Source organism: Phodopus roborovskii, unplaced genomic scaffold (assembly GCF_943737965.1).
Source record: "Phodopus roborovskii unplaced genomic scaffold, PHOROB, whole genome shotgun sequence".
Lineage (NCBI taxonomy): Eukaryota > Metazoa > Chordata > Mammalia > Rodentia > Cricetidae > Phodopus > Phodopus roborovskii.
In genome coordinates, this window is record NW_026126571.1 from 8329139 (window position 1) to 8401227 (window position 72089).

The 72089-nt window shown below is 37.1% G+C and overlaps 1 pseudogene; it reads right to left on the reverse strand.

Annotated features, from left to right (window-relative positions):
• Positions 1-875: 875 nt before the first annotated feature.
• On the reverse strand, positions 876-58952 carry LOC127235826 (60S ribosomal protein L6-like; annotated as a pseudogene).
• Positions 58953-72089: the final 13137 nt, after the last annotated feature.

Here is a 72089-nt window from a genome sequence, read left to right on the forward strand (position 1 = left end):
AAGACGTTTTTAGACTTTGTATTGCTATTTGACACTCCTCCATGCTTCCGTTGCATTTATCTCCCATTCTCTCCTTAATCAGAGCATGACAGTTTTCCTAATTCACAGATCACGTCACTTATTCCTGCTACTTCCCTCTCCTCCTCACCTCCCCAAACCCACACTATTCCCTTTACATTTTTGTGGTTCCTGTAGTTATTCAAACACATGTACAAACATCTGAAGATGGAGTTAGGAGACTCACATGAGATTAAGCAAGTGATTTTTTTTTTTTTTTTTTTTGTCTTTCTGGGTCTTGATTATCTCATTCAATATAATCATTTTTGTTTGCAACCATTTAGCTAGAAAGTTCATGATTTGGCATTTCCTTATAGCTAAATTGCATTCTATAGTGAAAATAAAACACAATCTAATTCATTCATTAGTTGAAGGACATTTAGGTTGTTCCTACCTGTTGTGAATACAGTACCTATTTATATGACAGAGCAAGTACCAGTGAAGTAGGATGTCAAGCTCTTTTGGGCATATGCCCCTGAGTGGGACACCTGGGTCCTCTGGTAGATATAGTTTTCATTTTAGAGAACTCAGCAAACTGATAGCACAGAGGCTTTACCAGTCTGTAATTCCTTCAACAGAGAAGGATGGTTCCTTTTTCCCCCCATTTCCTCCAGCTTTTGTCATCTCTGGTTTGATCGTTGCTATTCTTACCAAATATATATATATATATATATATATATATATATATATATATATATATATATCAAAATTGTATTTATTTGTGTCTCCTATTGCTAGGAACAATGTTTTTTTTTGTTTTTTTTTTTTTTTTTTTTTTTTTTTTACATATAAAGCTGTTTAATTGGCTTGATAGCAATTTAGAAAACCAGTTTGTGAGGATACACCCCATTTGACAGAGAGCGCTGAGACCACAGGTAGCCCTGAAGCTGAGGAACAGCTTTGATCTTTGGCAAAAGCTGCAGGTCCACGGTTTTCTGATCAGCCTTGCACTGTTCTGTAATCTCGTATCTCTCCTTCTCGGTGTCGAAGATCTCGCCCTCCTGGTACCTGGGCTTGCACAGCTGCTTCTTCTTAAGTAAGCATCAGTCAGGTGTTTGGGGATCTTTACTTGGCTGACACAAATTTCTGGTGTGTTCTTCACAGAGGAACTCTGTTGAGGGCAAGAGGCAAGCTGCTGCCCACTCTTGCCCCTGTGGCACCTGCTGAGGATGCTCAGGACAGTCCCGGGAGTGATGCTGGCACGAAGCTTTCTCACATACAGACTGAAGGGCTTTTTGCCATGGCTCAGCAGCTTCTGAGGAAATTCTTCAATAGGGTAATACCCGGGCATTTTTTGAGGCTTAACCACCCGGGTAAGCCTCTTCTTGACGACACCAACTGGTTTGGTGACAGTAGCAAGGACCTTCTCTTTTTTCTTCTTCTTTTCAACCTTAGTTTTTGCAGCTGAGTGTTTTCTTTTGTACAGGGCCTTTCTGAAATACATGGCAGATCGGTAGTACCTGCCAATTTCTCTAACCAGGACAGGCTTCCTTTCTTGGGTTTTTTTAACCTCAGGGTCACCCTTTTTTGGCTGCATCGGCAGCAGGGGCACCTGCGGCATCACCGCAAGCCTTCTTGGCTGCAGGATTTTTCTCTTTTTTGTCAGGCTTCTGGGCTTTTCATCCGCCATCTTGCAAGATGAGAAGGAGAGCAATGAAGGTTTTTTTTTTTTTTTAAAGATATTTCTTAGCCATTTTTTCCCCTTGAGAACTCTCTCTATATGTCCCACGTCTTTTTTTCTTGATAATTTTATTATTTAAATTTGAAACAAGCTTGTTTTACATGTCAATCTCAGTTCCCACACTGTCCCCTCCTCCCATGTCCCTGCCACCAACCCCCATTCCGTCCCCTTTCTGCTCCCCAGGGAGGGTGAGACTTTCCATGAGGAGTCTTCAAAGTCTGTCATATCATTTGGGGCAGGGCCTAGGGCCTCTCCAGTGTGTCTAGGCTGAGGGAGTATCCCTCTATGTGAAATGGACTCCAAAAGTCCATTTGTATACTAGGGATAAATACTGATCCACTACCAGAGGCCCCATAGACGCCCAGTCCTACTAACTAACACCCACATTCAAGGGGTTGGGGTCCATTCTATGCTGGTTTCTCAGCTATCAGACTGGGGTCCATGACCTCCCCCTTGTTTAGGTCAGCTGTTTCCGTGGGTTTCTCCACCCTGGTTTGACCCCTTTGCTCATCACTCCTCCCTTTCTGCAACTGGATTCCAGGAGTTCAACGCCAGTTTCTTAAATGGGTTGCTTTCTTATTATTTAATTCTTTTCTTTTGCATTATTTGCATGTTCTAGATATTAATACTCTGATAGATGTACAACTGGAAAAGATTATTTTCTATTATGTGTGCTTCTTCTCCATCCAGTTGATTGTACTTTTACTGTGTAGAAGTTTTTTGGGGTTCAAGAAATCCCACTTATCTTTTCTTCTTCTTTGTTATGAATTTTTATATAAATTAAAAAATAATCTTATTTTAGATACCAATCCCAGTTCCCTCTCCCTCTCACATCACTATCATCTCCCCATCCTGCCCCCATCCACTCCTCAGAGGAGATGAAGCCTCCCATGGGTGATCATCAAACTCTGTCACATCATTTGGGACAGGACTAAGGTCCTCCCCTCTGTATCTAGGCTTAGAACTCTATAGGCAATTGGCTCCAAAATCCAGTTAATGCACTAGAGATAAATACTGGTTCCACTACCAGCAGCCTCTTATACTGCCCAGTCCCTGCAATTGACATCCATGTTTAGGGGACCTAGTTCAGTCTTACGCAGGTTTCCCAGCTCTCAATCTGGAGTCCATGAGTTCCCACTTATTCATCTCAGCTGATTCTATGCATTTCCCCAACATGGTCTTAATCCCTTTGCTCATCACTCCTTCCTCTCCACAACTGGATTCCAGGAGTTTGGCACAGTGCTGAGCTGTGAAGCAGAAACAGGCACCCACTTATCATTTTTTAACCTTAGTTCTTAGGCAAATATAGCTCTATTCAGAAAGTCCTTTTTTATCTGTATATCATATAGGGTACTATGTATGTTTTTTTTCCAGAAGCTTCAGTATTTTGGGTTTTAGGTTTATATCTTCTATGCCTTGGAGTTAGTCTTGTAGTAAGGTAATGGATACTCTCTGATTTTATGCTTTTACATGTTGACATCCATTATGCCCAGCACCATTTAGTGAAGATATTTTCTTTAGCATGACTTAGCATTGACATTATTGTCAATGTTGTCAATATTGAGTGCCTGAATTCAGCGTACTCATTCTGGATCTTCAATTAAACCAAAAAATTTTTTTCAGGATAACAAAGGTATTGTCATCCCAAAACAGCAGGTAGTAAATTTAAGAACACAGTGCTTGTATTCCCAAGAGATGTGGTGGATGATTTTTGGTTGTTCAATGGGTTATGGATATTTGTCATAATTTAGGGTGGTTGGTTACAAGTTATTGGCAATGATCAGGAAAAAGTTGAACAAAGAAGTTTATATTCAGTGATCTTTCTCTGAAAATAAAAAGAGGGTAGTATAGACATGATAGAATAATGGTAGATTATTGAATCTACTTTCAAACCAAAAAAGCAACTAATAATTTTAAATATTTTACATTGATATGGATTTTTGTATATTGATAAAAATTTAAGGTTATATTTGTTAGAACATACTGTATATGCATTTCTAATGTTGTTCAAGGCACTGTATCTATGCAACTCATTTAACAATATAATACAAAATTTTAGCCCTTGAGCAGGTTGGCAATTAGTCGCTATCACTATAAATCTTGTAGTCATATTAGGTCAAACAGAGATATATATTAAAAAGACATGTTGTCTTCAAACATTTTAGAGATCTACAGAATATGGCATGTAAGAGGTTTTAATAACATAGGCTATTCTTTTTATGACAATGAGACAATGTTTTTGCATGGCTGCATCAATCTACTTTGGAGAAGATGATGGGTACCATAACAACTCCACATGGAAATTTTACTTTCTTTGTGGCAAAATTAAGCCACTGGGCAAGAAAATGCTCTTGCCTTGAGTGCTGACAGTATGCTATCCAAACTGAACAAGCAGGACATCAAAGAAAGTAATTACTGAACTTTGCCAAGACAAAGTAGGACAGTTCTTCGGAATAGCCTGCTTCACAGAAAAGTCTGTCAGATATTTTAGGCTTTTATGCCAAAGATGGATGCCCCAACATTGCAGAGGAACCTTGGGTGAATGTCCAGGAAGCCAGATATATCTGTCATTTCTCACAGTTTTTGGAAATTGTTTGCTTGTACTCACTGCTTACTAGGGTAATATTTCCCTCCAGGGTCTCTGATGGAGTTGAATACTTCATAGTTTTATAATTTTCCTTATTATCAGATTCAGAAAAGAAATTCATTAAAGAAATGTAAAGTATATAAGATTGAGAGACATAAAAATATAGTTTTCATAGTAAAAGTTAGAATAGAAAATGAATTGAGTACAACCCTTTGGACTCACCAATATAGGATAGATATGAAGTATTTTCTCTGAATTTGTCAACTGCTCATGAACTTTGCTGATTTATCACTGCCCATATATATCGTATATAGCGATTATCCTTATTTTGTATATAGTTTTTCTTATACTAGTTATTACCTCTTTATTTCAGTCAAAAAGGGGGAAATGTGACAATATCTTCCTTGTTCTTTAACACATAAAGCTTTCCTGAATATCCGAGGGCAGAGATAGCTTCTAGTTAACCATAGAAGCCAGGTAGTGGTGACACTTTAATCCCAGCACCTGGGAGGAAGAATCAGGAAATGACATGGCTGGGAAGAGAGAGGAAGTGATAATAGAGGGAGGAGACAGGAACTTGGAACCTTTCTGGTTGCAAGGTAGCTGCAGCTTGCTCCTTTGTCTTTGTGATCTGCCAGCATTTACCCTGATATTTAACTCTGGATATCTACTATTTAATATCAATTAGAAATCATACTACAAATATGTGCATTATTCTAGGTTTGCCTGATACGTGGAGATGCTGAAACTGGTCTGAGCACTTGATATTCTCCTCCATGAACTTTTAATATACTTTACAAAGGATTACAAAATACATACAAACAAAACAAAGTTATAGAATCTAACATTTTTAAGGACAGAGGATTTAACAGTTTTGCTCTAGAAGCTCAATATATTAATGTACTGCTGTGGTTTGAGTAATCAGTTCTACTAATGAAGTGCTCGTTTGTTTAATCATTAAATACATCCATTAAATCTAAATATTGCTTATAACTCCAAATGTATGCTACAGATGTTCTTTACCCAAAGTATAATCTTCAGGCATTTGTAGACATTGACCAGCATAGGTGAAGTGAAAGAACTAAAGTAAAGGATAGAATTATAAACAGGGACATAGCAAATGAAAGAATGGGAATTTGGAGTAACAGTAGATAAAATAAATTAAAAATGAATACTTCAGCTATCGAGCGCAAGTCCTGAAGATAAATCTTTGCAAACAACCATTGTTGTGTATACATTAAATTATGTTGAAACAAAAATCAATTCTGAGGTCAATACAATGCCCATTTGAAAAAGTCACTCATAATAATGGCAGGGGTTGGATATGAACCAAGTTTAAAGATTCACAAACTTTGAGAAATGACTACAGCAAGATGCAAGTTATTCCCTGGAGAGCATCCCTTTCAGCATCCTCAGACTGTTTCACAGCAGATTCTATTGTTAATATAGCTCTTAACCACTAGCATAAATATGAGATAAAACATGAGAATTGGTCCTGAGTGAGGGAACCCAAACCCATGGTATGTACTCAGTCATAAGTAGGGAACAGATGTAAAGCAAAGGATAATCAGCCTATAGTCCATGAGTCCAGAGAAGCTGAGTAACAAGGGAGATATGCATGGATAGACCTGGGAAAAAGGAACAGACAAGATACCCTAAGAAAATCGGGAGCATAGTGGGGGAGAGTGAAGGAAGACAGAAAGGCAGGGAAAGGAGAAAAGCGAGGAGGAAAGAAGAGGGAACAGGATGTTTGAGATGGGCGAAGGGCAGGGAAGAAGAGCAAGGAAATAGATGTCTTGATTGAGGGAGTCATTATGGGCTTAGTGAAAAACCTGGTACAAGGAAATTATCAGGAATCCACAAAGATGACCCCAATTATGACCCTAAGAATTAGTGGCGAGGGTACCTGAACTGGCCTTCACCTATAGTCAGATTGATGACTTCTTGAACTATCATCATAGAACCTTCATCCAGCAACGGATGGAGGCAGACTCAGCGATCCACAGCTAATCATAGGCTGAGATCCCAGAGTTCAATAGAAGAGAGGGAAGAGAGATCCTATAAGCAAAGGGGTCAAGAACATTTGTGGGATACCCACAGACACAGATGACCTAAGCTAATGGGAGATCACTGACTCAGGACTGACAGATGGGGAGCCTGCATGGGACTGAAGTGGGTCCTCTGAATGTGGGTGACAGTTGTGGCTAGGGCAGTCTGTGGGGACACTGGCAGTGGGACCAGGATTTTATCACTAGTGCTTGAACTGACTTTGCAGAGTCCATTTTCATCAGAGGGACACCTTGCTCAGCCTAGATAGAAAGGCGAGGACCTTGGTCCTGCCTCAAAGTGATGTGCCAGACCTTGTTGACTCTGCACAGGAAGCTTTACCCTCTTTGAGGAATGGATAGTGTGGGGAGGGGAAAGGTGGAGAGAGGAGGAGTAGGAGAGGTAGTGGGAACTGGGATTGGTATGTAAAATGAGAAAATATTGATTTAGAATTAAAAAAAAATATGTCAAAAATTGTGATCCAGTACTTTTCCTCCTTGACTAGGTGTCTGCATTAGACCAGACTGGTCTATAATGTATGTTGTATCTAACATTGATACACAAATTGAAGCTGGGGAATTTTTTATTTTAGAAATAGCCACAAGTTTAGAAGAATGATTAACATGTTCAAAGAAAATATATTTACAAATGTAGCCCTGACTCAGAAATACAAAAGACTCTGTTCTCACATATTCAGACTTTAGCTTCTGTTGTTAAAAAGGTGAGTCTAGGTGGGAACAATGTAAGTCCAGAAAATTAAGAAAGGGTCTTGAGACTAGCATATCAGAGGTTTGAAGGGAAGTGGGTCAGGAAAGACAATATATTTAGCAGAAGGAAGATGGATTAAGACAGACTGTGTAAGGTCACATCAGAAAAAGAAGGAGCAAAGAGACGAGGGAAAGAAGAGAATCAACCAAAATAAAAGAGAGAAGCATATCCTGTATGGAAACTTGGGACTTTATAAGCTAAGTGATAGATAAATAATAAATAAATAAATAAATAAATAAATAAATAAATAAATGGAACTATTAACTCTATCAAGTAGTATTTAATAATAATAAACAAAATCTTTTCTTTGCCTGATAAAATATGAATGTCACTCATACAAATATCATTTGTGGTTATATCAAAATACTTCACAGTTTGTCTTTGTTATTGTTGTTCATTTGTTTTGTTTTGTGTTTTTAAGTGAGGCATATTTTCTTAAGTTCAGTCTGATTACAGAGGAAAAGTAGGATGAGCTTGAGTTGCATATCACCAATGAATTAGTTTCCTTCCCTTTTATTAATTCAATAAGCTTCTAAATTGAACCATTACTCTGGGTTGCTGATGCTACATAATTGATATGAGGAAGTTCAAGAGAATTTTAAGGGAATCAAGAGGCTGCAAAAGTACTCCCTCACTAGCAAGTGAATGGCATATTTTCTCCCCAGGATGAACCCCAGAAGAGATGACTGTTGGATAGAGTATTATATCAACCGAGAATCCACTGGCTGTCAGGTAAGGAAATTGTTAACTCTGTTTTCCTCATTTCCAAGAAGGTTCCCATTATTCTACCTCAGTCTATAAAATTCCAATCAAAGTTTCGTGCACACAGGACAATTACATGATGCTGGTTCCAGTACTGAGCAGTTAATAAGATAAGCAGTTAATAAGATATGCAGCAATATAAACTCCAGTGACTGAAAACTTTTCCTTCTTTACCACCTAGCAATATAAAATTTTATACTACAAAATCTTAAAGAGTAAACTACAAATAATTCTATAAATGGTAGAAACTAGAGAGTGTTTTTTTTTTTTTGCTTTTGGGAAATCTAATCACCATAAGACAGTAATTGTATATTAATTTGCACACCAAAAAAGAACCAATAAATGGGTCCAAAAAACAGTATTTTATCCATAGTTGTCCTGATGTAGCAAACGGAAAAAAAAAAAAAAACAAACCCTGCCAAACATCAATGTTCTGTTTGCACTAAATTTTTAAATATTTTGATGAATTTATGTTACATGTGTGAGTGTGTGTTTTGCCTCCATGTGTGTATATTCACAACTTGTATGCTTGATACGTATAAAGGTAAGAGGATGTCATAAAATCTCTCCTTGTCTTCTCTTCTTTGGGGCTGGCTGAGCCCTGAGAGTAGTGCAAATGTGGAAGTTATGCCATTTAGGACTGAGTGTTCCAAACTTCCTCACTCTCTTCACATTGCTCAGTTGTGGGTCTCTCTGTTAGTTACCATCTACCGCAAAATGAAGCTTCTCTGATGGCTTGAGTGATTCAGTGATCAATAAGTATAGGAGAATGTCAAAAAAGAGTCATTTTATTACTGTGTTCCTTCAGCATGACGCTGTCTTTGGATTTCATCCTGAGCCACAGCCTATCAAGTATCAGGGTTCTTGTCCAAATGAGCAACATCAGGTACTTTAATTGTCACTGCTCAAGATTTGTTGGCAATGGTATTTGAATAAAAGATTACTTGGTAGCAATTTTTTAGAAATAATATCAAAAGTGAGGGAGGAAGGGAGGAGAGGCAGGAAGGCTAACAGGGGAATGAAAATGAAAATGTAGCTTCACCATGTTCAGTTGCCGACAAAGCATCCTTAGAAACGTAATCCTAACTATTGTGATGGAGAGAAATCCATTGAGTGGGAAAAGAAAGTCATTATATAGCTTCTTCTTACTATCCACATTATGTGTAAAAGCCTGTTAACATATCATGAACAGAAGTTATGAACACAATATGTTCTGAGTTCCTTGCTTTAGCTTGTGAAGCTACCAAGGTTTCTAGGTACCAGAACCACTAGTGTACACAGTTGTCTGGTTTTAAGTTACCTTGTATCCTCACCATGTGGAGTAGCAGCCATTGAGATACATAATCCAACAAGTCCCCTACTTCCTAATAGTGCCACTCCCTATGTACCTACAGAAGTCATTTTCACTCAACACTCTCCTGTCCCTGACCCCATAGGCTAGTAGCCAAAATTTAATGCAAAATGCATTTAGTTCAACTACAAAAGGTCCAGAGACCTGGGGGAGTGCCCAAATCACCCAACATCTGCCACCATTGGAGCCTTGGCCCTGTACCCACCAGGAGAGGTGAGCACCAAGTCTTCTCCTCTGCCCACTCCTTGGAGGCCCTTGACCAGGGCACATCTCCCTGTCCTTCACACAAAATACCCAGAGACTTGGGGGACAGCATAAACCACCCAGCACTGCATCTGCTCCCATCTGAGCCTTGGACCCAAACTCACCAGGGAGACCTATCACATGTACCTACTGGATAATAAATGGGAAGGCAACAGTGTAAGAATATATTCAACAACATAAAGCGTATTATGACATCACCAGATTCTAGGGGTTCTATATCAGCAAGACTTAAACATCCCAACACAGATGAAGCAGAAAAAAATGACCTTAAGATAACATTATGAAGATGACAGAGACCCTTAAGGAGGAAATGAGAAACTCCCTTAAAAAATGGGAGAAAAGACAAACAAAAAAAATGGAAGAAATGGAGGAAAAAACAATCCAAAATATGCAAGACATAAACAAATCTTTAAAGAAAGCAAAGAAAGCCAAGAAAAAAACAATTAAACAAGTAAAGGAAACAATTCAAATAGTTCAAGACTTGAAAACCAAAGTAGAGAAAAACAAACTGAGGGAATGCTAGAAATAGAAAATCTGGGTACATGATCAGGAACTACCGATGCAAGCATAACCAACAGAGATGAAAGAGAGAATCTCAGGTGTTGCAGATATACAACAGAAAATAGATGCATAGGCCAAAGAAAATGTTAAGTCCAATAAATCCTTAACACAAAATATTCAGAAAATATGGGACACTATGAAAAGGCCAAACCAAGAATAATAGATATACAAGCAGGTGAAGAAGCCCAACTCAAACGTACAGAAAACATATTCAACAAAATCATAGAAAACTTTACCAACTTAAAGAAAGACAGGCCTATGAAACAACAAGAAGCTTACAGAACTCCAAATAAAATGGATCAAAAAAGCTCCTTACCATATAATAATAAAAAAGCAAACATACAGAAAAATGAAAGACTATTAAGATCTGCAAGGAAAAAGCCAAGTAACAAATAAAGGCAGAAAAATCAGAATTACACCTGACTTTTCCATAGAAAACTCTGAACGCCAGTAGGTCCTAGATAGATATTCTACAAACACTGAGAGACCATGGATGCCAGACCAGACTACTATACCCCAAAATGCTTTCAGTTACTACAGATGGAGAAAACAAGATATTTTATGACAAAGCCAAATTTAAACAATACATGTCAACAAATAGAGGCCTATAGAAAATACTGAAAGAAAAACTCCAACCCAAGGAAGTTATCTATCTATACTCACAAAAACATAGGCAATAGACAATCCCACATTACCAATAGTCAGAAAAAAAAAAAAAAAAAAAAAAATAACGGAATCTTGAAATTCACAGGCAAATGGATGGAACTAGAAGAAACTATCCTGAGAGAGGTAACCCAGTCACAAAAAGATACAAATCGTATGTACTCACTCATATATGATTTTTAGACATAGAGCAAAGGATTACAATCCACACTGCCAGAGAAGCAAGGAAAAAAAGAGGAGCCTGTTACCAGTGGTTTTTCTGCCAGCCTGGTCCCACAGCAGCATCAGCCCCAAATAACACACAGAGACGCTGTATTAGATACAAAGCTGTTGGCCTGTTACTAATATTTCTTATTGGCTAGCCCTGTCTTAAATATTGACCAGTTTCTATCAATCTAAGTATTTCCATGTGGTCTTATCTTACTGGAGAGAGGGTCCAGAGTTCTGCTTTCTTGGTCCTACATTTTGAATCTCCTCCTTCCTCTTCCCAAACCCTCCTTGTTTCCTAGTCCTGCCTATCTTGCTTTCCTTTTGTCCAACAGTGCTTTATTCACTAACCAATAAGAGAATCATGTTTACAGAATGACATCTCCCATCAGGACCCTAAGAGCGACACACATGGCCCCTCAGAGGAGGAAAGGGACAAGATCTCCTGAGCAATTTGGGAGCAGGTGTGGGGTAGAGGAAAGAAGTTAAGAGAAAGAGAAGGAGAGAAGAGTTGGGGAGAGGAGAACATGAGGAAGCAGGATATTGAGTTGGGGAAGAATAGAAAAAAAAAGAAAAGAAAGAAAAAAAACAAAACAAACAAACAAACAAACAAAAAAAAAAAACAGAAAAGAGACACGATAATAGATTAGGCCATTACAGGTTTAAAGAGAAATCTCACACTAGAGAAATGTCCAGAGACATTCAAGGATGACTCCAACTAAGAATCTAAGCAATGGTGGTAAGGCAGCCTTTTTTTGATGTTTTCCCTTACTGCCTTAGTTTAGCTATCCTGGAACTTTCTCTGTAAACCAGGCTAGCCTTGAATTGAGAGATCTTCTTGCCTCTGCCTCCTGATTGCCAGAATTAAAGTAGTGTGTTCTACCAAACATAACCCTAAGCATTTCTTTAATTCCTTTTCATGAATTGGAAGCTAATCATGATTAAATCTTGCCTATTATTTCATTTTGGAACAATTTTTATTTAAAATTTTTCTGGTGCTTCATTTCTCCTTGTTCAGCTTTTTTTTCTTAATAAATCTGCATAAGTTTGACAATTAATAACCAAACAACACTATGAATAATAGGCGGTCTGGAATTTTTCTTGGTCTAAGCCATTATTACATAACTCTTCAACTTAGCCTCAGGAAGATTTATTATTATTTTTTTGACAAGGGCAAAAAGCAGACACTTTCTTTACCAAAATATCACAAAAATGTTCTCTATGCTACATGCTAATATTCTTTACATCTGAAACTTCTTGATCTGAACCACCACAGTTAAAATCACACACAACACCACTGTATTCCTTGTCTTTACTGGTATGGTGCATTAAACCCACCTTGAAATGTGAAACTGCTTTCCTAAAGGAAAGTACCAATGTCTACATTCCTCCAAATAAAAGCATGGTCAAACGTATCACAGCAATACCCTTAGTCCCTGTTACAAACTTCTGTCTTAGTCAGTGTTTTATTCCTGTGAAGAAACACCATAAACAGAGAAACTCTAATAAAGGAAGACATTTAATTGGGTATGGGATACAGTTCAGAAGTTTAGTCCATTGTACTCATGGTAGGAAACATGGCAAAACCAGACAGTCATGTTAGTAAAGGCCATTCATCATGGAGTTCTTTTGCAGTTAAGCAAGAATGGTAATTTTCCTCACTTGTGGGAAAACAGGTTGAATCTTTCGAGGTTGTTACAAGGGAAAAATTTTATCATTTAGTTTGAGATGGGTTTAAAATAGCAAAAGACTTCCTGCTGCTAGTGACAGCATAGTGTGATCTAGGGCTGTTCCACCTCGTCCTTCATAAAGGACCAGAAAACTATAGTCACAAATCAAGAGATATAATGGGTCAGCTGATGTCAGTAACATAAAAATTTGTTTCCTCATTTTATGATTTATTTCTCCCATCTGTGTCTTCTCAAAGCCGTTTTCTTCAAAGCTGTGTCACTCTCATATAAGTGACAACCATGAGGTAAGGAGGACTTGCTATGTTTGCTTTATCATAGAACTAGGAGGCGCTGATAAAACTTTGAGTGTCCTATGGCTCTCTAATAATTAGCTATTTCAACTTTGTTAGACTTAAAAGAGAGTGTGTGAACCCTGATATAGCTGTGTTCATCATTCAATTGCTAGACACTGTTAAGCTGAGAATTATTTTTGTTGTAATTTTTATTGATATTTCATACAATTAATTACATTCTAATTATATAAATATTTTTAAAGCCATGAAAGGGTGGGAAAGAAGACCATGCATCCAATTATCAATAATACATTTATGATGTTTACTCATAAGTACTAATGCCATTGGGACTCACTCTATCTGCTTGACTCCTTAGTCATCTTAAGTAATTCAGACAATTATGCACAGTTTGTTATAAAAGATAGCAGAGTTTATCAGGGTGAATGGGGCACTCAGCAGGGATAAGAACGAATAATAATTGTAAGGACCATTATGATATTGTGCATGTGTTCATCAGAGAGTTTAAACAAAATTTCTAATGTACCTAGAATGGAAAGATATTTTTGAGATATTTTCTTGTTTGGGCAACTGAAAAGCTCATATGTATTGAGTCTTTTCGAGGATGTGTATAATATGTCCTTGCTCCACATCAGAGAGTTTCTCATAAGGTTCAGGTATCCAGAAGCCATGTTTATCTGGTTAACGATTTATGGCAACTGAGCAGTTCAAGACCTCACATCTCCTCCCATGCCAGAGACAGGTTTGATGCTTCATCAATGGGAGTTCTACAGTTCTGGGTTTTGTTTTGTAGGATCTAGATTGCAAGGGTGGGTATATCCTGAACATCCTTCAAATTTCTAATATCCAAGTAACCACCTAACACTACAGGATTTATACCATCTTGTAAGTAACATAATCCAGAAGAGAAGAAAGTTTATTTATTTATTTTATATATAGGCAGTGTTGTGGATTGCATTAAAAGGAAATATCTTCACAGTCATAATTTACTTTTAGTATTAAAAGAAAAATCAATAAAAATGTATCATCTTTCACGCAAAACTGAATGTGTTTATAGCGTTGAAGATAATGCCTATACAGTCTTAAATACAGTGCAGCGAGGTCTGAAGTATCAAGAGGAAGTGGTTGCAATAGAAATAAGTGACAAACAGAATTAGCACGTACTTCCACAGGGATCTATAGTAACTTTGAAATTGAGGCTTGACTAGTGAGAGCAAGACTTACAGCGCACTTTTCGAGGCCAAAAACATAAATGCCATATGCATAATATTCTCGAGGTTATAAAATGCTTTCATAGACATTATTATAATTGTATTACTTACAAGTATTTATAGTGAGTAAAATAAAAGCCAGCAATATCTTGCCGCTTAGAAATACTGTTGGATTTAACTTAATGAAAGAATAAGAATATTCAAATCAGTACTTTATGGGTAGAGTTTGTGTAAAACGCATTTCTTAAGCAGTTTCTTGCTCAATAAAATGAATCAACTCCCTACAAAATTTGGCTTTACAATGCTAGTCTGAATATGAATCTTTACTTAATATGTATTATAAAATTATCAAGTTAACATATGTTACAGCACAATTATAGTTTTAGAATTTTAATATTCATGAGATTGTATATATAAATATAAACTGCATGTTTAATCATATATATAGTTTTTCTTTTTATTTTTTCAGAGTTTCATGCGAACTGTATAATGAAGTGCACAGAAAGGCAAAATCTCTAGCCATAATTTATTTAGGAACAAGAACTGGTTTTCTTTGAGCTCTTAGGACTATGAGAATGGTCATGGAGACAGTGCTGAATTGAAAGGTTAATTATGGAATAGAGACAAATATAGACTCCATTATAAGTAGATTACATTAAGATTAAGCTCTTTCACTTCAGTCTCCTGGGGTTCACTTCCTGGAACATTTCTCATAATCTGATAATTCCAATGTTATAAAAACAGAACAATCCCAGCAAATTTGGATGATTTTTCAGCCTCATCAACAGACATTCTACTTTAGAAACAGTAAGCAAAGGCACTTTGTGTGTCAAATAAGAATATTAATACCAACAATCTCTGACTCTTGCTTTGGTCCTTGTGCATAGCTCCAAAGCATATTTTCTGGAAAAACAAAACAAAACAAAACCAAAAAACACAAGGGCTTTTATTTAGAGAGCAAAGCTCTTCTCACTGTATTATCACCACATAAATGCGGAATTTTATTTTTCACTATCATATATGGCCTATCTACTGTCTTCTTTGAATTAACTTTAGTTTTTAATGAAAGATACTTTAAAAAGAAATAATCTTAACTCACAGTTGGCTCATAAGTTATCTTCTCTTTATTACCTTTGAGGCGAGAGTCATATCTTGTGTTGATAAGACTTTGTGAAGCTCCTAGAGGTGGGTTGATTTCCTCCCTATGCTGTCTGTGGCTATATAACTATAACTATATATATACATATACATATATAACAATATGTATATATAGTTATATATGGATATATATTGTTATATATGGATATATTTATATTGTTATATATGGATATATATATATATATAGTTATATATGGATATGTATATTCATGGACACAGGCTAATGAGGCATCAATTCTAACTGGTTTTAATAATAAAATCTTGGAGTCAGATACAGAGGTTAATGCTGAATGATCAGAGAAGCAGAGCAGCCAGCCACTAGTTTTTACATCTACTGAATCCTCAGACCAAAGGGGCAATTCTGTCCTGAAAATCCTCACACTGAATGCTCTGAGCCCGTCTCCTCCTGCCTTATATTCCTCTCTCTGGCCAGCCATATCACTCCTGTCTCTGCCTTCCCAGTGCTGGGATTAGAGGCATGTGATCCCAAGTGCTGAGATTGAAGGTGTGAGCTGTTTGTCTTCAAAACTGGATCCATCTAGTATAGTCCAGCTTGGACTTGAACTCACAGAGATCCATCTGCCTCTGCCTCATGAGTGCTGGGCTTAAAGGTGTGTGACAACACTGGGTGGCCTCTATGGCTAAGGCTAAATAATCACTTATCTCTGCACTCTGATCTGCAGGCAGGATTTCTTTGTTAACTCTCTCTCTCTCTCTCTCTCTCTCTCTCTCTCTCTCTCTCTCTCTCTCTCTCACACACACACACACACACACACACACACAAATATCACCATGGACTAAAACATACATTAATATACCTGCTGGAGAGACTCATAACCATTTTTTTCTGGGCTGGACTTTGATACCAGGTTTTCATCAGAGAATTTTAGTTTAAATTTGTGTAGAAGAAAATAGGATCTGGCATACTTTCATTTGGAAGGACCCCACCCACTGTGTGTGTATGTGTGTGCATGCGTGTGTGCATGTATGTGTGTGTTATTCTATTTAGATTCTTCACTAATCTTTTACTTCATTTGTTCTTGAGCTATTTGGGTACCCAATATCTACAGTTTATTCTTCTATTAGTTATGATGTCCTTTTAAATATTGGTACTAAACTTACACAACTCTTGAAATAATTCACGTGCTCTTTTATGTATGTGTCTTTACATGGAGTGCATCACTAAGTGAATGACATTCATGAGTGTGTACACACTTGTGCTTATAGAAGCTCAGGTTGACATCAGATGTCTTCCTTTTCGTTCTTCACCTTACTCAGTGAGACAGTTCTGTCCTTTAAACCCCAACTAGTCTAGTGACTTTTGTGATTTCAGCAAATTTGCTAAAAAAAAAACAAAAAAAAAAAAAACTAAACTCAAGTTCCAGCTTCTAAGCCCTAGAATTTTTGGCAGGCCACTCGGCCCACCAAGCAATATTTAAATGTAAGAAAGGGATCTAAACTCTTATTGCCAGGCTTGTCATAACAAGTACTTTACCCCTGAGTCATGTTCATGCTTTTATTTACATTTTAATTTAATGTTTCATATTGACATTTCACTGAAAATATACCTAAGGTTTCTTTTTTCTTTTTTGTTTTCTTTTCTTTTCTTTCTTTCTTTCTTTTTTTTTTTTTTTTTTTTTTTTTTTTTTTTTTGTGAATATTGGCTTCCCACTCAAATGATGTTTTCACGCATTTTCTTGGACATTTTCCTTCTCAATATCATATGAGGAAAGATAAACAAATAAACAAATTTCACCTGTTGATCCTCAAACTATATATCTATGACTTAAAATTTTTTCAGCTTTCTTCCTGAGGCATATGTATATACATCCACCTCTTGACTTCCAGTTTGTAGTCTTTTTCCTTTGCTAATTTCTTTGAAGCAAAGCCACGAATTGTGCGCTAACTGTAGACAACTTGTCTGAGATGTCTCAGACTCTGTCAACAGGCAGAAACCCAGACTAACTCTGCTTTTGCAGGGTGCACCACTTTTTGATTCTTGGTAATAACCAAGGTGCCTTTGGGGCCTGTAATCTAAGATTCTAATTTCAAAGCTCCATTCTTGATCCCAGTAGTCACACAGTGTCACATTCTCTCTTCTTGTGCATAGAATTGTTTCTCTTGCTTATTTATTGTGAATAATTTTCTTATATTTACTATTAATGTTGCCAGTTTGAAAAAACAAGAATTATTTAAATTCATGAACAATGGGCTAGCTAGTAATCATGAACAGAAGTGCCCTGTTTTCTCCTGAAGATTCCATCATAGCTCCTTGAAGAAATCATCAATATGCAGACAATAAATACATCTTAATGCTTATGCATCACTCATTTTCTTGCAACCCATATTCAGTTCCAAATGGTTTACAGAACCTATTTCCAAAAAGCCATTCATGATCTTTGCTCATTAAATTATATTTGATTTTTAATTCATGCAACAGTATACACTTGACAAACTTTGCTTGAGAGACACATTACTTTTATCATTGTCATAATCATAGTTTATATAAGATGCTATCCTATCCTTGTGATAGTGGTTCAGCTTTGTATCAGCTTGAATAAATGATATACTTCTGGGCGTGTGTGTGAAGATGCTTTCAGGAATGCTTAATATAAGACAGAAGACTTATCATGACCCAGACTGTGTTCACCTCCATGAGGATTAACAAATATCATCTATTGCACAGCAATACTGCATTTAGGGTTTCTGCGTTTATTCAGTAAACTTTTTGAGGCATTTGTGGATAGTGGAGGTAGCTTAATTCCTGTTCGTCTCATATATTCTTTCAGTTGGGTTTATTTCCAGTCAACCAACAGCATGAAGCGTATGCAATGGTATGGTCCCTGTTGTACAGATGGAACCAGGAACACACGAGTCAGGGAATGCATAGGCTAGACCTCCAGGAATAAATAAAAGGGGAAGAGATAGATAAGACAAGTGAGCAAGGGGTGAATATAAGCTAACAATCTTCATCCTGTCTCCTGGCTTCCTGACTAATGATGCAATGCCCTCAGCCACCTCACTCTTCTGCCACCATGCTTTTCCCACCACCCCACACTTTATCCTCTCAAAATATGAACCAATTTATACTTATTTGTATAGTTCCCTTTTTCAGTATCCTGTCAAAGTATCAGAAAAGTAATTAATGCATAATAGTAAATGTATATGTGCTGAATCACTCACACACGCACACAAGCACACACACACACACACACACACACACACACACACACACACACACATATATATATATATATATATATATTCATTTAATATGCTCATGTATAACCCTTTGTCATACTGGTCTATCTAAATGAGTCAGTGTCTTCTTACTGATCATGCAGCATGAAGTTAATTAAATGTTCTTTTAAGGGATTACTTAGTCTTTTGATTTTAATTTTTATTATGTTAAAGAGATTGTGTCTGTCTGCCTGCCTGCCTGCCTGTCTATGTGCATGAGTAAAATGGTTGAGAAAAATGTCAACAGTCTCTGTAGCTGGAATAATAGGCAGTTTCTGAGCTGCCTAATGTAGGTACTGGTAACTGAACTCAGTTCCTTGGCAAGAGTAGTATGTCCTCTTATCCCTTGTGCTATCTTTCTTGTACAAGCAGTATTTAACTTGTTTCTCAGAATGCCAGTGGGAGATAGAAGACAAATGATGCAAAATCCTTTTAAATTCAAAATTTTACATTTATTTTAAACATGCTGGAATCAAAGAACTTTTGTAATCTTTATTATTTTATGATGTTTAATTAAGGGTTAGTGTGAATTAAAGTTCTGAATACATTTATCAAGTTTAATTGCAGACAGTTTTAAAATCTCGGTGGCTTAACATAGTAACATATCATTTTTATTTAAAATGTCATTGAGACACGCAGATTTACATGCAGCTGTTGAAAATAACAGAAAGAAGTTCTTATGCACTTCTCCAGCTAACTTAAGCACAATATTTTCCAAGAATTAGTTGCACATAAGAATTCACAACATGTGAGACCCTATATGCATAAGCTAAATTCTAACAGGGAGAGGGGATGTGGTCCGGAAGCCTGACTGCTAGCTAAAGGGCTATTGGAAACAGATAGGTGTTGGGAGAGGGATATTCCTCTTTGTTTAAAAATACAGTAACAGGTGGTTTGACCATGACAGAGAGGAAGGCTACACATTCAAGTGTATATCAGGAGCTTCAATTTTACTTGGTGGGTTGAAAAAAAATACAGGAATTAGGTCAGAGGGAATGAGGTTGGATCTTGTATCTGGGAGGAGTTGGGGAAGGCTCTGTGTGTGTGTGTGTGTGTGTGTGTGTGTGTGTGTTAAGTACTTTATACTGCTACACAAGAAATCCAGCACTCAGCACTCATATTAGGAAACAGAAAACACACACACACACACAAAGATAAATAACACTGAAAAAATAGCACATAGAACATTAACACAATAAAGTATTTTATACATTATTGTTGTAAGAAAGTGCATTTAAAAACCATGAATTATCGTAACACATTTATTAATATAAACAGTGAAAACACTGAATAATATTGAGGATATAAACGAAATGGGTCTTTCATAAGCTTTCATAAGCTGTTCATGAGAAGAATACTTCAATTTTGAAGTACTAAGTGATGGTCATAATGAAATTCAAATAAAAATTCGAGAAGATTCATTGTCATTGCAAGAGTCTCTTGCCCCTGGCCACTCATTTGCATTCTATTTAGATGACGAGAATGTGTTACTTGGTTTGTCCTTGAAATGGTACTCCAGACATTGCTAAGGACAAGTACATGAGAAGTACTGAGTGAGGTCAATTTAGCAAAGTAATTGGGATGCTGTCAAAGATCTTTTCTTAATAACCAATAGGTAGAACACTCTTTGTCTTAAGCAGACAACAAAATGCAGGTTTGTAGAATATTTTCAAAGGCCTGTGATATCTGTTTCTTTCTGCTTTATTGCTTTCTTTATTCAGCCATGTGTTGTAAGATTTGCCTAATTATCTGCACATGACTTGGTCTATAGGAAGTTTTCTGTCTGACTATGAATTTCTTCAGGATAGTACACATATGTACTATATTTTAAATGCTTATTATAATTCATTATTATTTTAATTGGGAACAAATAAATCACCTTTATGAGACCTTCCCTTTAAAAAAGATTCTTTGACAACAACCTGTGTGAAACTGTCTTATTGACACCAATTTTATTCCTCCTTCACCGCTCTCCAACTCCTCCATTGCTCACTACTCCCTCTCAAATTCATGAATTCTTCTACACACACACACACACACACACACACACACACACACACCTCTCTAACCTATTATGGTCCATAAAGATTCCCCTTATGAACATGTAATTTAAGAGTAGCCACTTTTTTAAATGAATGTCTGTTTATTTGTTCAGAGGAAAATCTCAACTATTATTTGTCTTCCTGATGACCAAATTGTCAACATTAAAAATTTAGTACATATGGTTACTTTCCTATCAATAACCTCATATATAAATGTAGCAAATGATAACAGGAAATATATAATGACATAGTTACTCATTGAAATTTTAATTGAAAACAGGAAATTTAAAAGAAGCAAAAAGTTAAAAATAGCTATAGCTGTGAAAAATATAATGCTAGAAAAGATTATATGGACATTTTAATAACCTGTGTATAATAAACATAACCTGTAAAATTTATCAAAATCCTAGTTACAATTTGTGAATATTACCAATCAGCAAGTAAATTAAGCAAATGATTTCTGTTGTATTTACCTTTTTCTCCTTTAGAAACCCAGTGCTAATTATCAGTCAACAAAAAATTTCAATGAACGCCTCAAATCTAGATTTGTTCATGAGGAAAATTATATTACTCAGTTCTCCTTGAACTAACTGTATATCTGTAACTGATTTCTCAGCATAACATATACATACAGCTGTGGTATGAATTCCATGCTGAAATCCCTTGCTCATAAGAGAAAGCTCTAACTCTTCATTCTGCCATATGCCTGTGTACATATGTTTCTTTATAAATAATTTTTAAATTAAGTGTTATGTGAATTTGTCTATGGTTGATTATTTGCATGTTTTAGCAGGTGTCCACAGAGGCCAGCACCATCAAACCCTCATGGCTTTCTGGTTATATATGATGATGTGCTGCCTGAGGTAGCAGGAATCAAACTCCAGTCCTCTGGAAGAACAGTGCATGGTTTTAATCCCTTAGACAACTTTCAAGCCCCAATATGTTTCTTTCAACAATAAGAATAATAATGCACTTCAGACTCGCCATGGATATTGATTATGCAGATAAAACTGTAATCTAGGAGCTGGAAAGATACCTCAGCAGTTAAGAGTATTTGATTCTCTTGCAATTAATACAATTTTGGTTCCCAGCACCAACATGGCAGCTTACAACTGTCCTTGATCTGGGTCTGGGGTTTCTGGCACCCTCTTCTGGTCTGTGGAGATCAAGGCACACTTGAAGATCAAAGGCATACATGAAGGTCCTTCCACATATATATTAATAAAAAAAATTAAGTGAATAAACATTTCCAATGCGGTACCCAATAAAGTGGGAGGGAGATGACATTTCTGTGACTTAAAGAAGCTGTTTAGAAGATGTCAGGCTTCTACTTCTTTGAATTTGTCTTACTCCTAAAAATAAATACTATTAATTGCAAAAAGCCCAAGTTAATTGTAATAAGAATACATTTTTACTGTTGCCTATATAGAAAACTGATTTCAAGAGACAGAGAATAAATTATTAACCTACACTCAATACTCATATCAAAATTATCAGAATAAATAACTCATATGTTAAATAACAAAATAATTTTACCAAAAAAATTCTCTGCCAATATTCTCTTGTGGTAATATAATTAAATGCAATGTTTGAGCATTATAATGCAAAATTAAAGAAGAATAGATATGAAACAAAGAGACAATGCATTGTTTATTAGGGCTGGAGAAATGGTTAGAAGGTTAAGAATACTCCATCTCAGGATTCTAATGACTCCTTCAGCTCTCCTCAGACATCAAGCACACATGTACTACATAAGTATACAGGCATAGAAAACTCACACACATATGCCAAATATAAAATATTTATTTTAAAAGTCATATACACTGAGAGCTGGAGGGTGTTGAATCAGCAAAGTGTTTTCCTTGCAAGAGTAATGACATGATTTTATTCTTAGAACTCATAAACAAATCCAGGAGTGGTGACTCCATCTTGTAATTCTAGAATGAGGAGGCAGAGACAGTTGATTCTGCAAATCAAGGGCACTCTACCCAGAATATCTGCTAAGTTTTAGGAAAAGGAAAAACTATATCAAAAAAAAATGTGACTGTTTTCAATGGAATGATTTTGAAGGTTTTCTTGTAGGTTGCAAACACAGTGAGCAGGCCTCCCAGGAATATTAACTGAACATGGCTTGACAACTTGCAAAAAGACTAGTAACAAACTCTTATATTAAAGAAGGACAAGGCAACCCAGTAGAAGGAAAAGAGTCCTTAGCCCAGGCTAAAGAATCAAAGATAGCCCACACCCACATTACCATTGCTGGGAGTCTGAAAGGAACACCAAGCTTCACACACACATAAGGTATATGAAGAGGATCAAGCTCACACCCATGCAGGGTCTGTTTGTCAATTTAGTCTCTGTGAGTCTCTATGATGCCTGCTTAGTTGATTCTGTGGCCCATGATCTCATAGTATCCTTCAACACTTTGGCTCCTACAATCATTCCTCCCCCTATTCTGAAGAGTTTCTCTGGATCTGCCTAAAGTCTGGCTACTGGTCCCTGCATCTGCTCCTATCAGTTACTGGATGAAACGTCTCTAGTGAAAATTGTGTTTGCCACAAATCTATGAGTACAGCAGAATATCATTAGCAATAATTTAATTGACTTTTTATTGACCAGTTGTGTTTAATTCTATCTTAGGTCTCTTGGATGACCTGTTTCTGGTTCCTGGCCATTCAGACAATATCAGGCATGAGCTATCTCTCATGGCATGGTTTCAAGTTGGATCAATCACTGGTTCTTTAATACCCTTCCCAGGGAGATCCATGTGTGTGCCCTTGAAACCTCCTTGTTATTCAGCCTCTCTTGGTCTGTGGATAATTTTCCTTTACTTAACAGCTAACATCCAGTTAGAAGTGACTACACACCATGTTTGTCTGTCAAGGTCTGGATGATCTTTTCAAGTTTCAGCCATTTGCCTGAAAATTTCATGATATCACTTTTTAACAGCCGAGCACTCCATTATGCAATTGTATCACATTTCTCTTTATCCATTCTTTGTTGGGTAGAGATCTAAACAGATAATTGTCAACAGAGTAACCTCAAATGGCTAAGAAACACTTAAAGAAATGTTCAGCATCTGTAGCCATCAGGTTTTGTGGAATATTCCTTTCCACTGTGTGAAGATATGTCACTGTTGTTGGTTTAATTAAGAGCTGAATGGCCAGTAGCTAGGCAGGAAGAGGTTAGTTGGGACTTTTGGGGGCAGAACACATTCAGAAAAAAAAAAAAAAGATGGAGTTGCCAGCCATATGCAGGGGAGCAAGATATAGTGGAAGTGGTAAAAACACAAGTCATGTGACAACATATAGATGGATAGAAATGGGCGATTGAAGTAAGTTAGGAGATAGCGTGACAAGCCTAAGCTATAGAACAAGCTTTTGCAATTAACAATAAATCTGTGTGTCATGATTTGGGAACTGGAAGTCCAAAAAGGTCTGCTGCCATTAGAGAAGTGAAAACTAAAACTAATTGAAGATTCCATCTTAACACCTGTCAGAATCGCTTAGATGAGAAACACACATGGAAACTCATGCTGTCGAAGATATGGAGCAAGGCAAATGCTCTGCCATTCCAGGTGGGATTGCAAATGTGTACAGCCACTGTGAAATGAATATGGTGGTTACTTAGAGACCGGGCTTTTCAACTCTTGGGCATTTACTCAAAGATGCTCCACCTACCACAAAGACACTTGCTCAACCATGTTCGTAACAGCATCATTTATTCATAGTAGCCAGAACCTGAAACAACTTTGAGGTCCCTAAAGCAAAGAATGGATAAGGAAAACGTGGTACATTTACTCAAAATTTCTTTGCTAGAGGGAAAAAATAATCTTTGCTAGGGACATGACAGAAAGGCCCTTCCTCTGTAAGGCCTGCAGGCAGCTTACACTGTCCCCTAAAGTCAGATCCCTTAGAAACACTTTTAGGTTGTCAAATATGATAGTTCAAAAGATGATAGTTCAATATAATACTCAGAATTGATGAGATCTCAGCATGAATTTGCTAAGCCATGTATGTTCAATAAGCTGTGGTTAAAATAATTATGGATCTGTGCGAAAAAAATTCAGATGCAATTTTTCTTTCTGATTCCGACAGAGCATAAGAATTGTCAACATAAGATCTATCAGGTTAACCAATATTTCAGATAATTCTAGTACTTAAGTGTTGTAATTTAAGAGAAGTGGCATGAGAGAGAAGGACATGCTGTGACAGGGTTCAAGCAGAGGGGTGTTTTATCAGGGAGAGGGATCTTAGAAAGGGGGAAAGGGAGTGGGGGAGACTGACCTCCAGGGTCAGGAGCAGCAGGAGAGAGGAAAGAGGGTAGACACACACACATACAAGCACGCATACACACATACATGCACGCACGCACACACACACACACACACTCACACACATTCACAAACACACATGCACACACAGATGCGTGCACACACACACACACAGGGAGAGAAAGAAAGAGATAAAGGAGGATGGGAGGTGGTCAGGGCCCTTTAAAAAGAGAACACAGTGATTATGCACAGGTGGTGCTCTTAGTGGATGTAGCTGAGAGCATACCCTGTCAGAACCCCAAGACAGGCCTGAATACTAACAATAGGTACTCCGATAAAGAATTATTACTTCAGAGACTCTTCAATACTAGATGGAGACACAGCAAAGAAAATTTCACATGCGAAACTCGCTGGTTCTCAGGGCTGACTATAAAAATGTGACATAAAGTTTTATTGCCTGTCCTAAACTTATAAATAGATCCTAAATCAAATATTAATGCTGCAAGTTTGCTTTTGTAACTCAACATGTATTTTTTAAATCTTTAAGGTTTAGAACTCACAGGCTCTAATCAACACAGTTCAAATTGGAATAGCGCCTTAAGGCAGTCACTTAAATTACATTCTAGGTTATACAACTGTCAAGGGTCTTAACATAACAGTAACAACCAAGAACCCTTAAATTACTGCTAGGCTCACATTCACTTTATTTATCATTTGCCTTTGGCCAATGGTAGAGAGATGGGAGGGCTCTTCTTCAAAACAAATCCCACACATTTATAATTCTCTGGTTGTTACAAGAGAAGGGAGAGAAGAAGGCAGCAGGAGAGAGGAAGATTGGGAGGAAACGTAGCATTGCTAAGAATCTAGGAAACGCTTCTCTCTCTACAATACTGTCTGAAAGTTTGCACTGAAGCTTGAGTCTTCTGTAGGCCTTAAGCTACTGAGAGACACGCCCATCTCCATACACTGAGTGAAGGTATTGAGTTATTGCTGGTGCTCATTTACACGAAAGGGAGGACAGCTCTGAACATGAACTCACACATAGAGTAAAGCCATGAAGCAATATACATCATAATCTCCAAATAATATTTTAACAAGGTGAACTTTTCCTTGATATTTCCCTTTGGTCTGTAGAAGTTTCATGTTTGAGTGCCTTTCCTCCTGTATAGTCCGCATAGTAGGTAAATTCCCACTGTTTCACCTACATCCATCCTAGGCCCAGTTCTGATTCTGTCATGAAATATGGATTTAGAAAACATCATTTTAGGATGAAATCTACAGGGGGAAGAGGTGGTCAAAGAAGCAAGTTTAAAATCACATAGAAAGTAACTGCACTTAATCAACTCCCCATTCCCATGCCAATGCCCTAAAAAGAAATATACTAGTATATTTATCTGGTGTGGCAGTAATTAACTATGCTTTACTAATCATCCTTGGGGTTGAGCTGATACTTATGTCTTGCAGAAGACCCACGCCTTCTTGTCAGCACACACAGAACAGCATGCAGGCATCTACACCTTCAGTTCATGGACTCTGGTATCATTTTCTGATCTTCACAGGGAACAGGTATGCACATTGTGTACATACATACATGCATACAAACCACTCATATACACCAAAAAGAAAAAGTCAGCTTATATGAGCTCATATGATTTTCTTCAAGAACAGGAAATCACCATTCAATAGAGAAAATCAAATGCATTGCATATTAATAGTAACAAGTAGAGGTAAATTATTTAATAGGTAGACTAGAATCAGTGTCATATTGTAGAAGGAACATGGGCTGAGGCCCCTTAGGCGTAAGTTTAAATCTCAACTCCTTCGACATGGAAAATTATGTGAAGGTTCATTTTTTTGAACACAGAGTAGTTCAATAACGTGAGAAGCCACTTGTCACCTGTGGCAGTGAAGTACTCGGGACATTAGCCACAGTGTCAGTTTTGAGGATGACAGTGGTGGTGATTGTAAAGAAAATGTCTCTTTGAGTACTAAATCATTAATCTACTCCTAGAGAATTCTACCCCTTAAACTCAATGTTGAAACAAAAAAAGGAAAATGTCAGATTTGATCAGAGCCCCACTCTGAGCTGTCAACCCACTCAGGTCATGATTTGCACTCCTGCTATGCTTTAACACACACGGAAGGAAGCCTCCTCTACTATGTGCCTTTTGCAGGATAATCATGGTTAATCATCCATCAAAATGTCCTTTATCATTCTCATACTCGTCTTTAATATTTAAAATCAAACTCTGGATATATTTACACCCTAAAGAACAGGTTCTATTCCTATTCTCCCTTGTATCTACGACAGCCCTGTTTTCTGGACACCTCTAATTTCTATAAATCCTGTGTCCCTTTCAAATGAATAACAAGGAAAGTATTTGAGTCATTTCTATTTCAACGTGTTAGTAAGAGACAGAGGTAATGTCCTTCATGAAGGAGACATGCTTTGATAATGTGTTGAACTATACACCAAACCTGAGGTTTTAGAGTATGGTGGCTGCTGCTTGGAAAATATCTTTCAGAGTGTAAGAAGACTGTCACAGATTTGGGGTCATTTTGTGCTTACCCAAAGAAATTAGTTAATAGCAAACAAAGGGGTTATACAGTTCATCAACAGAACACAAAACCTGATGAGGGCCACATGCACATTTACAGTAGGCAGTGTTTTGTGACAAAGAAGACATTTTAGAGAACTTCTACATTTGAAATCATACATTCATTTTTGGGATTATGATCTTCAAAATATAAGGATGCTTCATCACCTGTTCTCATAAATGTATAGTAACAGGTCTGAAATTATAGTTAAAACTTCCATGTCAGAAATAGAAATGTATGTGTGTTGATGACTGAGAAAGCTAATCATGTCGAGTATGAGATGGATAATTCTAAGGGACTGTGGTAGGATGTCTAAAAATATAATAGATGTGTTAAGTTTACAAGACCCATGCTAATTGGGAGGGTGAAGAAACTCCCAATTAATATTTCTTAAAAAAATAAAAATATATAATAAAAAGAACCATGCTAAGACGGATAGTATGCCTTCTCATTATGATATTAATATCGATAAAGTTCTTATAGCATTTATCTCAACAAATTACTTTGAGTAGAAATTACTTTTAGTAATAAAAATTTCTTTCATAGCTGTTATATTTATTGACAAGATACTTTCACAATTCTCTAGCAGTTTGTATCTATCCATGTAAAACAAGACCTACAGGTATGAGTGCTCTTTCTGCACATATGCCTGGATGCCAGAAGAAGGCATCAGATCCTATTACACATGTTTTTTGAGCCACCAGTTAGTTTCTGGGAATTGAACCAGGACCTCTGGAAGAGCATCCAGTGCTCATAAATACTCAGTCATTTCTCTAGGCATTAGTGAAAGGTACCCGAACTGGCCTTCTCCTATAATAAGACTGAATACTATCTTAATTATTGGCATAGCACCTTCCAACAACCAATGGAGGCATATGCAGAGTTACACAGCTAAGCACTGGGTCAGGCTCACAGAGTCCAGTCAAAGAGAGGGAGGAAAGATAGATAATATGAGCAAAGAGGGCAAAATCATTTTGGGGATAAGCACAGAAACTGCTCATCTGAACTAGTGGGAGCTCATTGACTCTGGACTGACAGAAGGGGAACCTGGGTAGGACCAAATTAGGCCCTCTGGATGTGGGTGACAGTTGTATGGCTTGGGCAGTCTGTGGCGTCCCTGGCAATGGTCCGAGGAGTTTATCCCTAGTGCTTGAACTGCCTTTGTGGAGCCCATTTTCTATGGAGGGATAGTTAGTTGCTCAGCCTAGATATAGCAGAGAAGACATTGGTCCTGCCTCAAAGAGATGTGGCAGATTCTGATGATCTCCCGTGGGAGGCCTCACCCTCCTTTGGGAGTGGAAGAGGGGGGTTTCCTGGGGAACATGGGAGGACAGGAGAGAGAGGGAACTGGGATTGACATGTAAAATAAGATTGTTTTTATTTTAAGTAAAACTAAAAATTAAAATAGGCTCACTATGTTGAAGTCTGTGAAAAGTAAGTGCTAACTAAAATAACCACACAAAGGTAATTTACTACATGTATATACAGAAGGGTTGGCAATATGGGTGGGCAAGGAACAGTCGCAATGGGAGCCTGCTGAAAAGAAAGAGCACAAGATGGGTTGACAAGTCTTCTGGTTTTTATCGGAAAACAAGGCACTAACCGTGACAAACTGGTTCACATTCAGAGGCATGCAAATAATACTGAGCATTGAAGAATTAAAGGGAAGGTTCTGGCACTATAGCTTCTTGAAATATAAAGGGAAACATCAGAAATGAAAGGTCCAGTTAGCAAGAACTCCCAACCCCAGGCTTTCTTATAGTTATGTACCTCATTGGCTAGAGCTGATTTCAAGGATCAGAAGGGCCAATGAAGACAGAGAATGGTTTTCAGTCTCTTGAGTCTGCAGTGTTAGCACTGAGAAACCAGGCACATACTAGAACAGTAACACCTACAGTCATGTTGAATAAAGGCTTGGAATAGAACTAGGTGTCCCTAACACATAATTTACCATATCTGAGGTTCAAATGGCATAGGATAGATGTAACTACAGCCTTTGAGATAGCCGATGGAGGGGAGGGACAGGCTGCTGAGCCTTACAATGTAAGCTTCAAGCCCACTCTTCAAAGAGACAATCGACTCCTTAAAGTTGTTCTCTGACTTTCATGAGGGTGTCTTGACACATATGTGCCTAAATTTTCTCTCTCTTTTTGTCACTCTCTTTCCGTCTGTGTCTAAAATACACACACACACACACACACACACACACACACACACACACACACACATGCACATATAACACATACTTAATAAAACTAAAGCTGTTCTCTGAATTTCATAAGGGTGTTTTGACACATATATCCTTAAATTTTCTCACTGTCTCTCTCTCTCACTTCCTCTCTCTCTCTCTCTCTCTCTCTCTCTCACACACACACACACACACACACACACACACACTTAGTAGAACTAAAGTAAAACAGTATAAACAGTGCCTCTCTTTAAGAACAACTAAGATATTAAGATATGGGAATTAGTAAATGCAGATGTTCAAAACTATTACCTATGCATTTAAAAACAGCAAATAAATGGGCTCATTTTGCTTGAGAGGTAAACAATTTCAGCCTTCAAGTAAAAACCACAAAAAAGCAACAGCAAAATTCCAACATAGAACATTATAGAACAGAAAATTTAAAATGTAAAAAGAGCCTCCCTGGTGTGCAGGACTACATCAGATAGTTTAAAGTGTGAATAATTGATGTCCCAGGAGGATGGGAGAGAGAAAAGAGAGAGGAAACACATTGTTAAGAAGGCACAGTTAGGACTGGAAATACAGCTGGGTGGCTCAGAGTACTTTCCCACACCCATGTTAGGAGATTCACAATTTCCTGTAACTCCAACTCCAGGAGACCTGACTCCCTCTTCTAGCCTCCAGAGGCATGGGCACACATGTGTATCCATAGTCTCTCTCACTCATACACGCAAACTCACATGCAATAAACAAATAAATACCATTCATCATTTCCTTTTAATACTCAAAATATCCCAAAAAGAGTTTAGTAGAAATAAATTTACAAATATAAGAATTTCACCCAAGTCTTTTCAGGAAACAGGAGAGGACATATTTGTGTAGGACCATCATATTTAAACTGTGTCTTAACAAGTTTGCAATAGAAAAAAAATATTCATCTTTTGATAGTGATATGTTTCTTGACCAGTTTATGTATTTAATTTTGCTCATGGCGAATGAACTGATAACCTAAATGTTCATACATTCATATTCTACATATTGTGAACAGTTCCTTAACAAAAGTACAGATTTTGCTGGAAGTTTTTGTTCCTGTCCTTTAAAAAATAAGTAATCAAAGTAAAATCATTTCCTCCTTGGAGATTTATTCACAGGGAAAAAAAATCCTTTGTTCTCTGGAGAGCCAAGATCATTGAGAGAGACAGTAATCCAGTATCAAAAGCAATTTTCTTAAAGGAGAAGCATAGGCTGCCATATGTGGTAGAAGAACTTGCTTGACTTGCCATTTTTATGAATTACAGAAGTCTCTTTAAAGCAAAATGAAGTCAAGGTATGTATTCTACATTTCCATACATTTGAGGAGCGTGGCATATTGTCTTATTTCTCATTTTGCTGTGGAAAGTGTTAACAAAGGCCAGTCAAGCTAATTGCTTGTATATATCATGGTAGATTGTCCTTCATGAATGCTTCTTCATTTTAAGAAAATGTAATTAACAATATCTAATTACCAGAAAAACATTGCCTTAGGAAAGCCAATATAGAAGATATTACAGCAGATATTTTAAAAACTGCCAATGCTATTAGTGATAGGTAGATATGTAGATGGATGGATAGATAGACAGACAGATAGATAGATGAGATTTTAGAAAGACAGATACATACATGCATACACATATATGTACAAACATAAAGAAAATGAAAGCCTAGAGATTGGTACCCTGGCAAAGTGCCTAAGGAATTGTAAAGGCTAACTGCACTGTGGAATCATGAATGCAATCCTAAGACAACTTGGAATAATTTAAACTATAAATGTAATTTAGTTACTGGCGTGGTATTTAGCTGTGGCTCCCAAGTCTCTTCCCTGTAACCTTCTAGCTATGAAACTTGACAGAACTACATAGCAGTGTCTGTATTATTTGGGAACTTTAAATTTTATATATAAATCTATTCTTGAAATTTTCTATTTTTAAAAGTATAAACAAATAATAAAAATATTGTGAAACATGTCATAAATTTCCCTTACTATGTGTTTCCTTACATGGTATTATTATGTTTTATCTCAAGACATTTTTGGTTTTCTTATTGTGATATTTTTTGAAAATAGATTTTTTTTCATACAATAAATTCTGGTAATATATTTAACTTCCTCAACACTTCCCAGATCGTTTCTACTTTCCCACCCAAATCGAGATTCATTTTCCTCTCATTAGAAAATAAAAAGGCAAAAACAACAAAAATAAACATAATTGGATAAAACAAAGAAAAATAAAAAAGAACCCAATAAACAGACACAGAGATACAGACATTTTCATACATAGAAATCCCATTTTTTAAAAAAAATCAGAAACAAGACATTTAAGGAAAAAAAGTCCAGACAAAGAATTTGAGACAACCTCCCAAAATACCATTAAGTTCCTTTTGAGTTTGCTATCTACTGCTGGACATGGGGACCTCCTGTAAGAGTGGTTTGTATAACTAGTAAAACACACTTCCAGAAAATTATGTGTTTGTTTATGGAAAATCATCATTTGTAGATAGCTTCAGGCTTAAGGGTGGCAGCTTGTGTCTGCTTCCTGTCTCAGCACTGGGCCCTATCTGGCTTGGACTTGATCAGACCCTATGAATGCTGCCATAGTCTCTGTCAGTTCAGATGTGGGTCAGTCCTCTTGTATCTAGAAGACCTTAGTTCCTTCATGTCTTCTATGTCTAATACCTCTCATAATATTGCCACCTCCTCTTGCACAGGAGCCCGTAGGCTCTGAGGGAAGAGATTTGATGGAGATATCCATTGAAGGCTGAACTCTTACTTACAGATCTTACAGAAGATCTCTTACTCTCTGCCCACTCTCCACTTGTGACTCTGACGGTTTTCAACATCTACTTCCCTGAGGGCTAAATGAAGGCCCCAGGCCAAAGAATTCACTACAGCTCCTCAGTGCTGCAGATTCCCGTCTCTCCCTCCCCATAGGAACTGATCAGGAAAATATAAGAAAGAAAGCAGATAAGTGAGCTTCCATCTCACATGGAAGGTGAGGTTGGATGTCAATAAATATTTCCCAAACTGATTTACCTCCATATTTTCAGTAGTGGTGCTGCCTATAAAACAAATATGGACTAGATAGAGAAAAAAAAATGCTTAGTTCCTCTCCTTAATATTTAAGTCAGAGTTCTGCAAGCTGCCTTAATCTGAGCTCACTGTTCAAATTGTTTTGTTTGAGCAGATTTGTTTTGTTTAGCAGATTTGAAATCAAAGGAAGAGGAACACGGGGGTCCAACAATCATATGTCAAAAGCACTAATTGCTTTTTTGCTGCTCCTTGAATAAGAATAGGACTGTTACTTATGTAAATAAGATATCAAAAACAGCCCCTTTCAGGATTTAACCCTGGATGATTGGAAATGGCTGTGTCTTCTTTACTCTACATTGCAGTGCTGCTGATGAGGACAAGATCGCTTTGTTTCTTTCAGTGAACTCAAAAACAGAGTAATCTCAGCTCTTCAATCAGCCAGCTTTACAAATGTGGTGTGTGACTATTTTCAGTTTCTAAATACTAAATTAAATAGTGGCTCAAGTTTAAAATTAAAGACAAATAAATTAGAATATTGATTTAAGGAGCATGTGATCTTGCATTCAAGGAGTTAGCAGGATTACTTTAGTCTTAGAAAACAATGCACTCTACCAAGTTTTATTTTTCCCTAATAAGTGACATTTCAATGAGTCAGGAGATTCAATGAACTTACTTAATTAATGATGTAGGGGTCCATCCTCTACACTGAGCTTTACAACTCAATCCTGACCTACAGCACGGGAGAAATTCACCAAATGATGTCAGGCATTGACTTAGTGTGAGTCGTGGGATTGGGTTCCAGAAGTCTGAAGCAGGCATATGGAAAGAAAAAACAAGTATTTATACTGATGAGATACAGAAGTAGTTATACTGATGAGCTACAGATGCTGGGAATGATGTAGATAGATAACTGATGACGATAAATAGATGATGGTTTGAGGTAGACAGGTAGGTAGACAGACAAACAGGCAGACAGAGTGAAAATGTAAGGACAGAGATAAAGATATATTCATGGATTCTATTACATTAATACAAGAGGATGGATTCTGTGCAACTAATAATACAGAAACTAGGTAAATACAGAGCCTGTTCCAGCAAATGTAAGAAATGTGATGCTTACAGATACATTTTACGTTAAGTAGCTTGCCTTTGGCTGTGTTTACTTGACTAGGGAAAAGGAAAGGCAGAGTGCAGTGGACCAGTGTTTCAATGGTATCCTTGTGTAACCTAGCCTAGATTCCTGTTTGTTGTATAACCAGGTTAACCTCAAGTTCGTGAGTCCTTTGATTCATTGTCTGCAGTGTTAAGGGTTGCAAGCATGCATCCTCATACACAGTAATGGGTGTCCTTTTGTTTCCAATACTAGAAAGCAGCATTTAAGAACAATCACATTTTATGCCAGTATTAAATTATGGTTATGGAGCCTTAGTTTAGACTCAAGGTTTTGAGCATTTTCACCATTGAAGTTTCAGATCTGATCATCATTTGCTACAAGGGCTATCATGCATTTGCTACACGGGCTGTCAAATGAGTCATAAGCATCCCATCAGCAAGCTTAGGGTCGACTCACGAGATAGCCATAGCACACATTCCACAGTTGCAAAAACGATTAAAACTACCTTGAGAGGTTGGCAAAGGGATTTTTGTAACCCCTTCCTGTTAAGGACCATTAATGTAACCCATCTCACTAAGTGAGATGCATATATCATCTCAAAACAGATTGTAACATTTGAAGAGCGATCCATTTAAAAAAAATATACTAGTAGTTATTCGTCATATAGATGTTAAATGGTAGAGACTACTAGTATTGCCAGTATGATTCTGCTTATGGAAGTAACACACTACTGTAATGTGGTGATATATTATTTATGATTATTAAAGCTTGCCTAAGGATTCGGAAAGCAAAGGCAGCATCAAGCTACAGAGATCAGACAGTGGTGATACAGACCTTTAATTTCAGCAGTTAGAAGCTAGGAGATGGTGATACCTTTAATCCAAGACTCATGATTAAGAGGTAGAGGAATCTCTCTGAGTCCTAGGCCACTTAAATCTACACAAGATGATCCAGTCCTAAAGAGAAACAGCTCACACAAAGATGATGTCAGCACCTAGGATCACATGCCTTTAATTCCAGGAGTAGAGTCATATAAAAGATAGGAACAGGGTCTTTAGTATTCAGTATCAGGTGTTTATTCTTCAGCCACATTGAGGATAGGAAGAGAGTGAAGTCTCAGGATTCTCTAGCCATGCTGGGGAGAGGCTTCCGCCTGAGGTTTGGGAGAGCTCACGGATCAGCCATTTCAGTCTGAGGTACAGTGAGAGCTAGTGCCCAGCTGCTTTGCTTTCCATCTCTTCGGCTTGAAGGTTGAACCCAAATATCAGACGCTGTATCATTTGTTTCTTCGTGTTGCTTTGCAAATAGTCACAAGTAGAAGAAAACAAAACCAAATTTATAAGTTTATTCAGCAGGGCCATAGAGACGGTTTAGTCTGTAAAACACTTGCCATACAAGTATGATGCCCTGAGTCTGGATGCATAACACACATGTAAAATGAGCTAGACACGGTGGTACACACTGGCAATCCTAACATTGGGGAAGTTGAAGCAAGAAGAGCCCTCAGGTTCTCTGGCCAAGTAGTCTTGTTGAATCAGTGAGCTGCAGGGGAAGTGAGTGACTCTGCCTCACACAGTAAGGTGGACAGGAATAGAGGAAGTCACTTGACTCAACCTATATATAGCCTGTGAACATTGAATGCACATGTGTAAGTCCACCCCTGTACACATGAACATTCCCATATGTAACACATATATGGACAGAAACAGAGAGCAACACAGAGAAAGACAGATTTCTTCTGGAGTAACAGAAAGCCCACATTTGGGAGATTTCTGAGCTTTCTGTGGATGTAATTGTGTACACATATTACCCTTATGTCTGTGTGTCAGAGCAGTGCCATTGATGAACAGTGAAAGCTAGCAGCAGGTATGTCCCTAAGTCTGTGATCCTGGCATGTGTACAGGACCAAGAGGGAGTTTCTTTTCAGAAAAATTATCTTTACCTGCAAAGGGGCAAGGGTACCTTAGAATGAGGAAAAAAGAACATGTTTATTAAAAATGGAAGAAGTAGGAGCCATCCAAAAATAATAAAAAAAACAAGTTCCAGCTTTTCAGAGGAAATATTAATCCAAGCCAGGTTAACCAATCTGCCCAAACAATCTGGATATTTATAACATGTTAGCATTTGTAGAAGTCGTGGAATGAAATAAACAGGTTTTGCTCTTGACACAAAAGAGTGACCTTCATTGTGATCTATTTATGTCTTGCTTTGATAAATGTAAACAAAACATCTGCTTCCTGAATGCTCTATAATTTTGTAGTAATCAATATCAATCTATCACTGCTGTGCTTTGCTGAATTCTCATGAAGGGGAAAACAGAGAAATTACTTCTCTTCATACAAGAAAAAAATGAGAGCCGAAGGAGCTCTGTTTGGAAAGAGAAAGGATAGGAGGAAGAGAAAAGAGCAGAATGAGGAGAAAATATTCTCAAAATACATAGTATGCTCATATGAAATTGCTCTAATGTATCCATTGTTGTTGATAATTAAAATATACAAATAAAATGGAAGGTATATTTACTAATCACATCACTACAATGTTTCTTAGCCCAAAATAGTTGTGAGTGTATGATTTCTACTTGTGATCATGAGCATTAAAAGACTGAAAGTTTTGTTGACTGACTGCATCCTTTGCCTTACAGAAGCTTCTCAGTTCCAGGAGGTCCCATTTATTAATTGTCGATCTCAGTGTCTGTGCTACTGGTGTTACATTCAGAAATTGGTCTGTTAGTCTACTGTACCAATTCATTCAAGGGTACCTCCCACTTTCTCTTCTAAGAGTTTCAATGTGGTTGTATGTATATTGAGGTCTTTGATCCATGTGGACTAAAGGATTTTTGCGTGCAGATAGATATGGATCTATTTGCAGCCTTCTACACACCAGTATCCAGTTATGCCAGCACTATTTGTTGAAGATGCTTTATATTTTCCATTGTATAATTTTAGCTGCTTTGTCAAATATCAGTGGAAATTGATGACTACCTTATAGGTACCTTAGAGCCTTCATCCAGTAGCTAAGGGAAGCAGAGGCAGATACCCACAGCTGAACACAGAGCCGGACTCCTGGAATCCAGTTGCAGAGAGGGGAGATGAGAGAGAGGGGAGAAGTGATGAGCAAAAAGGTCAAGAACAGGCTGGAGAAACCCAGAGAAACTGCTGACCTGAACAAGGGGGAGCTCATGGACCCCAGTCTGATAGCTGTGAAACCAGCATAGGACTGACCCAGACCTCTTGAATGTGGGTCTCATTTAAGAGGCCTGGACAGTCTACAGGACCTCTGGCAGTGGAACCAGGATGTATCCATAGTGCATGAAAGGGTTTTGGAAGCCCAGCCTCCTTTAGCCTAGAGACATGGGGGGAGGGCCTAGGCCCTACCCTGAATGACTTGACAGATTTTGTTGATCCCTCATGGAAGGCCTCACCTTCCCTGGGGATGGATGAGGGATGGGCTTGGGAGGTCTGTGGTGGTCATGGGAGGATGGGAGGGAGAGGAAACTGGGTTGAGATATGTAAAATAAGAAAAAATATTAAATCAATAATAAAAAGGAGTGAAGCTTACTTTGTGTAGGTCACCATATCAGATGTTTCAGTTCCGGGTATGTATTGCAGTGCCTCTGACTTGTTTCTGGTCATTGCATCACAGCAGGTGCCCATAGCAGGGACAATGTATTTGTCTCATGCAGCCTTGGATGCAATGCAAAAAGAAGCCAAAGGGCAAAGCACATCTTCAATGGGACATCTGTATAGTGGAACTGCCTTGTCACCAAGCTCTACATCCTTCCCACTAACCCTACCTCTTTTCAAATAAGCTCCACCCCCTGTGATTTTTACCAAGTCTTCTTACTGCCACAAGCTGAAGAACAAACCTTTAATGCCTGGGTCATTGAGGAACATCCACAGCCCTTTATCATAATAAGGATGGGTGTAAACAGGAAAAACTGACACCCTTACAGTAAAAAAGCAGAATGATTTTAGGAAAATAAAGAGAAATGAGCAAATTTACCTTGGGTAATTAAAAATAATCAACTGTTCAATTTAGAAGTGACTGGAGGCAATTATCTTCTTTTCTGTGTGCCCAATGCCATAGGCAATGAATAGTTTGGCTTCTGATTCATATATGTCATAATTTCTAAATTCCTAAAATGTTGCACTTGTATTAAGTGATGCCATGATTAGTCTTTTGATTCTGAAGTTAGGCATCAAAACCACTGAATGTCAATGACTGAGCAGGTTTGGGATAAATGCAAACAATTCCCTAGCCACTGGACAGGAGAATTCCATGGTTTAATTTGAGCTCCAGAGCTCCAGGAAACCCAAGTTCAGACTCTACCTCAAACAATAGCCTTCCTCTTACGATCCTAACTCCCCTCATTTCTGTGTTTGGTATTCTTTTTAAAAAATTGCTAAAAATGAAAATAAATCTTATTAACATAAATCCCTATCTTCAGTTCTGTGTTAATTGATACAGGTTAAGACAGTAATTTAGTGAAGAGTTGTGTATGCTTGCCATCATTTTTAAATAGTTATTGAAATGATATCTCTACTAATAAATGGTATCTACCCAAATAATAAGATGCTTGTAAATTTTAAAAGAGAGCCCTTCCAATCAAGGCAGATTTGCTTCAAACTAACACATTTGGCAATGGATGCACAAACATATATAAAATAAGTTACCATTGCCACATTAGCGCTTCAGAAACCAACTCACTGAGTTTTTAAGTTCTTCCGTAGATACAATATGAACTCAGTAATGGTATGTGATGAAACCTTTCTGATTCAATCTGTCCTCCAACAATGAATATTAAGGTATAATTACAACTGCCACTATGACAATGCTTCAGACCAAGTTACAATTATGTAGTTAGGTTCCTTCCTAAAATTTTGAACATATTTTAACTAGTCCCTCCTTTATTGAACCAGTGATATGAAAGCATACTGTTCTTCAAACTTGTGATAGGTAAAAATCATGATCATTTTTCTCTAAATACCAGTTTTAAAGAAAACATTTAAGGTGTATTTTAGCATGAATTCTAATTGTTCGTTATTATTATTTAATATTTTTTTTTACTTATTTTACATATTGATCCCAGTTTCCTCCCCCCACCCACTCACCAGGGAGGGCAAGGCCTTCCAGGAGGGATCATCAAAATCGGTCAAGTCATTTGGGATAGGGCCTATGCCCTCCCCACTGTCTCTAGGCTAAAGGGAGTATCCCTCCATGGGGAATGTGCTCCCGAAATCCATTCATGTACTGTGGATACATCCTGGTTTCACTGCCAGAGGTTCTGAAGACTGCCCAATCCTCCTAACTGAGACACATGTTCAGGGGGTCTGGGTCGGTTCTATGCTGGTTTCCCAGCTATCGGTCTGGGATCCCTCAGCTCCCACTTGTTAAGGCCAGCTGCCTCTGTGGGTTTCTCCAGCCTTTGCTCATCACTTCTCCCTCTCTGCAACTGTTTGCTCTTAATAATACAAATTCTGAGTTAGATATAAAGATTAATGCTGAAGATCAAAAAAGCAAAGTGGCCAACCACTAGGGAGTTTTTACTTCTACCCATGCACAGACAAAAGGGTGATCCTGTCCTCAGCCTGCATCCTCCGCCTGCTCTGCTCAGACCTTACTGACCCTCATACCACATCTCTCTCTTGTCTCCTCCTGCCCCCTCTCTGCCCGTTCATATCACTCCTGTCTTTACCTTCTTTTGCTGGGATTAAAAAAGGGTCACTCCAAGTACTTGTATCACCTTTATGTGATCTCTGTTTTCCTTTTAGATAGATTCAATCTCCTGTAGCCCAGGGTGTCCTTGAACTAATAGAGATCCATCTGACTCTGTCTCCACAACTACCTGGCCTTTATGGCTAATTAGTGTAGCTGCTAGATTTAAAGGTGTATGTTACCATTCTCTGGCCTCTATAGCTAACTAGTGTGGCTGGCTTTGCACTGTGATCTTCAGACAAGCTTTATTTTTTAGATCATAAACAAAACTCATCACAATGGCTTACAAGTAGTATTTGCAGATGTTATTCTTCAGCTGTAAAATAATATTTAAAATAATGCTGTGAAACAAAGAGAAAATTTATCACAAGTGTTTTATAAATGATATAGGCATTTCTGAGGTGCACACCTCACCTCTGCACAACTATTTAGCTCTATGAGGGTAAACATGAAAGAGACTTTATATTTCCTTTTAGTTCCCCTTAAAGTAATGCTAGCCTTACTGCCTTCATCTGGCTTACAGAGGGGGTTGCCCTACATGACTTTTTTTTTAAATTCTGGTGAACATTAAAGCATCCCGGTAATATAATGAAAATCTTAACTTTCGGGTTTATCTTATATAAAAATCAATGAATGAGTTCTACAAAGACATCTTCAGGGTAGGAGTACAGTCATATGTTTAACTTTACTCAAATGTTAAACGTTATCTATCGGTATGAAAGATGGAATGTGATTGTTTTCTCCGGCTGAACAATGAATCACTTGTCACTTGAATGTTCCTCTTCTATGAAAACAGACAGTTTTCTTCTCTTCAGTCTGAAGGCCTATCAGGATCGGAGAGATAAAAGGGAGGAAGGGAAGGTGGAAGGCTACAGATGATGGGGATTCCTTTATCATTTTTAAGATCTAAAACATCAATAGAAATAGTGGCTATCTAAAACGTACTTATGATTTTTTTTCTGGGCACAAGTTTCTAGAGTTATATGTAAACACTAACTTTATTTTTGTGTGCCTACTGATGGAATCCAAGCAGAGAATACAAGACACCGATGCATGTTAGCTACAAATAAAGTTAAATAAGTGTTTATAGGCATTAAATAGGTGTTGATAGGTATTTCATGATTCCTTTAGTACCACATCTTGGATTTCCTATTTTAATTGCCTGACTTTCTGAGGAGTGACATATTAGAGTACACATCCATTCTTTTGGCCTTGTAATGTAACTGTTTTGTTGTTTTCTGAGGGCTTCATTGCTCTGAGGTGGAGCCAGAGTAAGCTTTATTCTGGCAAGAGAGACAGCCTGGGAATACCGCCCACAATCCCGCCTGGTTCCCTCTTTTCAATAAGTAAACCGTAACAATTCTGGAATGGAATTGAGGAAGGAAATGGAATCCAGCTCTGGCTTCTTTATTCTAAATATATGTTTACATTTATATCATATAGAAATGCATATAGATTTTCTGATGAGCAAAAAATATGTCTCCATTTTTCTCATGGGGACAATTCTCATTTATAGTGGTGTTTTGTATAGAGAATGAGCCATCCTAGCAATAGCAATGCAATGGGTTTTCAATGAGTGAATTCGTTAGGAGCACAGCAAGACACAGTAAAAGAACAAATAGCAACATACAGAGAGAGGCAGAAGATGACTATTAACCAATCAAGCACTTACAGCCTCAAGTAGAAAGGGCTGGAACAGCATACCTGACAAAGCAGCCAAGGCAGTATTATCAGATTAAGATACTTACAGCTGCCTGTAGAAACCTATGGGGAAAGAAACTTGATGAATTTCCAAAATGAGACTGTCAGGAAGACTGGAGAGACCTTCTGTACGGATAAGCTTCCAGCTTCCAGGTGCCCCCCGCCCCAGGTATTTTAATACAGTCAAACAAACAATTGTTGCCTCCATTATAAACAACATATCTTCTAGTGGTTCTTGAGGTTACAACGTTTTCCACATTCTAAATTGTTTGCTATTTCCCCTTCTCCCTGATACAGAGCTTGGCTCAGTTTGACCCAGCACAGGGAGTTTTGGAGGACCCTTGACATAAATGTGCTTGAGACAAGGGATAGGACTCTTCACTCCAAGGCAAATGACAACTTATGCACATTATTTATATGTCAAAAGTGTTCACGTATATGAAGGAAAGGTTTAAGAAATGAGAGTCCTCATTTTATATATGAGAACTTTCTGATGAAGGATCCAGAATGTGTAATGAGAGGCCCATATGATTAAAATTGCAAACTAAAGGATACTGATACTGCATATTAAAAGAAAGACTGCTCTTCCCAGACTAACTAGAATTAGAGAAGGCTTAATTTTTAATCGCCAGGCAAAACACAAAGATGAAACAATGTAGCAGAGGCAGAAAGTCCCATTGTTGAAGCATCAAAGTGAGAGAAACCACTGCAGAGCATATCTGACCCTTTGCAGCTTTCTGTGCCTCTTCTTAGGGATTGCTTTCATAATCACGTTTTCTGTAAATTAAGGGGATATTGCAATTCCAAAGTGCATCCTGCTTCTAACATTAGTCAAAACAATATTCTGCAAATGGCACCACAATCTCAAGAAACAACGATTAAATCCCAGATTTATCTTTGACTGAGTCATCACCTTCTTCATGGACAGACATTTACCAAGACTACATTTCCTATCAACCCCTTCAATTATTTCTCATTTTCCATCCCTCCAGTTTATTCAAATTAGGAGCTAGGGGTAGCAATCCTATAAATTTACTGATTTGCTGACTATTGCAGAACTTTTCCAATCACTTTGCCCTTACCATCTCTATGCTGCATTCCCAAAATGGTCCTCCTTTAACCAGTCTTTTCCCTGAAAGATGTACTGCTAACAAGACTCACATGAAAGTATTCCATGTCCCTCAGTTCTCAGAAAAAAAATAAGTAAAAGTCACTAGATCTGTTTAAAAATATTTAACTAACACAAGGAATAGATCAAGCCACTCTACTCACATGTTAAAATAGACCCATTCATAGAGATTCATTAAGACCACTAGAAAACTACAAGACAGATGATTAATTTCATTCAACATCTGTTGTGGGAAATAGTAAACAATGCCATTGGGAGTGTGTATATAGAGAGAAATAAAGACGACAGCAACAGAGACAACAGTAGAGAAAGATTGGAGAGAAGAGTAAAGCAATTGCAGAGCTAGAAAGATGGCTCAGTGTTTAAGAATGCTTGATGTTCCTTCATTGGACAAGAGTTTGGGGCTTAGCACCCACCTTAGGGTTCTCACAAAAAACTTGGATCTTTAGATCCAGGAGATTGGCCAGTTTTCCAATTTACAGATGGAGAGGCAACCATATTACACACACACACACACACACACACACACACACACACACTATACATATATAGATACATAACATGAAAAATACAAGACCCAGAGACTTATACTGGAGTTCAAGCTTCAAGCTAAATATCAGAGAACCAAAACAGCCAAGCAAATAGATCTTGCCTCTACCCAGCTGAAATGACAATCCTGACTCCACATATCGCAGGAGGCAAGAAGCTCTTAGTTTCTGTCTCCTCCTGCCTTTTATTTCTTTCTGCCCAGCCATATCACTTGTGTCTTTACCTCCCTAGTTCTGAGATTTAAGGCATATGATCCCAGATGCTAAAATCCCCTTTGTGTGAGTTGTTTGTTTTAGGACTGGATCAATTTCATGTAGTCAGTGTGCTCTTAACCTTACAGAGATCCATCTACCTCTAACCCTGAGTCCTGAAATTAAAGGTGTGTGCCACCACTGCATAGCTTTATAGCTGCTGGGATTAAAGGTGTGTATCAGCACTGCCTGGCACCTATAGATTGTGGCTGACTTTTCCAATTTCTTTTCTAAATCCTCAGACAAGTTTTAATAAATCATAGATATCATTACACATACATATGTGTGTGTATATATAATTAAATAAAATAAATATACTTCTTATATAGATATATCAGAAATTAATGGAAACACCATAAACTAAACATTTATGACATACAGCCAGTGTTTTCTCACAGTCATTGTTGGGATTCTGGGCCAAGCAAACAAACCTAAAATGTGTTAAATGATCTGATAACGTACTGTTTTTTGTATTTGTCTTCATGCTGAAATGTTTACACTAGAAATGAAAGGATGTATGTCATCTGTATCAGTTAAAACTTAATCTATCTGGGTCAGGACAACAGTGTGAGTCTATATCAATAGACATCAGGCATCATGGTATATAGAATTGTCAAGGTGACTTGCTAACATACAAATAAATATGCAGCATCCACCATGATTCAGATCTAAAGTAGAAAGACTACCTCAGAGTTTATGATTCAATTCTAAGGTGGAAAGAGTCTTACATTTCTGAAGATATTGGGTAATGCTGGTTTTTCTGGGACAGAAAACACATTTTGACAGTTGTCTGGCAGATGAATGACATTGACCATGAGGAAAATTCTTGAAGCTGGGAGGAAAACACGTGGGATGAGACATGAGTATTCATTATCTTTTTAATTGCTGTTATCAAAATCTACCAAAAATAACTTAGAAGGAATAGTTTATTTTGGCACACAGTTTGAGGGTATATTCAATTATAGCCTTGAAAGAGCTGGGAGAACTGAGCATATAGCCAAGAAACAGAATGAGTTACACTGGTGTTCCTCTTGCTGGATCCTCTATATTCAGTTCAGAAGCCTAGACCATGGAATGTCACCACCCAAATTTAGAACATGTTGGCCTCAATTTTACTAGTCTAAGATCTTTCACTGTCACACCAAGAAATTTTTCTTGTAGGTGTTTCTATATCCTGTCAACCCGACAACCAATACTACTCATCACTGTACGCAATTATATCTATTTCTGCTTATGTTGGAATATTTTGGAAAAATTTTGCAATATCAAAATGTGTTTGGAGTGCTAGGATTCCACATACTATCTAACTGAGAATGTGACAGAAAGTAGTAATTGAAGACGATAAAGCAGGGATGTGTAGATGATTTTATGTTCTGTTCTTGAAAGGGAAAGTGGGAGTTTCTTGCTATTATAAACTGAACACTACAATTTATTCTCTATCAGTGTTTTACTTTGGGGAAACAGAGTAACTATAAATGGCTTTGAGAAATCACTCTGAATTTCCTGGAGCATGGCTTACATAGTAATGCAATTGTTCCTCTAAATTAGGGTGCTCCAAAGGTAAACTTGCTGGTCGGCTGATGTATCTAGATACTGAAAAAGTGGCAGCCAAAATGCACCATGCACCATCCAAATATTATATGTGTTCATTTTGTATGTAAGAATATAATGGGACAGGAGGTGTAAGGTGGCTTCAGGAAAATGTAAATTCATTTTGTGTATATAGCCTCAAGACTGAGAATCCTATCCCATATGTTGAAAAGCTTGGGCTTGGTACTTTGTGCTTAGTCTGACTTCAGAATATTTCCCACAATGGTGTCCTCATGAACACATGTCTTATTTAGGGGTTCTCTTGCTGTGGAGGGACACCATGACCACAGAAAAACTTACAAAGGAAAATATTTAATGGGGCAGCTTAAATTTTCAGAGGTTGGATCTATTGTCATGATGGCAGGGCATGGCAGCCTGCAGACAGACAAAGTTCTCGAGGAGCCAAGATTTTAAATCTTAATATGCAGGCAACAGAAAGGGGTCTGTGTCGCTGGGCATGGCTTGAGCATGGGTGATGCCTTCCATGGGGGATAATCAATATCTGTCACATCATTTAGCACAGGGTCTAGGCCCTCTCCTATGTGTCTAGGCTGAGAAACTATCCCTCTATGTGGTATGGGCTCCCAAAGTCCATTCATACACTAGGAATAAATACTGTTCAAATACCGGAGTATCCATAGACTACCCAGGGATCCTAACTGACACCCACATTCAGGGGGCCTGGATGGGTCTTATTCTTGTTTCCCAGCTATCAGTCTGGTGTCCATGAGCTTCCTCTTGTTCAGGTCAGCAGTTTCTATTGCTTTCCCCAACTTGGTCTTGACCCCTTTGCTCATCACTCCTCTCTCTCTCTCTCTCTCTGCAACTGAATTCTAGGAGTTCAGCTGAGTGTTTAGCTGTGGGTGTCTGCTTCTACTTCCATCAGCTACTGGATAAAGGCTCTAGGATGCCATTTAAGTAGTCATCAATCTCATTACAGGGGAAGGACATTTCATGTAGCCTTTCCAACATTGCTTAGATTCTTGTTTGGAGTCATCCTTGTAGATCTCTGGAATTTCCCTAGTGCCAGATTTCTCTTTAAACCTGTAATGGCTTCCTCTATTAAGGTATCTCTTTTTGTTGCTCTCCTCTATTCTCCACCTCCTCCCCCACTGGACTCAATCTTCCCGCTCCTTCATGTCCTCTCCCCTTCCTCTTTTTCCCTTCTCTTTCTCCTAACGACTTCTCCTCTCTCCCCATGCTCCCAATTCCCTCAGGAGATCTTGTCCCTTTCCCCTTCTCCAGGGGACCATGTATGTTTCTTTTAGGATCCTCCTTGCTTCCTATCTTCTCTGGTGGTATGGACTGTAGATTGGTAATTCTTTGCTCTGTGTCTAGTATCTATATATGAGTGAGTACATACCATGTTTGTCTTTTTTTTATTTTACTGTTAAGAGATTGAATGAATCTCAGAAGAAACTTTGAACTTTAGATTTTTAAGTAAGTTTGGGACTATTACAGACTCAGACTCTGGAGACTTTTGAAGTTGGACTGAATACAATTTTGCATTATGATATGACTACGAGTCTTTGCGGGTCATGGAGTAGAATGGGGTGGTTTGAAAGAAAATGACCCCCAAAGGGAGTGGCACTCTTAGGAGGTGTGACTTTGTTGGATAGGCATAGTCTTGTTGGAGAAAGTGTGTCACTGTGGACACAGGTTTTGAGGTCTCATGTATGCTCTAGCCATGCCCAGTTGCCTGCATATCAAGATGCAAATCTCTTACCTCCCCCAGCACCATGTACACCTACATGGCTCCATGTCTTGTGATGATGATCATAAACTAAACCTCTGAAACTGCAAGCTACCACATTAATAAAAGTTGCCACGGTCATAGCATCTCTTCATCACAGCATTGGAAACCCTAACTAAGACAGAATTTGGTACCAGGAACTGGGATATTTATGTGATGAGATCTTTTTTCTTCTATTTGGTTTCCCCAGTTTTGATGTTGGATTTGGTTTCATACGTTTAATTTTATAATTCTATTATTGTATCTTAGAAACCTGCTTGCTTTCTAATAAGAGATAGAAAAAGGAAGGAAGGGGAGGAGTAGAGGGAAGGGAAACCTAGGAATAGAGCTAGAATACATTATTGGAGGAGAAAACTCCATTTTTAGTAAAAGTGAAAATCGTGAGTGAGCTGGTAGAAATGACTGGAAGAATTACTGGTGATGTTTGTCAATGTAAATATGTCATCTGAATTTGCTGTTTTCTGCTTGTCTGAACTTTGATTTCTTCCAGAAACTGAGGTAGAGGCACTGTATTTTAATGGCAATATTTCAAAACCCAGGTGTAAGGGCCAACTGCTTAGTCAGCAAAGAACAAGCACAACGTTTTTCAGAAAAAATAAAAAATAAAAAGGGGGGATCTATTACCCAGGACAGACAAGCATTGGGGCTAGGAGAAAAAGGTGGCTGCCTCTCGACTGGACAAGGGCTGCAACAGGTGTTTATGGAGAAGTGAGTTTTTAAAGGGAAAAGAGGAAGTGTATATTAGGATGAATTAGTTGGACAGTTTAGCTCAAGTAGTCAAATGACAAATTTTAATTGCTGGACCTTGGTGTTTGGTCTCAAGAATGAATTGGTGGAAAATGGAGGAGTAGACCTTGGTGCTAGCTGTAGTAATGTAATCTAACAATTAGCAAGGGAAAGGAAAGGTCAAGACCTGCCTGTACTGTGTTTGCAGCGCTTGGGCCAGCTGGAGAGCCTTTCGCCAGGTGCTTCAGAAAGACATTTCCTGTGAAACTCAAAAGTAGACCAAGGTTATTCGTTTGAACAGAGGACCCGAGGTTAACAGTAGTGGGGTGAAGGGGAGCGAATGGACAATTAACAAAGCAGGTTTTATTTGAAAATAACATAATGAAATGTGTGTGCTATTTTTTGACTGTCAAGAAAGTGGCCAGAAGCTGGTAGAGGTTGCCACTCAAATAGCCATGGAAATAAAGTGCAATTATAATGTTCCACAAAAAGTGTATAAGGAAAGGGAAGTCACAAAACCATAGAAAGTAAGAAACCTGCCTAAAAGATTATACACCTTAAGAGAATATCAGACCCTCTTGATCCCCTTAGAGGTCCAACATCTTACAGCTTAATACAGTGTGCAATCTGCGTATATATTTTTCATGTGCATATATGTGTTCATGCATATTCACATGTGTGTGGATACATGTGCAGGTGTATATACATATGTTTGCAAATGCATGTATAAAACGAGGATTACATTCAAATAGTTTTTATTTGTTTTCAACTTGATTTATTCAGGCAGGCTGTCTTTCCCAGATCCTGGGTTCTGTTTCTTAAACCCTAGGATTACAGATGGCCCATAGCTCCTAAATAAGGGCCAGGCTTTTTCCTTCTGCCTTTCATGTCGGACATGAGGACACAACTCAGGTCCTAATGCCTGCAAACACTTTATCAACTGAAATATTACACAAGCTCAGTGGAACAAGTTCTTAACGTACATCTAAGAAAGAGAAATTTAAACTATAGCATAGAGGATATATGGGAAAATACCATTTATTGTATTGCTTCAATGTGCATATGGCTGCATAGTATCTATACGATGCTAGCATGTAGACTAACCCATAACTGTCTGGGTTGCCATTTGTAAAATAGAACACAAATCATGAGCAAACATGACATGTTTGGGCAAGGGCATCATGGTGCCCTTGAAAAAACTTACATAATTACCCATGTAATCTTCAAATAATCTTCTTTTTTTCCATCAAGAATGAAAATTTAAATGGATGCAAATCGATGTTTTGGGGGAAGTTTGTATATGCAAAGAGGTGTTTAATTATTTCCATCAATTTTAATGTTAAGTTCTACTTGACATATAATTACAGAAACATGGTAATGCATTTTTAAAACTAATTTAGAAAAAAAAGTATGAGGAGTATTCAGGGTGCTCTATGAAATTTCAATAAAAAACACAGCTTAATCTAATGATATCAAGCAAAACTTGCCAGAAGTATTTTTAATTATTCATTCATTCATTCGTTCATTCACTGAATAAATATCCTTTGCACTGCTGCTACTATATGCCAGAAAATAGAAGTCATTTATGAAACATTTTAATTGGCGAAGCCATGTTACAGGAAAATGCTTTTGTGTGAGGTGAAGTAGGCGTAATTCACTATACTAACGTAAGCTAGCATTTAGTGCAATGTGTGGTGGGAATACTAGTCTAAACATGAAGAAACAAGAATATACATCTGGAGGTCACCTTCGTCTGTGTGTGGAGGGAGTAAGAAATAGAAATGACTTCTTCTCTATCTTTATCAATTCTCAGTAACTTCAATTTTATTATGAAAGATTTAAACATACATCTTATATGTTATTTCATACATAAAAAAGGATAATATAAGCCTTGTCTCTTTATTTATTTGTTTATTTGTTTGTTTGTTTATTTTTGTAGTATTTGCCAGTCATTTGTGGTGTTTTCTAACCCTCACTATTTCTTATCCTGTGTTTACTTATTTTTAAAGAAAACCTCCGGAGAACAGAGGTTATTCTGTGTTTAATGGAATGAGAGAAAGAACAGAGCAGTGAAGAAATTACATTTTGTGTCTGTGTGTATGTGTGTGTGTGTGTGTGTGTGTGTTTCACATAAGAAAACATAACAAATTGCAGTTGCAGTGCCAATCAATATTCAGTTCTACAAGTAATCTTCAAGAATGGTTTAAGAGTACAGAAATTTTGGTGCAAAGGACCAAATTGTCTGTGTCTGTGCCACTTAACTTATGACTCTTGGTGAGCTGATAGTACATCAACTTATTTCTTCTTTCAAACTGAGCGGAGATAATCAGCAACATGACTAAGTGCCAGTAACATGACTAAGTGCCTGCTTAACACGACTTCTCCCTGGACTTCGGTTCTCTTGTTAAAGTCAAAGTCTACTATGATTTTTCAGTTTATATTAAATATGATGTAAGCAAGGCTTTTGTACCTAAAAAGTACATCTTTTAAAACTGACCAACGCCGAAGAAACGTGTAGAAAGCATGTTTGTAATGGAATCTAATTTGTACGTTTTTTCATTGACTGTCCTTCTCTCACTGTTATTTTCTCAAAAATGAAAGTGAGATTTGAAAACATAAAGTCAACATTACAGGCTTTTTCTTTGTTTGTTTGTTTGTTGTTGTTTTTGGTACTAATACAGTCTAAATCATCATTGCAGGATACTAATATGGTGGGCAGAGTTTGGGTTTGGGAAAGGCTATTAGAGTAGATAACTGTTAAATGAGGGTATCAAGATGGACCTCCATCCTCCTGTTAAATGAGGGTATCAAGATGGACCTCCATCCTCCTGTTAAATGAGGGTATCAAGATGGACCTCCATCCTCCTGTTAAATGAGGGTATCAAGATGGACCTCCATCCTCCTGTTAAATGAGGGTATCAAGATGGACCTCCATCCTCCTGTTAAATGAGGGTATCAAGATGGACCTCCATCCTCCTGTTAAATGAGGGTATCAAGATGGACCTCCATCCTCCATGGCTAATAATAAAGGAGAACTCTATGGGGACAGAAATCCATCACCAAAATGAAGAATGTAGATCCTGAACTCCCAGAACCAAGGGCTTGGTCTTTATAACTTGTCATGGAAGTGGCTTTGTTATGAGAAATAAACTATAGATTTTCACACATGGGATCAAGAATTGGGGAAAAGTTATCTTGGGATTTTAGGAAAGTGTCCTCATGTTACACACTTAAACTTCAATGGGGCTTCCCCCATGCTTGCATGGCCAAATTATCCTAGCATCAGCTATGGGGGCTCTGCCTTACACTTGGTAGGAAGAAGCATTATTTAAGAAACAATAGCCTCAGTCCCCTTGTGACTAAGAGGATGGAATACTGTCCATCTTCAGCAGTACCTAAATTCATTGTCTTAATTTCACATTTCTCCATCAAGGAAGTCTTAAAGGGTGACAAACCTCTGCGAATCCAATATATCTTAATAACATGCAATTTGATTTATTGCCTTATTAGAAGCTTATGGGCTTTATACAAGAAGAAAGGGAGACCATTTACATGCTAAGAACCAATTTTAGAATGCATAAAAGCCAGGAGATTTATTTTTACAATGTACAAGGCTGTTTATGATAAGAGTCAATTTACAATCACAACAATAACATTAGCAGTAAATAAGCAAAGGGTTGCTTATTGATAGTCTTTAAGCCTATTGTTACATTTCATGTTTAGACCCTAACTGCATGGAACTGCATATATTTCCTCTTTCTTATTTTTGAAGTAATTACTAGACTTTATTTCTGGTGCAATTTTACCTATATGGAACAACTGAGCAGACTGTACAGCTAGCCTCCAATGTATATATTATTTGTATCCGTAAACCAAACCAACCATGATAAGACAAATATCTGGAAGCAAAATTTGTCTGTTCTGAACATTACAGTGTTTATTTCAGACATGACCCAAGTAACACACCAAAACAATGAATAATATTTACATTAGACTTGGTTTTATAACTAAGCATAAAGTAAAGTATGCACAGGTGTGCATAGGTTAAATGTAAATACAGCATCCTTTCATATAAGAGAATCAGGCATCAGCAGATTTGACAACTAGGAGAGGCCCTGGAGCAGATCAACCACTGATTGGTTCCAGGGACAACTTGTTTATGTAGTCCTTCAAAGCCATCAGCATTACCTGCTTTCTTGAATACAGTTGGTATTGGTATTGCTTTGGGACTTTTGTTAAAATTAGTGAATATATATGTATCCATTATTGTTAAATATTATCCAAAATAGATGTTATGCTTCACTGTCTTTTGTAGATTCATGCTTTCTTTTCTTTTCTTTTCTTTTTTTTTACAGTTATGTAAAGACATGCATTATCTGTGACATTTTCTCATGTAATAGACTGACTGCCTTAAAACACCATCGATTCCTTCCTCCTTCCTGCTTCAAATTATTGGCAAGCAATTATATTTCTACATATAATGGTTTTTCATTTTCCAAAATACATTATAGAAACCATGTAGTTTATTCAGACTCACATTTAATTAGGAAATCGCTGCAATTTTACTGTTAAATCTCCCCAAATTGAGCTAGGTCTTAGAAGTCTCGTCTCCAAGAAAGTGCTGGAGGAAAGCGGGAGAGAACTTTAGATGCGGAGCCACTGGCAGCTGTAGAAGGGATTGGGGACCACCCGTCTTCCCACATTTTGTTTTGCCTTTGAGATGAAAGCCATTGTTCCTCCTCAAACTTATATATAAGAAGTATTCCACAACAGAACAAAACCAGTTATTTCAATAAATCTTGGGCTGAAATCCTGAGAGCTGCAGTGAATGTTTTACCTTTAAATGTTGACTGTCTAAAGCATTCTATTGCTGTAACTGAGAACTGACTGACATAAGAGTATATGCATTCTCTCTCCCTCTCTTCCTCTCCTGCCCTCTCCCCCACCCCCCTTCTCTGTCTGTCTCTCATACGCACGCACACATACACACACACACATACACACACACACACACTATTGAGCCTATTTATCATCGCTGGTGTTCAGTGCTAACCATTTGGAATGGGAAAACCTATACAGCAGTTTGTCCCTGGAGGAAACCGCCCCCGCCATCAGCCATTAAACAACCTGTAGGAGCTGTACCTCTTAGAGTGCCCCCCCCAATGTTGGCCTGTCAACTAGTGTGGTCATTATGACAGCCTCACTGTACTTCATGTTTGGGAGTCACTCTCTGGTTCCTGGTCCTTTGGCTCTTACTCTCACACTTCCCTCCTTGTGCCCTTTCAAGCTTCATAAAGAAAAGCATCTTTACTTCCTACATGTTAATGTCTTCCCACAACACACAGCACCTTTTCTATTCCTTATTATGGTAGAACCTGATCACCACGTAAAATTCCAGAAAGCACTTGATCTTATACTGCCTGTAATTTCTAACTTCACCTAGAGTTTAAATCTTGACTGTAACTTGAACCTTCATCCTAAGGGAACACCATGGTGCCGTCCTTCTTATTCAAAATACAGTCTGTTCATTTGGCTTCTACTCTCGGCTTGAACTCTTTTTAGCCAAGAAACACTCAGCACAGCTGTTTGATACAGGAATCTAATTTCAATTATAACTGCCAAGCTTCTAGGTAAACCTCAGGCAATGACAGGTGCCCATATATATATATATATATATATATATATATATATATTTTTTTTTTTTTTTTTTTTTTTTTTTTTAGTTTGTGACTATAGGTTTAGGAAACACAATTTTAAAATGTACAAGAATCAAATGACACTTGTCATCCCTATGGTTGTAACTGTCAAGTCTGTTGTGTGATCCAAATGGAGAAGTCATTCTTGTAACATAAATATTGAAATAAGTTACAATAACATAAACAGTAAAATCAGTTACAATAATATCCTTGCAAAACAAAATATTTTTGACAATTAAAAAAATCATTGAATATTGAATATCGTCTAGTGTCACTTCTGTTAACATTTCTTTGGACCATGTGCAATCACTGCCCATCCCCAAGACTCAGCTCAGACCCATTGCTCTAAACAAGTAGGCTCCTCTGAATCCTAATGCTGATTTCTTTCTCCAAACTCTGTAGCACTTTCTCTCCAGAGAACTGTTCTGGAACTCACTCACATTAATTAATATTAGTTAGTTTTCAGAGTATGTCTATGCCCCATTGTTTCATATTATGCTCTTCAAGGTCACAGGCTTTCATTTCTCCCTAATTCTGTGCTCAAAGCAAATAGCAAATACAAATTAACTGTTTGATGACTTTGTCTTAACATTTTGCATTTGTTGAACTTTTTTTCCTTGTTGTTTTGTTTTGCTTTACTTTGTTTATGGTTAAAGAATGAGGAAAGGAGGAAAAGGAAGCATGTTGTCCAGAAATCATGAAATTGAGCACTGCATTTCAAGTTACTTCCTTTCTTACCGACGAGTTAATGGATAGCTGACCAAATATGACTTGATCTTAAAGTAATTGGTCAATTACTTGGATATCACTTTAAAGAAGGGATTTCATATCCCATCTGGGACACTTTCAATTTCATTGTACAATTTCATAAACACATGTAACTTATGAACAGATACATTTCAAGGATGTATGTTCTTAATCTCTATAGCCATACACACATATATCAAAAAGAGACAACTTATAAAGATGAAACATTTGTTTTGGCTTGTTGCAAAAGATTCAAGGCATAGTTTGTTGGCCCCATTGTTTGGGGGATGATGTAAAGGCAGCACATAGAAATGTATGGCAGAACAAATCTGCTCATTTCCTGATGCTCAGGAAGCGAAAAGACAAGAAGAGCACATCTACAGCCTGAATTCCTTCTACCTGGTCCTACCTCCTACTGGTTCTGTTACCACCCAATAGCACCAGGATGCTGATAACTGAGCCTGTTGCATATGGGAGCCTGTAGGCCATTTATGATTCAAATGGTTATAGCTAGATGGAAATCAGCATGGGTGTTTCTAAAGCAATAAGCAAGCATGTACTTTCTTTCATATGTGCAAACTAGCTTTTAGTGTTTGTGTGTGTGTGTGTGTGTGTGTGTGTGTGTGTGTGTAAGAAAGGAAGTAAGGAAAGAAGGAAGGAAAGGAAAAGAAAAGAAAAGAAAGAAGTAAGGAAGGAAGGGAGAGAGAGAGACAGAGGGAGGGAGGGATGAAGGAAGGGAGGGAGAAGGAAGAAGGCAGTTTTGAAGGAATGGCAGGTAACTGAACACAATGTGATGCCTCTAGAGAAGAAGAAACAACATGACCATAGAGTGAGTGAGAAGCATGTTAAATATGAAGGTGCCTCAAGGGAACATAATATTTCACATGATGACTAATAACTGAAATTCGTAAGAGCTATGGTGTTATGGTTTGAACATGAAATCTCTCCCAGAGGCTCATGTTTTAGCACTTGGTCACCAGAGGCAGAAGCTGGTTGGGAATGTTGTAGAACCTCCACCCAGAGAGGTGGAGTCTTTCTGGGGGTCTGTTTGTAACTGTGGGCAGGCTTTGAATATTCAAACTCTTTGTTTCTTTCCTGTTTCCACTTCCTGTGTGCAAATGAAGGTGATCAACAAGTTCTACTCTTGCTCTCGCTGATTCTCCCTCCCTACTTTTCATTACACAACATACCTTATGATTTCTAACCTAAAACAAACACTTTCCCCACCAAAATTGCTTTTTGTCATGGAAAGTAACTAAGACACAAGCTAAAGAGTCATTGAAATCCACATAAACCTACAATTACTTATAATGAAAATGTAACATAAAGTAAATTTATGTTTTAGGGGATAAAGTACAACACATTTTAATTAACTTCAACTTTTTTTCTTTTATACAAGGAAAATAAAAATGATAAGCAAAATTAATAATTACATAAACTTTAAGTGTCTGGTTCTGATGTTATTTATATTGGAACGTAATGCTCTATAATGTATGGTAAGAACAAATACCCCTGTATTTCCCAGGACACCCTGCACCCTTTTCTTACAGATGGTTAGATAATTCCAAAGTTCTAGAACTTAAATGCATCTTGTTTTTCTGTGAGTCAAATCTGTTTTCTGTAGTTCAACTCTAAAAATCCCAGTGATTCTCTTTTAAAAAAATCTGATAATCTGTCCCAACAAATGCAACTTATATAACATGAAACTTTATTCTCAATGCTATAAAACTCCTGAAAGCATTAGCTCTATATTCTACAGGACATTTTTATAACATCAAGCAACTTTGCTGAGAATTACTGGCCCTATTTCTGGTTTGGACAGATGAACCTATAGCACCTGACTGGAAGCCTCAGCTTTCCTACCTTTTATGTTAATCTGTACTCTGAAATCTGCTTTTCCATGTTTCATTTATTCCTTTTTAATTCCCACTCTCCCTGTTGAAATCCTTATAAGGATCCTTGTGCTTAGCGAAGACAGAAAAACTGCCCTGACTAACATGTCTACTGCATGATAAATCCCTTTGATTATGGAGGATGTAACAGTAGACTGTAGAAAAACTAGAAGATCAATTTAATTAATAATTGAAACTAAAACACATCAGTCCAAATTCACCCAACATGGTTGGCTATTCCTACACTGTTCCATCTCATTAAGCTCTTTTAAAATAACTTGTGGTGTACTTGGAGGAAATATTGACTCTAGAGTTATTTTCTTCCAGTTTTAAAGTGTCTGCTAGGTGATACCATAAACTCTATGGGACAGAATGACCTTGAGGTATGCTTTTCTGAAGATGTAATTCCTTGCTAAGTTGGAAGTCTGGCTGTCAAAATGCATCGTGAAAATGTTTCCTTTGCTGTTAGGTGAACATGGGAGAGGATATAAGAGAACTTTTTTATTGCTGTGATCAAGAGGGGTTGTCTGATATAGCCTAGTCAGTTCCTTTATACTGAACACAATGCTGAATCATGTTCCATTCCAGAAGAAAATCTAGTCTACCCTGATAATTATGCATTTGAATTGAAGAGTAGACTGTTACCTCAACTAGTAAATACATTATATGAGTGCTGACTATGGCTCTTTGTAGCAATCATTTAAAAAGAAAATAATTGATATTGCAATATTTTTGAAACATATATGTGAAATATGCTGTCATTTTCATACATAGTGTTGTGCACCTCTGAGTAATTAATCCAGATAATTGAAGAACTAGTTTTTTCTTTTCTCATTGTATGACTAATTTTCAGAGAAGAAGCAAGTAAATGGGAAATGGTTTATTATGGCTTAAAGTTTAAGATGATGCAGCCTATCATAGTACCATAGGTATGGTGGGAGCCGGGAGAGGCACTGAGTAACATTAGATCTACTGTTGGGATAAAGAGAAGATGAATCCTAATACTCAGTGTGTTTTCTTATTTGTCACTTGTTTTCTTTATGCTGGCACTCCGATCCTCAGTTTACTCGAAAAATATCTTAACACACATGCCTTCATGTGTGTCCCTTTGGGATTCTTGATCCAGTCAAGTTGAAATTATATAATAACCACTATATTCATTAGTATTGAATGTAGAAATCTACTAATTCCAAGATATAATGTCTCCAAAATGGTAAAAAGATGATGGAGTACAAGGTATAAAGTTAGAGAATGTTAGGTACACAATTTCTGTGTTACCTGACATCAAACTCCTACTGTATTTTGGTTTATTACCCCACACTGACATACTCATAGATTACATAGTTTATGAAGACTGCTTAAGTTTAGAAACAGAATATATCTCTTTTGTGAACATAATGACAACAATTTGGAATCTGTGGATGTAGCCAGTTGGTAGAGCACTTACACAACCAGTAGTATCTACAAAAGGGTCAGGAATTCAAGGTCATTCTCAACTACACTGAGCTGGAGGCCAGTCTAGGCTACATGGTACTGTATCTCAAAAACAAAACAAAACAAAAAACAGAACAAGCAAACAACAACAACAAAAACCCCAAAAACACAAAACATAAAACAAACAAAAAACAATGACAACACCAAAATCAACTAATATTTATTTACTCAGTTACCATCCTCCAGATGAAACAGAAGTGTCATGCGGATGAAGCAGGACAGCTAAATATAGTTTTGGTGACTTTGGAATTTATAATCACTTTTTGTCTGAGAGAGTGAAAATGTGTTAAGATGGAAGTCGGACTCAGTTGACCCCATACACTTTAGAGCAGAGTCAAGTTAATGACATGCCAATTGACATGGATAAATTTCTCATCAAACCCTCGAGAAGAGAAGTTATATTCTCAGGAAAAGGATCTATGAGGACATGTTTCAGGACTGAGACCTGTACCACTTAGTAGCTCAGAGGCAGCAGGAAAAATTTCCACCCCTATTTTAGTTTCACATACACAGCGTGACAAATCGCTATGAGTGATGAAATTAAGAAGCTATGGAAAAGTAGCTGAGAAAAAATAGATTATGGTGGGGTCACTGTGTCATCGGAGGGGTTTTAGAAACAACAGCAGAAGTTGTAATGCATTGAAGAGATTTACCTCAAGTTGATATAAGGTTGAAGCAAATGACCTGCTTTTGAAAACAGTATTTATTCTATGCTATGGCAAGCTTTGCGCATCTAAAAACTATGTCCTCTAACAAGAGCACTAATGTTGTAGACTGTATTGAAAAAAAGCTCTTGATATGACTCAGAGGTTAAGACTACTTGCAGTTGCAACTGACCTGGGTTCATTACCCATCACCCACAGGGTGCCAAACATCATCCATAACTCTATTTTCAAGGTATCTTGTACCCTCTTTTGATCACAAGCAAAACACTCATACACATAAAATAAATGTATCTAAATATTAAATCCTTAATATTAAGAAACAAATAACCCTGAAAAGTATGTGCTCTCTCCTTAATGAAGCACTTTGTGGTAAATTCTAGTCACATAAACACAAACAGAAATTTATGTGATTCATTTAAAGAGAAATGGAAAGCAAAGAAATCTAGACTTTTTCTGAGCAAAGCTCAATGTTGCTAAAGTAGCTGGTGTCCTAAGAACTGAAACTGAAGCTGTGCACACAGCATCATTGCATCCAATCAACCTCTATTAAGGAAAATTCAGCAGGAAAATGCTAATCAGTGTGCAATTGTGCAGAGCTTATTTGATATTGGTCACATGCAATAAGCATGACTGCTAGCATTGGAAAAAAAATAAAAAGCAAGAAACATTCCATAAAGGAGAACTGTGTTTGGGGTAGAACCCAGACTTATCTGCAGGAATCAAATGACATGCTGGTAATATCTCTATCTATCATTTTTCATCCCTTATAGTGACACACACACACACCTAACCAACTAAACCTGTTGCTGATTATAATTATGCATTTAAGAACTGATTCTAATAAATTGGGTAGTCAAACCTGTGTTTAATTAATTTCTCTCTAGAATTTGATATGTGAGTACGGTTTATGTACATGTATTCTCCCATATGTGTAAGTACATACACATGTATACATTTGCATGTGTGGAGCTAACATGTGAAAGACACTGTATCTTCATCGATCACACTCCACCAGATACTTTGAAGAAGGGTCTTTTGCTGAATCTGGAGCTCATCACTTGATCCAGACTGACTAACCAGCTTCTGCCTCCAGTGGGATGAGAATACAGGTGGGCTCCCACACTGTCCAACACTTATACAGCTTCTGGGAATCTGAACTCTCATCTTCATAATCTCTTCCCAAGTATTTTCCAGTGAGATTTGTCTCTCTGATCCAACAACCATACATATTACCCCCTTTCAGCTCAATTCTAAAAACAAACATGCTTCCTAAACTCTCTACTTCAACTCCTTGGAGGTACACTTTGAATACATCTGTAGTTATAGAGAAAACTTTTAAAAGACTTTTCTATAATTTTCTTTCCTAAATGCTGATGGTCCTTAGTGACATATGTCATTTAAATAGGATGTTAGAGCTGAATGACAGCATGGCCAGGCTGTCTTCCTCCTTCCCCTGAAAACTGGTGTGTCTAGCAGTGCCTGAGTATAAATAAACCACACACATCATAAAATGGAAACATTTCAAGTGTCAGCAAAAATCAATGTGAGGAAAAAATGGTCTATTTTCTGAAAAATAAATGAAAGCCAGGTAGCATTGATCTTGATTATTTTGCTTGTAACATTCCTAAAACCATAAGTCTACTCCTTCCTTCATAACCAACTGCTCTGTACAGAAAGCCCAATCATTCCTTAAAAGAGAGTTTTAATACCACTTTATTAAAGTGAGCTTTTCTGACATATCTCCAAGATCAATTATATTTGCATGAATATGTGGTTCCTGAAAGTCAGGGAAAGAAATGATCTGTGTTTGGTATTCATCTGCTTGTGTGTATGTTGGGCTAGCATGCCAACTAATAGCCTGGTCTTTAGGAAGCAATGCAGGTAAAAATAAATCATGAGAAACAAGTAAGAGCCCTGTATATTAAGAATATCATTCATATAATATCTGCTGTGTGACAAGTAAAATGTCTTGAATTAGATTACATATGGATTTTAATGGTGTTCTTTCAGAGTCATGCATAGTGGTATAAAGGGAGATGATTATTAACACATTGATACTTAAAGAATTCAAGCAGCTTCCAAACTAAGCCAAACATAAACATTAAAATACAGACCATTTATGTTGTAAAAACTTCAGCTATAATCAGAGTTCAAGGAAGAAACTGTTATTTGACATCTTATAAGCCAGTTAGATGTGTTAGAAACATGACCGGGAGCAAATCATGAACTCAGATAAAAAGGAATCAGTAGAGCTCCTTCCTTGAGGAAACATGGCCCAACAGTAAATGATTTACTTCTTTTTATACTTCTCAAGAATTTCATACATGCATATGATGTGTTTTGATGAAATTCACACTCCATTCCTTAATAAATGCATCATGCAACCTTCCAAAAGAAGGAAGCAACCGATAGTGCTACCCAACTATGAAGTCTGTGCACCATGACATTGATCAGCATGGCCTAGTAACCCTAAAGATGCAGTAGTGACATAATCTAGGGGTAACCAAGAGCTCTAGAGTTGAACTTAAGACCCTCTCAAAAAAGTGGGAAATCATGCCTTGCACAAGTAACCTAGGCAACTATAAAGAACTAATAAAATAATTCTTGGAGGAGAACCGACACCAATACTTTACCAAACTACTATAACCCCTAACTATATTTTAAATATTTGTTCTTATGAACACAGAGGAGTGTAGTCCTCATGTTTTATCAAGGAAAGGTCTCTTTGCAGCAGAGATCATTACAAAAAAAAAAAAAAAAAAAAAAAAAAAAAAAACTACAACTAATCACAATGCTGAGTCATGGAGCCTACTCCTGACATACATACAGATCTACAAAACAACCCCCAGGGATATGGCAGAAGAGATGGGGTAGAAATATTTTAAGAACCAGAGGATCAGGATGTTTGCCGCTATAGTGTCACCTAGTAATCTCAGATGCTAGACCTCATAAAAATCTTACCAACATGACTACCTAAGCATGAGCTAAACAAGGACAACAGTAAACAAATTCAACCTGCCAAGAAAAAGACTACAAGACCCCAATCCTACACAAAGTACTATAAGAAAGTAATAAATTCTGAGAACAGGATAACCCATCTATCCCAGGAAACAATACACCAACTAGTTATCTAATACTGAATGTTCTGCCCTGAAAACATACATACAAATAGTACTATAAAGACTGAAAAAAAAAGACATATTTAGGAATGTATAAATACATATGCTTTTAACAAAAATTAATCATGAAAGGCATCATGAATTTAAAAGACAGCAAAAAGGTCTATATGGGAGAATTCAGATAATGGAAAGGGAAGTGGTGAATGGTGTTACTATATTATAATCTCAAAAATAACAGAATGAAAACATCAGAATCTAAATTATGTAAACCCACAAGCCTATCTCCAGCCCAAAGCCCATGAACACTCTTCATGTATTAGCCTCCCCTTCAATCTTTACCCTGTCCCTCCTCCACTTTGTGCTCACAAACCAAATTCATTGTTTGTATTTTCATGTACTGGGTCTACCTGCATGCTAGATAAATGCACATGTATAGGACCATATCATGGCTAGCTTTGAAGACCAACATTCTTGAAGAAAAATTGACTCTCCCATCTCCAGAAATAATCATTCAACAACAGCTGCTTAGCTAGGGATGGAAATTTGTTAATCTTTCCCTTGCCCATACTAGGATAAAGACTCATTTGATCTTGTACCTTTCTTGTGCATGAAGTTATAATAGTTGATAATAGCTATAAGTTCATGTGTGGTGTTGTTCTGAAATGACGAACAAATGCTGTCTTGCTACCGATATCCATATCTCTAATACCTACAAAGGCCTAGAAAAAGACAGAGAAGGTATCTAATAAATGACTAATAATGTTAATAACAATAATAACCCAAAAGGTAAAACAAAACACAAATTATCTTTCTTAAATTTGCCTTGAGTCTAAATTCTTTCTATGTAATTATCCTTTCCAGTGCGACCAAATACAAGTATTGCCAATTCTCCATAAAGTTTTCTCTACTAGGCTATTAAAAATTCTTTCTACATGGCTTAGTCTTATTTTATTCATTTATTTTATTATTACAATATTAGATCAGTGTATTGTACAGATGACCACTGGGAATGGGGAGACAGATGAATCTTGAGCAATGAGCAAAAGAATGGCATAGGATATGTTATTAAATTTAGATTCAGAATGAGCAACATAAGAATTGAGGCAGATAAAGGAATATTGCAAAAGTGTATTTTCTCAAAAATCCCAACTTTCCCATTGTAAGAAAACTATAACACCCATAAAAAATTAATGCTTAGTCCATTGTGACTTCTCCCATAGAATGATTCCAAAGTGATAAATACACAGTGAAATTTAAAGAATTATGTTTCAATTGTTTTTTATTATGTGGCTTTTTTGTGTGTATGAGTACATGTGTGTGCAGGTGGTATAACCCCATATTTGTTACATTATTATTTTAGTTGCTAAATTAGAAAACAACCTAAAAATCTTTTGGGGAATGAATGGATGTAAATATAAAATAATATATATATATGTATGTATGTATATGCATACATATACATATATATATTAATTCATATACGTGAATATATTCATTTTTGAATGTATAGAACTTAACTGTTTCAATACTCTGATGGTTAGAACTTTTGATTAGTTTGTTTTCTGCCAACTTAGACAAATTAGAATCATCTGGAAAGAAGAAACCTTTATTGAGAAAATGGATATGGATTTACATTTTTGATTTAGGAATAATGCATGAGTATCCATCACACTGGGGGATATACCACTCCTGGGCCAGTGGTTCTACCTTGTATGAAAAACAATCTGAGGGAGCCACAGGTAGCCAGCCAGTAAACATCATCCCTCCATGCACTGTGCTTCAATTTCTTCCTTGAGCTGATGATTTTACTTCCCTGGATGATGGACTTCAATAGGACAGGTGAGGCAAACAAACTTTCTTTCCTTGAGTCATAGTCTTCATCATAGCAACACAAAGCAAACCACAGCAAATTCCATAGATGATCTGAACAGAGCTTGTTAAGCAAAATTAGCAAGACCCAGTGAAAGAAAATAATGCTACACAATCTACCTTATGGAATCTGAAATATTCAAATCAATAGAAGCAGAGAGTACCATAGTTATTACCAACAGTTGGGAGCATAGGGGTAATTGGGAAATGCTAATCAAAGGAAAAAATATTACATTAATATAAGAAACAGCTCTGGCTGCCTAATTTATAGCAACAAGATGATAAAAACACTGTATTGTAAATTTTAATTTGGTAATAGCATAAGACTTGTATGGTTTAAAATGGGACATTACACCAGATGGAACAACATAAGTCTGTAAACCCAGCAATTGCAGGCAGAGATGGGAGAATTACAAAGGTATTCACCCAAAACCTAATGGTTCTAGGCCAGTTTGGGCTACATAACAACCCTCTGTCTCCAAAAAGCTATATATTTATCCATCCATCCATCCATCTATCTATCTATCTATCGATCGATCCATCTATTCATCCATCCATCCATCCGTTTGTCCATTCATTTATCTATCATCTGTGTACCATCTATTTACCTATCATCTATCTTCCTACTTATCTATGAAGGGATTAGCCACTCACCCAGCCCCTTGCATTAGCAGCCATGACAGGCTGCAGAAAAGACATGTAGGCCTCTGACTCAGCACACATCTGATCTTACTGCCCTAGACACTAGGAAGTAGATACCCTCCTCATGGCAAGGAACCAATCAAAGTTAGCTGGTGGGACTCTGAATGTGCTTTATGGCTCTGAATGTGCTTAATGGTGAAGACAGTACAGCAGTGACATGCAAAGCATAGCAACTTCCCTGGGAGGGCCTACAGGCCATAACAACTCATCGACCAATCAAGACAGGACAGGTTGTCCAAGCCCAGAAGCTCACCTATCCTGACACTGTTGCATACCCCTAGACTCTCCCGTTTTACTACCTAATAAGTTCCCTGCCTTGAGGTATCCCTTGGCCCTTCTCTTTCCATCCACAATGATGAATGGATGAGTTAGCTCATTAAACAGTAAATAAACCTTTGTTCTTGCATTCAGTGAGTCGCCTCTTTGTTGGTAGATTTTTTTTGGGGGGGTTCCATGAAATGGACATAACAATATAGATATATTATATATGTCTCTATGGATATATTTTCTACCTTCTCGATTTTTAATTACTTTATTTTTAGGGAAGATTGCAAACATTACCTCAATAAATTATTGCAATAAAGTTACTCACATTTGGGAAAACTGCAGGAGTCAACATATTTGAAGTAATATGAATAATCCATGCCCTAGAAAAAAACAAACACATATGTGCTTGGTCATGGATTACCCTGTTCCAGTATATCTACTGTCTGCTTGCCTGTCTATCTATCAGCTATCTATCCATCTATTTATATGTCTTCTTATCTGTCTGTCTATGTATCCAACAATAATCGTCATCTATATGTATGGTGCATGCTATCTAGTACCAATATATTTTTTATGTGTTTATGACATCTCGACACAAACTTCAAAACCTATTAAGAGAAGAATTTTTACAGATAACCTCTCTACCTGTTTCATGATAAATAACTTAGTCCTGGCTTCTAATTAAAACAGACATCTATCATAACATTCTAATGGGATACTTTTCTAAGCAGTGAAGTTACATCAAGTATTCACACACAGAAGCTAACATGAAAGGGAATGCTTGTATTTCTCAGATACATACATGAATATGTTTCTAGCCTACCATTTTATACAGAAAACTTGAGACATCATGAACTTCATTGTCTGCTTGAAATACAAGGTTCAGTGACCTGTGGATGGAAACCGTGTTTTGCACTCCAATTGGCACTCCATTGTATCCAGAGCAGCAAACCCAAGATTAGCTTGCCCCTAATCCTTTGTGATTGCTCCTTAGGCATAAAAGGAAACACTCAGTAATGAATTTCCTTTCTCCATTTGCACTTTCTTTTCAGAGTAAGGTGCCATTGCTCTTGATGAATTTCTTCTAAATTATTGTTTTCTCCAGCAGCATTTTACAAATGGCTGCTTTATTAAAGAGCAGATAAAACTCCCCTGAGGAACACACTCGTCCATGCCTTTAGTATCTTTCCTGTCACATCAGCGAAGACTGATGTACCCTAAAGAGCTCACTGCAGACTAAGTGAGTCACATTTGTCTCAGAGGAATGTTTTATAAGCTGCAAAATGTGACAAAGGCCATTACAGACATTATATTTCCCACCAGTGAATCTACTGTCCATCCTCTGCTTTTCCAGCATTCAGAAAATTACTGTGGAACTGCTGATGTCTCAGGAGGCAGCTCATCACTGGTGCAGTGCTTTAGGTTGTTCTTTGAAATACATTTATCTTCATAGCCTATCTATTTACAGATGTTAATATTCTAGTTAGGACATTTAATACAATTCAGCGATGGTCAATGATTTGAAAAGAATCATGAAGATTAAATGAGATGCTGTATATGCTGCAAAATTATGCAGTCAACTCAACTGATTTATATCTGAATACAGAAGAGGTAAATGAATTTTCAAACCAATTAATTCATGTTTCCCTGATGCCTGTCCAATTAATGTTAATGTTTAAAGAATGAACTCAATGGGTCAGTGGGTAAGGGCACTTGCTGAAAAAGCTGAGTTCTAATACCAATACCCACATGAGAAAATAATTCTGAGAAGAGAGTGGTTACCCAGTGGTTCAGAACATTTGTATCTTTTGCAGACGACCCACATTTGATTCCAACTACCCACATAATATCTTATTGTCATCTATAACTGCACTTAGAAGGATCCAACACCTTTTATTACCTCTATGGGCACAATACAGCATATTTTATACATATGTACATGTAAGCAATACAATCATATGCACAAAGTCCGGAAGAAAAGTGCTGAAAAATAAAAGAAGCCTGGTGATTTAGGACCCACGCATAACTCTACCATTCTTGGATGCAAAAGCACGAACATCACTGGGAATTCCTGGCTAACAACCTAGCTCCAAGTTCAGTAAGAGACCTTGACTGGAATGAATAAGGAAGAAATTAACAGAGCATAATTCTGAGTGTCTTCCACATATGTATCTTCAGGTGCACACATACAAACATCAGATTAACCATGTACACAAGTTCCATATGCTTACATAATCACACACACAAAGAAAATAAGCTGACAATTTGACAAATATATGATGAGGTAAGCTTGTAAATACTTTAGGGTATAAAAATATGTTTATTTTTTAATCCACTCCGGCAGGAATGTTTCAATTTAGCTCAATTTGTTCACCAAATCTCATGGGTATCTCATGGTTGTATTGTTTTTTCCCTGTGTTGCTATACTCAAACTTCTCAGGATGAAAGCAGAGCTTAGAGCTGCCTCTTAGAATTTTTGCTTAACACCATTTCCACAGTTTTGTTCTTTGACTCTATAAGTCTAGATTTTTCAGCTTGTGTGTAAGACTGTGTTCCTCCCATCTTTGGCAGCTTCTCCTCCTTTCTCTTCTTTAGTGCTTGGTATTAACTTCAAGTACTTTTATAACACTCATAATTAAATAGGTTCTTTGCACATAATAGTATTGTACCAATTGACAGATAAACCACAGGTATACTGTCTTGACTATGTCCATTCTGTAACACAGTACACCAGCTTGATAAAAGGTACTCCTTAAAATCATCAGAGTACTGAAGGTTCAGGAATTATTTCAGAGCAACACAGGCTTCTGCAATTTCAGATGTTAAACACGTGATCTCTTAGGATTGTTACTCAGAAGACAGAAGTCAGTGATTCCATCTTTCTGAAGTTTTAGTTAAAAGCAAATAGATAAATTAAATAAAAAATAAATGAACAAAATAGAATTTTAAAATAAAATATATTCTGATAATTGATTCCCTTCCCACAACTTCTCACATTTCCTTCCTGTTTCCCTTCCATCTGTACCCATTTCTGCCTCTCCTTACAAAACAAAGAGACATCAAAGAATAATAGTAAAGTAAAATAATAAAATACAATAAAGTAAAACAGGAACAAGCAGATAGTACAAAACAAATAAGCAGAAGAAAAAAAAGCATAAGAAACAGAAGCAGAAACATACTCATTCACATAAAGAGGAAGGACCTCTAAGATTAAGAGGGGGAAAAAAATCCCTGATACAACATTATGAAACAGTAAAGCCTCAAAGATGTTATTGTGTTCATTCAGTGTTGGTCATCTACTGCTGAGCATGGGGCCTACTTTTAGGAGTATTTTGTTTCTTCAGTGAGATACAATTGGAGAAAACTAATTTTTAATTTACAAAAGAGTTATTAAGCAAGGAAATTAATTTCACATGCCCAAGGAAGCCACAAATGGTACAAAACAAAAATGCAATCACTTAGCCATCAAGGCAAGAAAATAACTACAAAAATTCAATGTTTCACTGAATATAAGAATCTATTGTAAAGATCTTATACGTGTGAGTTTGGAGGCAGAATGCAGGAAGAGAACCTGCTGTAAGTGATGAATAATGATGACATGATGAATTCAGGAATCTCTCTTATACTTAGTGTTTATATTTCCCTAGCCTCTCTTCTGTCATTGTCCCGTTAGCAAGTGATAAATAAAGGCACCACTCAATGATCACAGTCTCTGTCCCGGGATCTGTAAACTGTGAGTCCTATGCCTGTATAGTCTTATTACCTACTTGTATATAACATATCAACAATGTGTTGATATTAATATATTGAGGCATGGAATCACAGCTTCAGAACTTTAGCTCTTGTTCATACTGATTCTTTTGTCATGCTCCTGTTACCATTGAGACAACTGTGTGTGATCTCTTATTTGTAAACAAATACATGAACGTCAGAGTTGATTCAGCTATTTCACATTTGAACATAGTTGTGTGCTGTTCCAAGAGCCTGTGACCATATGCTTTAGGGAATTCTCTACTGTCATGATAATATTTGAAGTTTGTGGTGAGCTTGAGAAATCACAACAGGGAAATTTTTCATTATGCAATAGACACTGTTACTAATTCATTGTTTCATTTTTGTTCTAATTAAGTTGTACGATTTTAGTTAGTACTAGAGTGTACTAACTTTATTTCTGTTGTAATAAAACACTGAAAAAAATCATGTGGAGCAGAAAGGGGTTATTCAGTTCATACCTCGGTATCACAGTTCATCCTTCTGTGAAGTTATGGCAGGAAATAAAAGTAGTAATAACAGAAGAATATTCCCTGCACTCTCTCTCACTGACTTATGCTTTGCTAGATTTTTCAGGAATAAATGACCAAGGACGTTTTCACCCTCAGTGAGCTGGACTCTCCTATATCTATAAACAATGCAGACAATCCCTCATAGGTATGCCGATCCATAAATGCCAATCCGATGTAGGTAATTCTTCAATCAAAGATTTCCTCTGATGACTCTGGGCTATGTGAAGGTAACAGTTAAAGTTAAAGAGGATACTGGGAGAAATGTAAATTAGTTAGATGTTTGTAATACCTCATCTACACCCCCAAACTACAGAGTACTGGTTTGAGACTACTCAGTAGCTCCCTCCTCCTTTGTCTTTTGTTGTGGCAAAGGTTGGGTAAAAGCACATCTGCAGATGTCTTTGTATTATGTTTGTGTGATGGATATCATAATGGAGATAAAAGGCAAGAATGACTTGACATCACATCCAAGCCCAAATATATTTCCAAATTCGCATTAATATGTGGGCTGAAAGCAGTACAGTTTAATATCGGTGATTGTGATAGCCATTAGTCATCACCAAGCTGACATCTCATTATAATTATGTATTATATAATATCATTTTAGAGCTGAGAGGCAAGTTTATTCAGTTGTTGTTGCTGAGCTACTCATGATGAAGCTGTGTCTAGAGATTTGATTTAAATGCAGAGTAATGGCACAAATTAGCTACAACTATATTTACAGTGTTTTAAATAAAGAAACAAAGTTTTTAGTCAAGAAACTATGCTAGTACCTAATCATAAATAACTTAAAATCTAAGTACAAGACCTTCATATTTTATTAAACCATTAAGGAACCATTTCAAGATATTGTTACAATTAGAAATGGTATCAAATATTAAGATTAATGGTTATATAAACAAAACCTTGATAAGAATCTAGACATTGAAGATTCGTTATTTTTTCTTGATTTCATTTAAATAATTCATTACAACTATAATTTAAACTAACCATCTTTGAACTTCTGAAACATAGTAGAAGATGAGTTATACAACTATATTAAAGTGTTTAGAATAAAGCAAGTATATTTAAAGGAAATAACACATACAAATCATGCTCAATTATCATAGATTGGAAAGAAGAATGCAACTACATTTTGTGAATTAATCAAAATAATTGTGGGTGGAAGAAATTATAAAGTTTTTTTTTTCATTTTGTTAAAGTCGGGTACTGTAAATTTTGAAGTATAAATGAAAATTATGTTGATTCTGTGTTCACTCAAGAGGAAGAGGTATTAGAACTTAGCACAGTGTGGTTAGGTGGCTTTCTGAAGTGAGTTAACTTTAATAGCGAAGTCATTCCTGTAATGTCAGCTATATAAGTGGGAGGGGTTTGGTTTTCTAGATCTTCACACTGCCTATCATTTAGTACTCACACCTGGCATATTTTAGAGCACAAATATTTTGTTGCCGAAATTATGTAAATTACATGTAATTTACATAACATGTAAATTACAATTTAATAAAAAAAAGTTTCCCAAACACACAAAAATTGTTTATCTGCCACTCATCTATGTATGTATCCATCCCCATGAGCGGGTTCCAAAACTGGGATTGTGGTGAGTACTCATCCTTGAGCTGCACTGTTGGTTATTCCAGAGTTTTAAAGTCTACGAGTAGTTAGTATTCAGTGGCTAACTGAGCTCAGCACCCCAGCAAAGCTTATAGACCTTTCCCAGCCTCCCAAATTTAATCATCATGAGCACTGTCTTGAGTTAGACTGACCATTCTATCATAATACTTAATTTCTGTGTAATATTTCCATGCTGTTTTAACTTTGTTAGAATGTTTGCTTTTTTCTTTCTCATTATTTGCTCTTCTACTGTTCCTCTTCCTTCCCTCCTTCCTTCCTTCCTTTCTACCTTCCTTCATTCCTTCCCTTCTTCCTTCCTTCCTATCTTTCTTCCCTCCTTCCTTCCTTTCTACCTTCCTTCCTTCTGTCCTTCCTTCATTCCTTCCTACCTTCCTTCCCTCCTTCCTTCCTTCTCCTCCCTAATAATAATAGTGAGAATAATAACAACACTAGACTGTGACAGTAATGTTGACAGTTTTAGAGGCTCATTTTCTTCATTCTTATCCAATAATTGCCTACAAATTTCCTTTATCCTCAAAAGATTGAGAATATTTGTTTTTATCATTTACTTGTAAACATACTGTACCACCAACATTTTTGAAGTTATGAAATATTTAGTAACTAAAGAGGCTGAGAAATAGTTGACCACAAACTTTAGACTGTTTTCCTCAACCAAACCTCTTTATAGTTAATTTCAAGTGAAGTCACTGCTCTGACTCATCTGACTCACTTTGGGTTAGATACCATATGTCAATACTCTTGTCTTCTGGGTTAGAAAAGTGACAGTCCTTACTATACATATGCTTTGTACGTCCACATATAAGAAACTTCTATAAGAAGGTGTGTGTGTGTGTGTGTGTGTGTGTGTGTGTAAATAAAAAATGAATGGAAAGAAGATGTATCCAAAACAAAATAGATCCTCATGGAACATATCCACAATCTGAAGGCAGCCAAGGCCCACAAGAAGCAGGATTGGATACTGTAAATTATTAACCTGAAAGAAGCATGTAAATCCCTCTAGAGAATGAAATGGAGGAACTGGCTTGAACGTGGAGGGCGCTTTCCCATGTACAGCTGAATCCACTTTAATTACTTCTCTTACATCATCCTGTTCAACAGCAGCTTCAGTAAGCTTTGTCTTCTTTCTTTGTGTTATGCTTTAAATTATTTATAATGATTTCAATATTAAATATGTTTAGAGTATATTCTTCCTCTCTCTCATTTCCTAACAAATCTCCCCCATATCTCCCCTGACTTTTTTTTTCTCACAATACAAATAGAATCCAGTATATCAACAAAACTCCCCAAAACCAAGAAACAAAATAAAACATCACCCCAAAAGAAAAAAAAATACCGAACTGTAACCAAATAAGAACATGTGTACTCACACACACAGACACACACACACACACACACACACACACACACAAGCATGAAATACTGAAGTCATTATATGTTGATCAATTACTCTTAAACATGAAGTCTTCCTAGGAGTCTCTGCTTATATTGTGGCTCCAAGTTTAGTGTTTTTTAAGGGATTTCTGAGTGTGTGAACAAGTGGATCTCCGACTTCTGTGCTTTCTCTTGGACTTTTTTCCCTCTGTTGGTTTGTCTTGTCCACCTTCAATGTGAAAAATTCTGATTAAAGGGTAACAACTGAACTGTAATTTATTCATGCTGGGAGGGGAGAAATCCATTTTCTTCACTAGAGTAACATTGTCTTCTTTCTAATATCATCACTTCCCATCTTAAAAATACTTTCTTAACCCTTATTGTATCTTTGCAATAAAACACCACCGTTTTAGATATATACCTAAACCTTAAGAAAATATGTGTACAGTTGCCTTAAATATAAACATGTTGTATAGTAAACTTTCACCAAACATTTCCTAGTCACAATAATGATGACTGAGTATCTGGAAAGTAATTTCATGGTTCATAGTACATTGCATTTTTAGCAATGAAAGTTTAAAATGTAATGGTACTGATTTCAAATACACACCAATCAGAAAGAAAAATCTAATATTTAATTTAGGTATATCCAGAAAGAATGACACATTCTAAAACAAAGACTTTATCATGCACAGTTGGTATATTTCTCTTCATATGAAAGAATGAAGACAATATTTTACTTGTTATGTAGCAGTTTAATATATGATTAGAACCTTCTACCTTGGAAGGAAACCACTTAAGGTGTGGGTTGTAAAGGGAAAGTGAAACAGCAAGGTGTTTTAGGACGGGAATTTTACACATGGCGTGTGTTCAGGCAAGGTAAAAGCCTCCATCCCTCAAGGAAGTCCCAGTAAAACAGAAAGCAAACAATTCAAAATAGCTTCACGGAGTACCTGAAAATGACGAGATTCACTAGCTAGGTCCCACCCTATCCCACCCTATCCGAGAGTTTAACAAACAGTAAAGTCTGCTGAGGGTCTCTCTCAGAACATATAAGCTACAAAGAAGACTCTGAGACCGAGGAGCTATGCGGAAGCAGCAGAGTCCAGCTGAGCAAACCTG